The sequence below is a fragment of the Zonotrichia leucophrys genome, chromosome 3, assembly GCF_028769735.1.
Source record: "Zonotrichia leucophrys gambelii isolate GWCS_2022_RI chromosome 3, RI_Zleu_2.0, whole genome shotgun sequence".
Taxonomy (NCBI): domain Eukaryota; kingdom Metazoa; phylum Chordata; class Aves; order Passeriformes; family Passerellidae; genus Zonotrichia; species Zonotrichia leucophrys.
This window is the reverse complement of record NC_088172.1, coordinates 40,990,791-41,062,879: the sequence shown is the minus strand read 5'-3', so window position 1 is coordinate 41,062,879 and position 72,089 is coordinate 40,990,791.

Below are 72,089 nucleotides of genomic sequence, written 5' to 3'. Positions count from 1 at the left end.
TTCTCCAGGAGTTATCTGTGACATCAGAACAAAAGATCACTCAGTTACATGTAAGGAAAAAGAATCACTGCAGTTTGGTGAAATCATGTGCTGGAAACTCAGGCAGAGTAGAAACTGTGATTTCCAGGTACTCTGCTGATTGCTCTTTGCGTGAGTCTGTCAGCAACCAGCAATTGAAATTTGACTTTCACTTTTTTGTGAATGAAAAAAATTTTGGAAGTTGAGCTCCCACAGGTCTGTAGGTCACAGCTTACAATTGAGAAAAGTCATCTACTTCATCATCTTCACTAATTTTGTATTGCAAGGGCTGTGGTGCTTACCTAAAGTTGTTAAATTCACCTTGCAAACTCCTTAAAGACATTATAGATGCGTAGCCAACTCTAAGGACAATTAAGAACTACAGGTGCAATTGCCCATGGAATCTGCATCTGGCAGCCTCCTGAGTACTGGTGGGGTTGTGCCAACTCTGCAGGACTGACTTAGGCTGACAAATTTCAGGTTGACTATGGCACCTGCAGGAAAAGTAGAAAGAAAAAGGCGGGGGTTAAAAGAAAGGAATAGAGGATTTCTTTGTTTGCTTATATGGTTTTGTTTGTGTGTATGTCCTTTTGGTGGGGTTTTTTTCTTTCTTTAAGTGATAAACTAACTCTGAATGTCAGAAGGCAGTAATATTAATCAATCATAACTTAAAGCTTAAAAAGCCTATTGAAAATATAAGAATACAGGCTTAGTGCTTAGATATGCCAATGTAGTTTTCCTGTTTTCCATACATAAACTGTCAAAACCCATTAGACTGCAACAAAAAGGATTGGCCACTGCACTGAAAAGATTTGAGAGGGCCCAAAATACAGAGCTGAACTGCAAAGGTGTCATGGATCTGCTTCTTCTATTTTGAGGGTTATTGTCTCTGAAAACTTTATTTCTCCCTTATCTCTAAAGGTAAGAACGAATTCTTGATGATCCATAAAAGAAGTGGAAATGATGGCTTGCTGTATAGTCTGGAAAAACCTTTAGTATAAGCTTATTTGCAGCATATAGAGATAGTATATAACTTGCTTGCTTATTTGTTTGGGGTTTTTTTGTCATCTGTCTCTAATACAATAGACATTTCCACTTACTCTGTGCGGTGTCTTCTTTCCAAGCCTCACTGATCCTTTTTGTTTGTTCTTGCAGAAGAGTCCAATAAATTTGTTCTTTTTTTACACTCAGTCCTACTGAATTCAATACTAATAGCTCCATTCATCTTTACTCAGGCTGTTCTCTTTGACATCTGGAGAATCACTCTTGTGTATTGTTGTCTAGATATAAACAAGCATGATGTTTGTTAAGTCTGCAAAGTTAACCACTCAAAAGTTAGAAGATGGTAAACTTACACTTGTCTTTCAAAATGTTAATACATTTTCTCGTGCACATATGTTACAAAAGAGTTTTACACTGATGCTGCTTTTTTAATAAGAACCTGAATCAATTGAGTGAAATCAATACTTTTTTATTTATGTAGCATGAAGTAATTCGTGATTAAAATATATCCAATATAGAGTTATTAATTTATCCCCAAAAGGACTAATTGTGGTTTCATCAGAACACAAAATATGTTGTTCTTTCTTAGACATTAAAGAATGTGTTTTCACAACAGTAAAATAAGATCAATCAGTATTGATTCTATGCGGAGGCCTAAGCAGAAGTGGCACAGGACAAGGTACCACTTATTTTGTACTCTCTTTTGGAAACATCCGGGTCATGACTCTCCACAACATGTAGGAATTACATCAGAGTGAGCAAATTTTGTGACTATTGTCTCCTGCCATCATAAAATGGGAAGTATAGAAATTCTACTCAGAAAGTGCGATGTGAAATATTTTGAAAAACATAAGCTAACTTAAAATGTCAGACTTTGGGGGAGTTGTTGCACAGAAGCGGCTAAAAGTTCTGAGTGAATACAGGACAATGCACAAATGTACAATTTGTACATTTGTAATCATGATGGATTATACAAAGGAAAAAAAATCCTATACAAGTAAAATAAGGTTATATTTCTTCAATATTTTTTAAATGGAAAACCCATTTAAATTATAAATTTAAACCAAAATAAGCCCTTTGCTTTCAGTAGAAAATGCACTTTATTCAATCATCCAGAAAGAGAACTAAAAACAAAACAAAACAAAAAAAACCCACAAAAAGAACATTGGAAGACACATGGCTTGGAAAATTACACCTAATCAATTGAAGTTTGGCAAAGTAATGAATGACTAAAAGCAGGGTGTTGTAAGGGGAAGCACTAGTTTATCTTTGTTATTGCCTGCTATAAAATAATCATTGAAAGAGAACATTTTGCTTTGTGTTTCCATACAAAAGAGTTTTATGGTTTCCAAATCAACTGATCCAGCTACAATGAAATGCTGATGCCTCTTATTATGTGCTGTTGGAGGAAGGGATAATGAACTTTTAATTTCTTCTAAGGATTAATTACAACTCCCAGCCTGAAAAATCACTCTTGTGTGGCATTCATTCTTGCTGCGCCACAGATAGTACATAAAGTATTTTCATTCCAATTTAAATTCCACTGTGCACCTTCTTAAAGTCTGTAAAAGTTCCCTTTTTACACTTCTGGTAACTATGCTTTGCATTGGATGAACTCATTGCTTTCACTTGGCAGAGGAAGGGCAAATACAGCAAAAATTAAATATATCTCTAACTGATTCCAATTCTATTTGCTTTCTGTTTCATTCCAGCTGACTTGCTGCTGCACAATCGGTCAACAATGATTTTTAGATTCATTCCTTATTGACATTTAAATAGTTACAAACTACAAAGCTTCCTAGAGATTTGCCCATCAGTTTGGATCTTGCACAAACATCTTGTAATTCTTCCATCTTCTCTTTATTTTATTTTCCCTACAACAGAACAATTTTGCAAAAGGCTTTCTACAGGCTTACTTCCTGAGGAAAGACTGTTTTTACATTTGGTGTCAATGACTTAAATCTAATGGTAGCAGCAATGAAAATGCCAAGGCATAATACAGACACTGCAGCTACTGTATGCCAGCTATCTTTCACTCCCTTTCTTTCAAACAGAAGAGGTTTGTCAAATGTGGGCATTCCCCTTCAAAGTAAAAAACACAGTTGGCAAATCAAGGCTATTACAAAGTAATGTGAAAATGTCTACAGTGTAATGGAATGGAGAACCACATAAGTAATTTCTTCAATTCTTGCATTATATTTCAATGTTCAAGCTCAGGCTCACTCTGAATGAGTTGCCGTTTTAGCTGTGCGTGCTGTTCTGTGGAGAGCAAAAAAGGTATTGGTATGGAAGCAAAAGTACTGTGACATTCTCTTGAAGTGCGAAAAGCAAACACATTACTATTAATGGCCATTTCCCTATCACACCTAATTTCTTACCTTGCTGATTTTATTTAAAGCATCTTAAGGCATTTGTGCCACATCCAGAAACAAATTTCTTAATTTTTTATTAATTTGAATGAATAATTAATTAAATAATTAATTATTTTAATAATCCTTAGAGTAATCTTGTTTCCATGCATCTCTGAATAATTTACAGTGTGATAGAAACATGCACAGCACAGTCACTATGTGACTATTGAACTCCCAATAAGTCCTTTGGTGTGTGCATGTTTGTGTGTGTTTGCCCTAAAATTGGTAACAGCTCCTTCCCTAGCAGGGAAAGAGAAGTACATCTGAACAAAGGCTTGGCTTGTGATAGTTTAAACCATAGAGCAGAGCTAACATTGAGGGGAAAACCTTGCTAACATAAGAAGAATGTGAGAAGTGATGTAGGAAATTATGTAAGATACAATTTGTTGAGTTTGAAGGAAAAATTGAAACAGCAAAACCCTGACTTTGTAAAGAGGCCCTAGATCTATAATTGCCAAGACTCAAATGTAAGAAAAAGAGAGCAGGTCAAGGAGTCACAGAGTAGCAAATCCTTTGGCATGCACATGCCTCCCAGCTGTACTTAATGCCTACATACATGCAGCACGTGATGTTCATTCAGAAAGTCAGATTTTAATATTACTCTCATTGATTTAACAGCATGGTCTCTAGGCAAACCTGATATTTGATATAGCCTGTGTCTGTAATAGCAAAAGAAATAGTGCCAGGGAATGCTTTTAGCCACAGGTAATCACCTTCCATACTGTTAAATTTTTAGGGGGTTCTGTGGCACATTCTTGCCATGATCTATTAGCACTTGCACCAGCTTCTCCTGGAAAACAGTAGGAAATGGGTGCAGGCCAGAGACCATTATCCATAAGCACTTTGTGTGTGACCACCATCTGCTGCAGGGTTAGAAAGCTTGATGTTATAAATGTAGACCATTCGGTGCTAGAGGGCAAATTTAAGCATACTTACAAATTTCTTAGAATTAATAATGAACGTTGTTGAGATATTGAGACAAAGGGCTAAGGAGAAGGGTGATTTGTGCTCTGAAACTTTGTGGAAGTTCAATAACCTGCCTTTGTTGTTCATCTTGTAGCTTGACTTTCTCTGAAATTTTATCTATGAATTTAAATGGAAGAAAAAAAATATCAAGAAGGTGCATCTCCTTGCCTGTTCCCATATCAGGGTTTCAGCATGTCAGTATCATCATCTCCAAGGAGGCTGGACCAGATAACCCCACTATGGTCCCTCCCAGAAGTTTCTGTGATCTTCTAAGCAGAAATTAAATTGTCAGCTACAGGCTGCAAGATTGACTTTTTGGAGAGCTGTTGGCAGACACCAATCACAGCACACAGCTGTGAGACAGGAGCAGTTCCAATTTGTAACCAAGGCTATTCTCACACACCCTGTAGATCATCTTAAGGGCATTCCTGCCCATGCACACACAGAAATTCCCAGAAAGAGAAATTCAGAGAAGATGACTCTGTCCCATTTTGAAAAACAAAAACCTTTTTGTTTTGTTTTGACTATAACTCTTTTCTCAACTGGACTTTGTGAAAGACATAATCTTTTGAGTAGCATGAGGATCACATTTGTGTCATATTTAGCTACACATAAAACAGCTACAATACAAAATATTAAGAAGGACTTCAGAAGGGTACTTTACTTCTTAAATAGAAGAGCTTTGACTGCAGCGTAAAAAAAATTTGAAAATTTAGCAAGAGATGTATCGTGAAAAATATCATCATTTTCCCATCTGTTTAGCTAGAAAATGTTGCTCACCATCATAAGTTTTAAATGACATAACAGATATGAATATAACTCTCTTTTCTGTTCACATTAATTGATTTTCATTTTGAAGGCTTATGAAAAATGTTGAGTTCTCAAATAAGCCTGAGACAAACATGTGATCAAGACCCAGACCAGAAAAAATGCTGTTCAGTACAAGAGTAATCCCTAGATGCTGCTGCAATAAGTTTATAAGACTAAAGAATGATTTCAATATCTTTGTAATGTGTGAAATGTAATGGCAATAGATTGATTGGCTTCCCAAATGGGATGCTGAAAATATATGACATAGACTCTTTTATCAGTTAGCTGATTCAGATTTCATGTCTGAAAATTAAACCTGGTCTCATTAAACTGCAGTTCAGATTGGAAAAGTGACAGTAAAAAGAAAACCATAGGGATCCCGTGTTCACAGTCTCTCACTTATTTCACAGGAGATCTGTTCCCTTTTTCCTAATTGCTGCTTCTACTGAACATACCATTGAGATCTGAAATTCAAGTTTCTGTCTGTCATTATTAGAAATATAGAAAGTGTGCACCCAGAAACTGCTTAAACTAGCATGCATGAGAGAGGAGCCTGTATATTTTATCAGTGGGGGTTCTCACTAACCAAAAATGGTAGCTGTACAGACTTATTTAGCAATAAAGAAATGCAGTGCTGGATATCCTAATATCTAAATATGTTTGGAAATTGTCTGTGCTAAAACTCTGTCAATTGTGAAATTATCACATACAGAGAACTGAGTCTCCAGCGTAGCTTACAGAGCAGTTAGGTATTCATTTAGAGTCACTTACGGAGTTTTTTAGTAAGCAACACAGAACTTCTCCTGGGTGATGAATCTGAATACAGAGATCAAAAGTACACAGTGAAGCACAGAATCAAAGAATCACAAAATCACAGAATCAATTAGGCTGGAAAAGACCTTTGAGATCATTGAGTCCAAAATATGACCTAACACCACCATGTTGACTAGACCATGGCTCTATGTGCCGCATCCAGCCTTTCCTTAAACACCTCCACGGACAGTGACTCAACAACCTCCCTGGGCAGTCCATTCCAATGCCCAATCACCCTTTATTTGAAGAACTTCTTCCTAATGTACAACATAAACTTCTCCTGGAACATGGAAAAATGTCCTCAAGCTCCCATTCCATTATCTTACCAAGAGGATGAATTCTGGCAGTGTACTACAGTCCTCTGCAGACATCCCTGTCACTTAAGTTTAATCTGCCATCCTCTTCCTCCTCTCTGTTTGCTCTTTCTTCTTCCCCAACCCCATAGGATAGTGACTAGTAAAAAAGCAGCCAAAAGAGAAAAAGAAACAAAAGAGAAACAAACCTGCCCTTTCCTGACTGTAAAAATGGGACGATAGAATCTTTGTTGTTCTGATTGTTAGTTGCTCTAAAAAAACCCCTTATTTTGCACCTGGCTTTATGTACATATTAACAAGACCTGCTAAGATGGCACTAGAAAATGTTTCAGAGAAGTATCTTTGGAGTCCTTCACTGGCCTTCCTGATGCTTTTGGCTGGTAAAGCCCAAACTGTGTAAATGTGCTCCAGCAGTACATGTTTGTGCTATGATAAAAAGTTCAGAATAATTTATACCTGTCTTATTTACAGATATTAGTAGAAAGCATCTGAGGAAACAGTACAATTGAAAAGTTTAGTTCCTCTCTTCTCCCAGCTTGCAATTTTATTCCCAGTTTTACAATAAAACTTCCTAGAGCTAAGAATCATGTTCACCAGGAGAAGAGGCTGTATTTAATCTTTTATAATTGAAAATGTAAAAAATTTTACACTTGCTATTCCAAAGAATATGTTTATGGCGTAAATACAAGCTACTATTCTCCTTTTCCCAGGAAGAAGAAAGATTTTTTTTTACTAGTCAAAATTTTTTGAACTCCCAGACTTCAGAAATATCCAGATTGTAGCTCAGTCTGTAGGAAACTGATTGTGTGGGCAGGAATCACTATCTACTTTGTAACTTTGGACATTTTCTTTGTTGAAGGAGAAGATTTTGACATATATGCTCATGGAGATTTTGCTCTGAAGTCTCTGAAATTAAATATTAGCCTCACATTTCTCTCCTATCTTTCCATATACCCATATTCCAATTATGACTATTGTGTATCCTGTCTTAGTGCCGGCTGGATGTCTCCAGGCCATGACTTATTCTTACATGGTGTCTAGTCTGGGACAAAATCTCTCTCTAGGAGTAAGATTTTTTTTTATTTTATATTTAAGTTTCTCCTTTTTTTTTTTTTTTACCCATAATTTCCATTGTGGTGCACACTTTTTGCTTGCTGCTTGTGTAGGAAAGTATCTCACTTTGCGATGTTTTTATATAAAAGAACTTTGTAGGAGGGAGAGGAGTAGGAAACAAGAGGCTGATCCATAATTCTATGCTGTTTGAAAGCCTGTTCTTTCCTGCTTAATAGCAAGCAGATGGCTAACTTCCCTTTTACTATTTTATTTTCTTGAGCATGCTTATGTCCTGCTATACATTTTAATGCAGTAGCTGGATGTTTGCTCTTCCTGCAGAAGAGAATGACAGACTGGATTTGTGTGTGGCATCTCGTTTTATTCTAGTATCATCTGACTCCTTTCTAATTTTGTCCCATTTGATTATTTTTAATTAGTTTCTCTGCATTTAATTGCCAGTTCCCCTACATTTCACTGCTCTGTGAACACAATGAACACTTATGAATCCAGCGGTGAAATGATTCTTGACTTTAGTAATGCATGGTCAAGGCATTGCTAGTGTCTGCTATTAGAATATTTGATTTACTGCAAAATTCAACAAAGATACTCTTCAGGCTACATTTGCAGGTTCTTACTGTTTTTGCAACGTTTTAGACAGCAAAAAGAGTCAATTTTTTATAAATGGAGATCCTATGTGGATTTGGATGATAGCACAAAATCTACATTACTAAGGACATCAGAAAACTCTGACTATGTTTAGATGCCCATATAAAGGCCTTTAGAAAATTTGACTGCTGTTTAAAATAACTTGTTTTTAACTAATCTCATTGCTGGCCTACTTTTATGGAGTTATTGTTAAATGATAAAGCTCTGGAAAACTGGATTTTAGCTACAGGTGGATATCTTAGCTCTCAGTACCTCTTCACCTTCACCTTCTTATCCTGGATTAGAGTTTTTTGAAGATTTCATGCTGGAAGTTTTATTATATCTTTACTTAAGAATACATGAACCATTATTTGCAATTTATATGATGGTTTTTTATTCTAATTACTAGTGAAGAGGTGCATTATAAAGAAGAAAAGGCTCAGAAGAATAAACTGAGACAAACACCTCTGCACGTCTCTTAGCCTCATTACTGCTGCTCTTTCTGTACTTAAACTCAATATGTTGATAACCATTCTTTACACAATTTTCTTTCATTGTGGTCATAATGCCATGGAATCACTCTCCCCTTAATGTGAATTGCTGCTTGTGCAGGGGCGTCCACGGCCCTGGAATCCGGCTATCTGGTGAGGGGCGAAGGCCAGGGCCCCTGCGCATCAGAAAGCAGCCCCCCTCGGCGTCTTGGCCTCGGGCTGAGCTGGGTGATAGCTCGGAGCAGCGCGGTGAGAGACGAATTAGGAGGCGACCACTTGCTGGGGGTAAACTGTCGGTTTATTACAGAAGAACCAACAAGGAGGGGAAACACCCAGCAAATGGCCCCGAACAGGGGGCAGGAGAGGGTTTTAAGGGAAAAGGGGGGAAGAAGGCAGGGAAACCCGGCTATCCAATAGAAATACATATTTGGAGGTACGAAACATAACTGATATACCAAAGTAACCAACTGTTATAAATCATAGGAGGGGCTCCGGGGCTACAGCCAACCATAACTCCCAGAGAAAAGAAAATTCTCGAAACCTGGGAGGAGAAAAGGGGTGATTGACTGAGCCCAAGGAGTAAACAACTTTCACTTTATAAGAGAAACCAGGGGAGGAGCAGTTTCATTTCCATAGCAAAGTCCTGGGAAAGGGAGAAACCATTTAATACAGAAAAAGGGGGGAGCAAACTAACAAACTTAAGAACACACCACAGCAGCTGCTGGTATTACCTTCTGATTGCTTGCTGCCTGCACCCAGTGTCTGTTTTATTATGTCTGAAACGAGCTGTCTTTTTGTACCATTCTAACACCTCACTCTTTTCTGGGTTCACCTAAAGCATATTAAGACCTACTAAGAACATTGAAGTTACTATAATTGTGATTTCCCATTTCACTGTGAGGGAGCTGGAAGACAATACAGAATTTTCAAATACCAATATCTTCGATATGCCATCTCCTATATTCCCTTTTCCTTTTCCTTTCTTGACTCTGGAATTTTCTAATCAGGCAAAGAGAGAAATTATTGATGGAAGAATTATCTAAGAGTTTCTGAATTTTTGTCAAATGTTTTGGCAGATAACAAAAAGCTTTTTCCGATGATCATATTTTTGCTTGGAAAGCATTCATCTTGTTTACACATAGCAAAATTCAAGTACTTCTATAATTATGTTTAAATTTTTGGGATTAATTTTTCATTAATGACCAAAAAGGACAATCTAACCATCAAATATGTTTTATAACAATATATTACTGTATGAAAACAATATAACTACCAGATCCATGCTCAGCATAGATAAAGGTAAGGAATTTGTTGGAGAATGTATTTAAATTGAGCATACATTTTGCTATAAGTGAAAAGTGGTTAAAACTAATAATGGACTTCTACTTCTTTGCAGGAGCCTTAAAGGGACAGCAACATTAGTCACAATTACTTACAAAAATCCTCTCACTTACAAAAATCCTCTCACTACTGAATTAGTTTTCCATGAAAGTAAAGCAAGTTAGTTTAATTGAGGTTAAGATTGTGTCTATGATAGTGATTTGAGATAATTTTTTCCTGAATGTTATCACACAAAAAATATGGGTAATTTAAAGGGACTGATAAGCAAAGCTGTAAACTTCCATATCCAAATACACAGCATTAGATTTTGCTTTATAAGGAAGACTATTTCTACCAAAATTCAAGCAATTTTGAATTGTGACATCTCTTTTGTTCTTCCTATAAAAATGTGTCCCCTTTCCAGAGATCCTGCTATTATCCATTTTCTTCTCTAAACCAGCATGTGATAAATAATTGTTTTTATAACATCAGATTTCTGTAGGAAAATAATTGCTCGATTTTAACTGAGAGATATTTTTCATTACAAAAGAAGAGGGATTGACATTTTAATAACCAGCAACAGCAGTGAATTCTAGGGATGCAATAAAGAGAATTACATGATACAATAATTATTTAAATGGTTAACATGCTTGCCAAAAATTCATTCAACAGTTATTTATTACAAACCTGAAGCAAACAATGGTAATTAACAGACCAGGGCTGTCAAATGTTGAAATCTACAGTCATATGTAGATCATTATCTATATAATTTATCAGTTCTTGACAATGTAAAGAACATTGCACAGATTTTTTACATGGAGAAGAAAATATTTAGACAACTAGGATGAGCTGAAGGACCTATGAAGTTCTGCATCATCCAGCACATGAGCTCTTGCATATGAACAGTTGAAAACCATTCAAAATAAAGAGAACTTAAGGCTCCCATCACTTATTAATAGCAATTATTATTCTAAATACTTTCCACATAAGTAATTTGAACACAAAGTATAAAATTCTGCTATTTAAGTATCCTCACACTGGCTTTGCAAGATGGACTTAACAAGGAAGCCTCACAGCTCCCATGTTTCCCAAGCCAAGATGCTTATAAATGGGTGATGTCTGCCAGCACATTGTAATCAATCTCAAGAAATTTTAGTGATTGTGTTCTCAACCCACCAAAACCTGCAGATCCAAGCTTCCTCTCCCCAAGATCCTAGCATGTCCTGATCACTGGAAACTTCAGTAGTGGAAGATCAGGGCCCAGACACTCAGCAGACAGTGGGTCACAGGCAGCCAAGTCATGGCACGTGCAGCCAGACTTGCCTGCTGAGTCACAGTTCCCATGGCAAGATGAATTTTGCATTATATTTTCATATAATGACATGCTCTGAAGCCTATTTCCAAACTCCCTAACTTATAGAAAAACACAGTTAATAGCTGACAAACTTGGTTGCTGTGCTAGTTTTGGTTGGGGTAGAGCTAATTTTTTAAATATTGTTTATACTGTCTGGTATGGGGCTACGTTTTGGATTTGTGTTGGAAACATCAGGGATATTTTCATTACTGCTGAGCAGTACTTTTATAGATTCAAGGCCTTTTTTATCTTTAACCCCACTCCTCCTTCCAGAAAGGTGGGGATGCACATGGAGCTGGGAGAGGGCACAGCCAGAACAGCTGACCTCAGGGATATTCCATACCACAGGGTGTCATGTTCAGCATATACAGCTGGGGAAATAAGGAAAAAGGACTGGATGTTCAGAATTATGGCTTTTGCTATCCCAAGTCACCATTATGTGTGATGGAGCCCTGCTTTCCTGGGCATTGTTGGACACCTGCCTGTCCATGGGAAATGGCGAGTGAAAGTCTTGTGTTGCTTTGAACGTGTGTGAAGTTTAGCTTTATCTATTAAACTGTCTTTGCCTCAACCTACATGTTTTCTCCCTTTTCTGACTCCCTCCACATCCCACCATGAGGGGAATTAGTGAGCAGCTGCGTGGGGCTTATTCACAGCTCTGGTTAAACCATGACAGTAGCACGGGTATAAAGTGACAATCAAGACTTTTCTCTGCAGAGTGATGAGTTTCAGTAACATGACATGGAAAGGCTACTCCTTCAAGAAAGGAGGTCCAGGTGACTTTATAGGTCATAAGGAAGACAGAGAAGCAAATTGCTTGCAACTTCTGGATAATATTGTTCTCTGCTTGAAAACCCCATTAAAGAGTGAAACATAAAGAAGCTAAATAATCCAGGTAAATCTGCAGAGCTTGCATGTTTTCAAGATGCCATGTCAGTTGATTTCATTAAAAAAAACTACTGGGGCAGAAACACTTCTTTGAAAGAAATTGACCTGAAAGAGAACACCTTCTGCTGTTTCTTTATTCATCTGTAAAATACTAACCGTGAGTTCTGCTGCTCTAGACAAAGTTTCCCTGTCTATTAAAATTTTAAATGAAACTGGGAAACTTAATTTTCAAATAGTTAAAAGCTGGACACAAGGTCCCAGGGTTGTTCATGTTGCTCTCAGGTACTATTGTATGAAAGACCCAGATAAATATTGGTGTTTGAAAATTGTTGTGGATTTATTTTGAAAACACAGAATATATTACCTTGTATCAGTGGATATTTACATACTTTAAGTTAAGACACATAACAGTTGGAGAAGCCACCACTTTAATTTTAGTTTTCTGCATTGAATTGCTCTGCAGAGCAGCCTTTGTTTATTTCTCTCTTTCTATTTTTAAGGGAAATCTAATAAGTAGACTACATCTTTTGGCTAGAAACACAACCATATTATTGGATTTTTGTACTACTCTGCTTCCTCTTGTGTTAGAAGAAAAAAAAGAAAAAGGAAAAAAAGAAGGAAAAAGAAAAAAGAAAAAAAGAAAAAAGAAAAAAGAAAAAAGAAAAAAAGAAAAAAGAAAAAAGAAAAAAAAGAAAAAAGAAAAAAGGTAGTTTGAGAGCTTGATTCTCGGACAAAAGAGTATGTGGTAGTTGGCACAAAAGAAGTTACAGCCAAATGACTATCCCTGTAAGCAATGAGACAGATTTGAATACAGAAATATTCTAACTTCAGCAGATTTTACAAGAAAATATTTGAAATTTCTGAGTACCTGCATTGGATAACATATGCACAGGGGAACATTGTTACAATTGGTGACCTGTTGTGGTATTTGACATTTGTAGGTAGAAAATATAGCTAATGGCAGAAAATTAGAACTCTGAACACAGGAACTGGAAACAGATAAACTAAGTGTTTTCATGGGAGTGGTGTCACATTGGTGTATCTGTGTTTATCCAAATGATCTGGAGGAGACAAAGCAGTGTATGAGTAGCAGTAGAGAAGTGCTACTCCATTTGTCTCCCCTGCTTGTTCTTTCCATCGGTCTTTGCTGGTCATTTCTTGTAGTCTGCAATACAAACTGCAAACTCTTCAATGCCACTACTGTCTTTATATGGCACCTCTGTCCAAGGCATCTCAGTCCCCCCTACATCTGCAAATGCCACAGCATACAAACTAAATAATTTTTTGCAATACTAACCTTATCTATTGATTTATTTACTCAATTTATCTATTTATTTATTTACATCCTTTAAGGTAAGGACAAATCAATCCTTTCAGCTGTTAATTGTTTTCATGTGCAAATATGGTATATCTCACCACAGCCCAACCCGAGAGATGATTCTCTTATGAAAACTCATTGACATTGCCAGTCGTTACCACATGAAAATTTGCTCCAAGAAAAGAACTTTTGCTTACCTATGCTATTTTTGTTGTGAACTGGGATATATACATTTCAAAAACAGAGTTATTATAGATGCTGAAGTTTAAACCAGTAAGAAAAAGAATAGTCTGAGAATATCAGTCTCCTCTCTTATTCCATAAATGTGAATGATAACTGACATGCTGGGGAATAAGAGACTTAACTTTGCCTAGTAAAACAAATTTTCCACTGCTCCTTTTTATAGGTCAGAAATAATTTGTTTCAAAAGGAATTTTAAACTTTTCACATATAATGTGGACAAATCCAGTGACCATTATTTTTCTGAGATGTAGATTCATGTCAAAAGGGAACTGGAAACACTGAAAATTATCTAATATGACTAACCATTTTTCCAGATGACAAAGAAGGGGACTCATGACCTCAGTCCCAGACATTCATCTTATCAGATATTCATTCCTTGGTTGTTCCATTATTACGGACCTTTAAAAATATGTCTTTCATATTCAGAATTTTCACCTGCATTGAGAGGGCATGAAGTTTTCTTAAATATTTCGATGACTTTCTCAGCATGGTGAGGTTCTCTAAAACACTATTCCACTGGCCATAAAATTTACCTGTGATCACTGACTATAAGGGAAAGGAAAAGCTACTACCCCAGGCTGCTGAAGCAATTAGACAAGGTATGTGAAATTATCATTGTAACTGAATGCTTAGAAGAGACAAAAAGAGGGAAAATATATGGTTCTTATTTGTGCCTCAGAATGACTTGTTCACAGAGTGGTTCACTCAAGTATCTACTTAGTATTCAGTGAAAAACATTACCCAGAAATTTTTGAAATAATTTGAGGACTTTGAAAAAGTAATTTCAGTATGGTTCACTGCATGAAAACAAAACAGTAAAATCTCTAGATGAGAGAAGTAATACTTTAACTTAATGAAACTTATATTAAAAATACTCCAGGTTTTCCCGTTCAGCATTGTTACCATCTGTGAATTCAGATATTCCAGATGTTTGCACATAATGTATCATGTTATCCTCAGTATTTGCTGTAGCAGAGAACAACAATCTATTGATTTTTGTGAGAACTTTCTTAGAAACAAAGATGAAGACTTTAAACTACATTTGAATAAACTTTCCCAGTAAGTTATTAACTCTAAATGGTCCACAATTTAAATTGCCCACCATGATAAACATATTTGAGTAGCTTCTTGCATCAAATCCTTATATTGACCAACAAAGTCCTGTTGGCAGGATGATGATGACTCTGTCAGGTAACTTTTGTATTGCATAGTGCTTCCCTCGTTAGGGAAGCCATTTAAAGCTTTCTGAAAGGGACCTGCTGATATTCCATGCAAGTATTGTGTGGAATATGAATGTGAACATATGGATGACGCCTGTTAAATTTCGCTACAAGTCATCTGGAGGAGAAGACAACGTATGTTTGAGTAAATACAGAATTTGGTTGGCAGTCTACTGTCATTCCAAAACCTAGGCCTTATGGTGTCTGGGAAGCAGGGAAAGAGGCACATCCCCTGCGCTCAGGAGAACACCTTCAGCAAACAGCACAGAATTGCACTCTGTATGTAGCTCCAGATTGGTGAAAGACAGCTTGTTTGACATTCAGGGGGATGAAATAGCACCAAGAAGAGCTTTCTTGAGCTGCCTTCATCTTTGCCAGCTTGCAATGTCATCATGTATTTCTGGCAAATAGAGCTTGCATCAGTTCAGTTGACAGGTCCTCATGAATTTTAATATCTAAGCTTCATATTCATGTTAGGAGCATTAAAGTTCCCTGAAGCCCTTTTATTCTAGGAAGAATATAAATGCTTCAAAAATTTCCATGTATTTGCTCATGTATGTTTCTGTATGTATGAGCCTATCCACATGTATAACATTGCTTATACATCAAATTTTTGCAAAAGTTCAGAATTATTTTTGTCTTGACAAAAATAAAGTGAAGGCACTTGCTTGTGTCTTTTATCCTCCAAGTGGACAGTAGGTTTGGATTTTTTAAATGAATTTGTGTTTTTCTTAGAGTGGAAAAGATCAGAAAGTTTGTGGGAACACATATGTAATGTTCAATTCAGCTTACAAATCTGAGGACTGTTCTCCAACTGGGATGAAATGGCAAAATTCCAATGGAGTAAAGAAAATTATATTGACCTTATACAGACAGAGATTGCATTCTTTTTCAAGAAGCAATGCTTTATAAAGAGGCAGCAAAATACACAAACTCATGAAAATGGAAGTAGTTTTCCATGAAATTTGAGGATAGGAGCAATATGGAAAATTAGATGAAACATCCATGCTCAGGAATGTAAAAGGCATTAGTAAGAATTTCCTCTTTTCTAATGTTGTATTTAAGAAATCTGACAAATATTAATAAGAGCAAAACTAAAGCTAAGCTCAGTTTTTCAAGTCACTTGATCATGAGGCTGCCAGGATTTTTGTTAAGATGCTTATTAAGTTCCTTCAGATAGATTGACAGAAAAAAACCCAACCCCAAACCAACAAAGCCACAACCATTGGGAACTTCCTATTCAGCTATTTGTTTACTGAAAATGAAGGAATAAGAATTATTAATAAAATCAATTATATGTGTAAAGAGTATCAGTTATAATATGAGATAGAATGACACAGAGTATCATAAGTCTTCTAAGTGAAACCTGCATATAAAAAAGTAAAAAGTCTAGTCAAGTAAATAAAAACTGTGCAGAGTGCAATAATGTCTTTGGGAACACTTTTGATGAAAATGTTCTTATCCAGCAATGCAATTGCTGTAGCCCTAAAATTGTTCATGAGGTAGGAATTATTTCCTGAGTAATTTTGTGTGGGAAAGACTCAGAAAGAGCATTCTTTAAAGGAGAAGTTTCCTTTCACCCAGCAGCAGATTTCCAAGGCATCTCTCAGCTCTTGTTTGTGCCAGGCTTTGTTCTGAGGGGAGGTAGAGGGCTATCAATCTCTACTGATTTTCCAGTTCACTCAGCACAGGCTGCTGAAATATTCAATAAAATAGACAGCCAGACTCTGAGAAATGAATTTGTAGCATGGCTGTTATGTCATTTAAACTGTCAGTGAGAAGTTCAAGTTCCAGGGCCGCGCCTGTGACTACCTATGTCTTTATAAAACAATAGGTGCTATGTTTGTAAGATCCAAAAGGGTTTGAAATACAGTCAAAACTAAGCATGGCTTTTGGACACTCTGGTTATGTCCACACTAGGTGATACTGCGCAATAGACTGACTATTGTTATTATTATTTATTACCACTACCTTTCTTAGACTAACTTGAAAATTATTTCAAGAATCTAAAATCAAATAATTCCATTTGAGGTGGTATGAAATGTTTTATTTCAATTGAAAGTTTAAATTTCAATTCATCAATCATATTTCCAGATCATCATTTTGGTTATAACAGTAATAAATATAATTCAGAAAGCAATTTGTGGCAACCTGTTTTTGGGGGTTTGACTATCGTAGCAAGGACTTCTGCATGTTTAAGGTAGGGAGTGCTGTAATATTTGATTAAATAAAAATGTTGCCAGAGATAAAATAATGAAGGAATCCTACTAGGATTTACTAAAATTTGTGCAGATGAATGACAAATCAAGTTCAAAATATTGTCAAAACCCCAAAAATCTGTCCTAAAGATTTAAATGAAAGCTATAAATCATTTACAAAGGATGAAATTTTATTTGGCTTTCATGCAACAGCTCTGAAGTACTGAGTCTGTTTACTAACTAAAACTATAGGTAAAGATTAAAAATACTTTGACTGTGCACTTCCAGAGAGAATATGGAACACAGTATTTTTAAAATTATTTTCTTTTGAAGGAAAAGCGGAGATTTTTTGAGCTGGTTGCTAGAGAAGAATCATGAAATCTTTTAGGTTGGGAAAAAATCTTTAGGACCATTAAATCCAAACATAAACTCAGAACTGCCAAGTCCTTCACTAAATTATGTACCTAAATACTACATTTACTGGCCTTTTAAATATGTCCAAGGTATTATGTCTCATGAGTGGAAATTTTAAGACATAGTGCCTACAACGGGGACAGTGGAGACATGCTACCTATTTCAGGTCCTGGTAATGATAGAATCGTTATGGAATCATTCAGGGTGCAAAATTTATGATCCTCAAGTCCAACTGCCAACCCAGCACTGTGAACTCTGCCACTAAACTATGCCACACTGAAGCATCTTGGAAATATTTTCAGAAACGGTGACTTCACCACATCCCTGGGCAGCCTGCTCCAGTTCTTGGCGCCTCTTTGCATGAACAAATTTTTCTAAATATTCAATCTAAACATTCTCTAGCACACCTCGCAGCCAATTTTCCCTCAATCTTGTTACTTAGGAAAAGAGACCAATTCTCATCTGGCAGCTCCTTTCAGGTAGCTGTAGTGAGTGAGAAGGTTTCCCTTTTGAGCTTCATTTGCTACAGGCCTACCTTATAAACATATTTAAATATTCAAGTAAGGAGCTAACTTAAATACATTTATGAATAACTCGTGATTGTTTCATATTTTTAATGAAAGCTATGCTACATTTCTGAGCTCTGACTATGCAAGTCTTTAGAGAAAAAAAAAAAACAAACCAAAATCCATCGATGCTCCTGTCTGCTACTAACTTGGCTTGAAAGTCTGAGCTGTGAACAAAAGAATTATTGAAAAATGTAGCTGAGGAAATAAAAAGTTAAGTGCCTTTCCAAATAGCTTTTTACATTGTGGTGGGTTGACCTTGGGTGGCTGCCAGATGTGTTATCAATACCATTCTAGCTACAAATAAAAGGCACAGTGCTGTAAGGGATGTTATGGGAAAATTAACTCCATCTCAGCCAAACCCAATAGATAGCTAAGATAAAATAACCTGAAGTTCAAACATAGCCCAAGTGTATGCCAAACTGTATGTGCTTAGTCCAAACATAAACTTTTAAAGTGATTTCTTCTCCTTTCCATTTTGTATTTTTTCATCTGTACCATTTATATAAGCTTCCTTAAAGTTGATGTATTGTGCACAGCTACTCAAACCTTTAATATAAAACCACTTAGAGCAATCATCTCAGTGACATGCCATCTCTCTAAATGTTGCTGTGTTTTTAGAAGTTTCCTATTTTACAATCAAAGCTTAAAAAAGACATGTAATCTACCATAGCAATATGTCAGAAAAATGTTGTAGATAGAGCTCATTCAGAAGGAGGTTTTTGCTCTCCAAATTCTATTATTTGCTTTGAACCTCTACTTTTAAATATGCTAGGTTTTTCCATAACAGTAATTTTGGGAAAAAGATGGTGCTTCCTTGTTATAATAGGGTATAGCTGTGGGATTACATAGTATACTACAACAGTAGTATACTATACTAAGACATTTTTCCTCTATTTTAATCTTAATCCATTATTTTTCAAGTTGTCAGTAATGGGAATCAAATAAAAATTGACATTAACATAATAGATCTAAATCCCCCAAATAAAATTGCACTGAATTTCAGGGAAAGTGGAGGCTGATCTAATCATAGTTCTCAGCTTCCTTTGCAATGTTGTATGAATGCCTGTCACTATGTGCAGTACTGAAACTCTTGGTTAGATGTGAAAATGAAAAACAAACACAAATGTAGGGGAACAATAAATCCCTCACAATTCATTGATTAGCAACCTTTCAAGTTTTGTGGAATATACATGGGAAGCATGAAAATAAGGTACAAAATTAAGATCCCATATCTACCTTCACTGCCTTTTACTTGTTATTTAGACATTGTTCCTTATTTATGTCAGTGTGTGAGTAGTCAACAGCTTTTAATAATTTATGTTACTATTCAGTTGAAATAGTGATCTTTTAGAATGATAAACAAGATAATGTGAAGATAGAAGGGGAAATAAGGTAATATAAACAGGAATATAGTATACTTAACAAAAATCAACATTTTATTTTCAAATTTTGAGAACTGAATGTGGCTTCTAAGATCACTGCCTTCTTCTGCTGTGGAACAGTAGAAGAAATGATTCACAGCTGCTAGGGTCTTTGGGAGCCAGCTCACATGTCTGGCATTAATTGAGATGTTCTGGTACATATGTAGCTATGGGTGGTTTGTAACCCACATTGTCAAAGAATATAAGGGTCATCTTGGCATTTTAAACTTAAGTGTCTGGTCAACACAGCTGAACTTTGTCAATAGTTACTTAAACACTTTTAGAAGGTGATTTTTCCCTTCTGCCTTAGTTAACTTTGTTAAAATGGGTTCAGCCATTCCCTGGAAGTATCTACCTCTCTTACCTTGTTCCTCTTTTCTTACCAGGTTTTGTGGAACCACTGCAAGGGCATTGGTGACCTGTCCATCCCAGTGACATAAAAACTGAAGTCTTCAGTATTTTCTCTGTTCTCTATTGTTTTATAGAATGTGTCTGGGATGGGTGTCTTTCTTTTTAATAAATTTTTAAAAATTTTCATTCCACTTGAATAACCATTTACTGCTCAACTTTATAGCCCAAACAAATTTATATTTGAGGCATCTTCCATGTTTTCAGTATATTCTTGTACCTTCTGCATCTTCTTTACCTCATTATATGCTAATAATGGTATTTGCTCTCAAAATTTGAGCATTGTTTTATGAAAACAAACCATGTATCAAGCAGACTTCTCTTGAAAATTTGGGAAAATTACTCAATTCAACATTTTTCTCTTTTAACCTCATTAATCTAAGTTTGCGTTGCCCAATATATTTTCCATTTTCATTATACATTAACCACTGTTAGACTGATCTGATTCTCAAATAGTGACTGCTAATTAAATTACTGCCATTTCCAACTTCAAGCGACTTCCTACAACAGAAAAGCACAGCTGTACTTTATTTACAGGCAGAAAATTTGAATGCCCATTGTCTTTGAAGGAGGACTTCTGCTATGTAAACAGGGAGTTGAGTACTTCATCATTCCTTAATGGGATGGGACAAAGGCAGTAGTTAAATAAGCCTGTGGCAAATAAGAGCTCCACAATGATGAATTCTATAGTATTTTCCATCTACTGTAAACATGTGTGTTACAAGCTTGAAGTTTATGAATAATGGCTTCATTTTGAAGTAATTAGAATTCTCTGCCATTAACAGTAGGAAGTCTGGATAATTGTATTTCAGAATTAAATGTCTGGGAAAAGACATTTCTGTCTCTATTACAATTATGTTTATGATTAATGACAGAAATGACAACCTGCAATATAAATACAAAACAGCAAAAATTAACTGTATCCATCATGGATGACAGTACTAAAACTCCAGTGAATCAGTAATCATAGGTGAAAAAAGAGTTTGATAATCTTGTTTTGTTTCATATTGGAATATCCTCATCTCTTTCCCTTAATTTTGAGGCGTAAGTCTTCCAGCTGCTTCATATCAGAGTAAGCATGTAATACTACAGTTGATTAAGTGAAAAATTATATGTTTTGTAGACCAGCCAAACACAGTTTTGTGGGTGTGCTAGAGCTTATCTTCCTGGGGTCAAGGGTATCATTCAAGCACATCTGTAGAGTAACACAAGTAATAGTGTTTTATAAGCACAAAATTTATTTAAGTCAATTCTCATTTTTCTGAGCTAAAAAGTATTGGGCTATCTTAGGTGATGTAAAGTTTCTTACTAAGCAGACAAAATGGCTTTTGAAGTTGACCTGAAATTGTTTCTTAATGCTTTCACTCTCACAGTTCTAGGAAGAAATATTTTCTCATCTATCACTTTATGTGAACTGCTTCTGTTCCCAAGCAGCACCATGCCTCTGTGTCTTAGATAAAACCCCTACCAGCTGCTGATTTTGTAGAATTGCACTGGGAAGTCTCCTGAGTTGCACCATGAGAAGCCTGCTGGCAGAGATAGCAGGACTGGAGCCATGGCATAACTTATAAGTCACATCAGGTAAGACTGAAAAATTCCATCTTTGACAAAAATCCATCCCATAGCAGACTGTAGACCATGCCAAAGGAACTGGACAGCAGCCACATTCCAGATGAATTGGTTGCACACTGCTCTCTCCTCCTCCTGCCACATCTATAGATTAAGGTGGAGGCTTGTATCTCTTCCCTTCTGTTTATATCTTCACTGACCATGTGGGGTGTTTGCATACAGCAGTGGGTACAGAAGTGAGTAGGTGTGGCTCTGCTCAACAAAGTTCCTGGGTGTAATGAAAGCCAAGCCAACATCCTCAGGGCATCTGCAGGAAACTGACATTCTCTGCTAGGAGAAGTGGGAAGTTCTAAAAGTGAGGTTTTAAAATATCTGAACATATTTTTACTCAATCTAACACCGCCACAGACCTTGTCAATACAGAGGCTCTTGACAGGATGTCTTTGTTGAATTGAACTTCACAGTAAAGTTTTCTAAAGGTATTCATAGGTATTCATCATCATAGCCTGCATTGATTCTATTTTTCTTTGTTTAACTGGTCGATGCCTTCCATTCATGACTTCACAGGTAGACACTGAGTACTCTGTGTCATGAAATAGGTATCTGATATAGCTCATTTCTCTTGCAGAAAAAGGTTTTTGGGTGTTTTTTTTTTTTTTTGGTTTTTTTTTTGGTTTTTTTTTTTTTTTTTTTTTTTTTTTTTCTGAAGACTTTACTGAAAGATATTGTCTCTGTCTCCTTATGTTTTGCTTTTGTTCTTAATTAGCCCCTATATTATCATTGTTCTATTAGACCTATTTATCAATGTTAGTCAGTTTATCAATCTGAACCTCTCAAGGAGAAGGAAAGGTGAAAACCTGTCCCATAGGTTTTTCTTGATAGCTACTAAATAAATATATGCTTTTGGAAGCATGGGCATGTCATTGCACAGTGCCTAAGTTCAGGAGATTGGCTGCAAGAACGGAGAGGGTAAGCCCTTCCAGGCAATCAGAAAAAGCCTGCCAGTCAGTAAAGATTCCTGCATTCTGAAGATATTAAGTAAACGATGAATACCCTTAAGTGCCTACACTACAACTGGGCACCATAGTAGGAAATAACTACTCTTGAACATTTTGTAATTATTTTCTCTGTAAGAGTCCTGGCTTGTTCTGTTTATCACTCGTAACACCTTTTGTAGCACCTATCACTCTCGGATCTCTGCACTCAGCTAGCTAGGAATATTCTTTGCCTGTGGGGTTTCTCTTCAATCATATATTAAAACATGTCTGCACCTACCATGAATACTCACATTCTGCTGTGCAGGAATGAATGAATACAGGTTTCTGCTATTTGCCTTGAAACCCTTTGTACGCATTACTGAGGAGCAGAAACAATGTTGTCTTTACTTTGCACAGAGTCCTGCCCCACTGTGCATCAGTTAAGCTTATCAGCAATGAAATAAAGAAACAGTTTGGTGCCTAATGCAGCCATGTCCAAGAACTCCAAAAGGCCTTTTTTGTTTCTTTTTTTTCTTTCTTTTTTCTTTTTTCTTTTTTTTTTCAGCAGTTTTTCTGCAGACCTGGGGATTCTGGCTCTCATAAAAGATGATGATGGGGTGTGGGGCACAGGTCAAACTTCAGATCTGGAGATGTTAGAAGCAGTCAAAAGATCACCTCAAAGCCAGATTATGTTTCCTTGCTGTCAGACAAAAAAGTAAATCTACATGGCCATAGGCACTACCTGCTGGTAATCCATGTGTGACTGTGATGAATTCTGCACGTTATCTTTACTAGCAGGAATTTCTGCTAACAGCTTCTGCTTCTGTTTCACACACACTAAGTCATGCAACTGGTTTATATAATAAAGTACTGAATGTGATTTTTTTTTTCTGTTTAATGTTTCAGCAATTACTGAGCTTGTTGTAAATTTGTGCTGCACTTAAATAATGGTTTTGTGCTAATTTTGTTTGTTTAAGCTGTATCTCCAAAAGAGACACTAAATTTTGGGTCTGTGACCCAGCTTTTGACTTAGGGCTTTATCTGCAAATTCAGTTAAATGAGTAAGTTTATACGTAGAATTAACAGATGCAGACTTCATCATTGTAATAGAAAGGATAAATAAGGGTTGTAAGACTGTGCATTTACTCACATCCCTTAATCACTGCTCTTTCTTAATAATTAACTTAAATGGAATTTTAGGTATTAAGTAAATAAATAGTCACTAGAACACAATGCAAAATGAAATTACTCCCAGGTAATATTTGAAAATTTTATAGCTTTTCAGGTTTCTAGCCAAAACCATTGTGCTCATTGTGTTTGAATTTTTGTTTCTATTTTCTGGTGATGACCTACATGTGACTGACAGTTGACCTGAAAAAGTATTTCCCAGAGCAGAAGGGAAGAGAATGTTAAAACAAAACATGACAAAATCATAAAAGGGCAAAGGTAAATCTGAACTTTCAGCAAATCAATATCTCTGTGTGGCATTCTATTAACACAATAAATCTTTTACAACAATAAGAATGTTAGAGAAAACACTACCTTAATAAATTTATTGTCTCTTGAAATAAAGATTGTGGTTAAAGTGAGCAGAAACATCAAGTCCGAAAATCACACCATCAAGACAAGAAAGTAATCTTGCAGCCTACACAAGAGTTTAAATTTTCACAGTTCTGTTTTGGCCCAATGCCTACATGCAATCCTGCTTCACTTCTGATTTTCACGTTAAAATCTGTAGCTTGCTGTCATGTAAAAATAGGACAAAAATGCCTTGCTACATTTTCATATGCAGACTATATATTTTAATACTCACTTTGGAATATTTGTTCCTTGGGGTACATCATCAAAAGAAATTTAAGCTAATGTTGTTTAATATAGAGTGAATAATTTAAAAAAAAAGAAAAGTCACCAAACAGAAATTACTAGGTATACAGTCCTTGAAAATTAAATTTCCTATACCGTGTTAGGCCATGTTATCCTTTATAGCCAAAACTTCAGGAATTAGGGTTTTGGTTCTCCATACAATTTCCCCAGACTCTTTTAAGTTTCTATTCCCTAACCATACATATTTTGCAGAGGCATCTCCAGCTGTCATATGTAAAGCTTTTTAAATTTTTTTTCATGAACAAATAATACACAGGAATCAAATTATCAAGGAAATAATCCCAACAAGCCACATCAATGGACCTAAAGCTGTGATTTTTCTAGTGCAATTCTGTTTAGTGTTCAGTGTAGTATGAAGTGTACATGTAAGGAATTAGAAAAGCCCAACAGCATAGAAATGCAGTGAGTATATATAATTGTGAAAACTGTAGCATTAAAAACATTCCCAATTAAATGCAAGCATTTCAGGCACTAACTGCCATTTGAAGATTTTTATGTGCAGGGTAAGGAAAAAAATCTTTTCAGAATCCATGATAATGTTTAGAAGAATTCAATTTCTAGGAAATATGGGCTTGTGAGGTGCTATGGAAATTGCAGCCGAGTTCTATCCTCATATGCATGGCTTTTGCCAAGATCTAGGGTAACTCTTTATAGGTCACCAAGTACAAGAGTGGCATTCATTTTTAAAAAAAGTAATGCCTCTACATACATCTGGCTGTGCCTTAAATATCATATTTTACGGGGTTTTATATTTTTATATGCATGTAGGTATATATATTTGTGTTCAATTTGTTTAAATATGAAAAATATGTCAAAGTGAAAATGAAAATGTGCTTTTTTGCAGTGAATGTAATTGTATCTATTCTTGGTAACTGTATGTATATGTAGTTGTATCCTTTGTAATATGTAATTGTATCTTTCATCCAGTCTTTCTCTTGTTAATTCTCTGTTCCCATAAAGTCCTCTAGTTATATTATATTCATGCCCTTTGTGGACTATTTAACATGCCATCTAATCACATTATCATTTACTAAAATTTAATCCTAATCTATAAGTAGGCTTATTTATCAATTTCAAAGTTGTTTCTCTCAATGTTGGTTGGTCAATGACACTGATACCCTTTCCCTTCGTGTTTTCAGATAAACATCTTTGTGCTGTCTCAAATGCTCCATCTCTCAAACTGGGAAGATTCCTTCCTTTTATTGTTAGAAACTTCCCCAATGGAAACACAATGCCCTGGTGCATGAGCTGAGACCATAGCTTCTTATGGCAACTAGGGCTGTATAATTTCTGTTTACATCTGCAAACCTGTAATAAACACATTTGTTTTGTCTAAAAGTGTATTTCCTGTCTTAGGAGACTGCAAGCAGGTTAAGGTGAGATAGACTGTGAACTATAGTATTTTTTAGCATCTGCAAATGTGCATTCTTCTCATACAACTTTATTTAGAGTTTCATGAAGAACACTTGACATGTGATAGTACAGAATTTTTTTATACTAATCTTACATATTCCTCATGGAATGACACATAAAGAATGTGACTGGTTTTTAAGGTATTGAGCTTCTCAATACTCAATACTTTTTCCATATGTGACAAGAGCCTGGTCCAGTTGGGCCCCTGAATGGCTCTGTCTAGCAATATCTGGAGCAGCATTTAACAGGTTCCACAGTCACTCAGACTGTGTTAGCATGTTGACCTAATAATGACCATTTCTAGACAGTAGTTTGGGCAGGGCTGTGCTGCTTTAAAGGAGGAGAGGTTAAAGTTAAGCAATATGTAAGTTAGAAAAAGGTGTGTAACCTCTTTCCTTACTTGGTATATTTCTAACCTGTGATAATACTGCAATATAAGTAAAATTATGTTGGCCTAACACCCAATATTTTTTTTTCTCTCTAGATCTGACAGTGTTGTGGTTTAACACCAGCTGACAAAAAAAAAAAGAGTAAGTATGACAACACTCATGGGTTGAGACAGTTTAATACTTAGAGCAAAAGCCACACTAGCAAGCAAAACGAGAAATTCATTCACCACTTTGTACAGGCAGGCCGGTGTTCAGCCATCCCCAGGAGAGCAGGGCTCCACTGAGCTTCATGGCTGTTTGGGAAGACATTGCTCCAAAGCTCCACCTCTTCCTTCCTCTTCCCCCAGCTTTGCATCCTGAGCATGATGCCATATGGTATGGAATGTCCTTCCCAGCTTCGTAAGTACCCCCAGCCTCCTTGCTGGTGGGGTGGGATGTGAAGCAGAAATGAACTTGACTCAGTGTAAACACTGCCCACCAATAGCAAGACCATGCTTGCGCTGTTTTCAGCACAAATCCTAAAACAGCCCCCTACTAACTACTGTGAAGAAAATTAACCAACCCAAGCTGAAACCACTACACTCAGTAACCTGTGGTTCATATATCTTTCAATACAGAAAAATAATTTAATGCATATTTTAAGGTGTATTTTCTCAGGTGTGGCTTTCTGTCAGACAGGTTCTTAGTACCTTGAGTACCTCATCCCAGTGGTGCAGGCTTTTGAGAGAATAAAAACTTGATCTATATAAAAAGATCAAACAGCTCTCAAAAAACTGTAATGTGTAACTTAGACAGACTGTATAGTGTGACATACACCCAAACCACCTTCCGAGCACCTGGGCCTCTCTCCTCTGGGATCACAGTACGACTCTGTTTCCTGAGTGACCACTCATTAAGACACATAGCCCAGATAAAAGACATGAATGCTCATTCACTCAGAAAGTTACATGGCAACACATGAGCCATGTCTTTAGTGTGTGTTTAATCTGGACTTCAAGTCCTGATGGGTGGTTGCTCAGGAATTGGGGTCCTACCATGATCCCAGATCAGACTGTCTTGATTTTGCACTGTGACCTCAGGGAGGTGAAGCTCATTAGAGAAAATTCTTCTGGATCTGCCTAGAAGTGGGGACACTAAAGAGTGCTGTCTGTGGAAAATATCCTGCTTCTATCCCTGAGGCTCTGCTTGCAAATTTTCCCTCTTCATGGAAACCAGAGGCAGAAACAGAGTACCCTTTAAGAGTATGTATGGACATTCAGCACTGTGATGAATCTACTGCTGTAAACCTATCACTGCTCATATAGTGCGGGGGGGCGTACGTGGCCCGAAGCTCGAAGTCCGGCTAGCTGAGGGCGAACGGCCGATGCCCCTCTGCAATTCCTGGCCAGCACCCCTCGGTGTCTGATGGCCTCGGGCTGCGCTGGCTGCGGACTGGCTCACACCGCTGGTATTGGCGAGGAACGGAGCTGACCACTCCACCGGGGGTTAACGTCGGTTTATTGAAGGTGTTGCGGGATCCAACGGGGGGAAACCAACTGAGAAAGTGGCCCTGAATAGGGGGTGAAACAGGATTATAAAGGAGGGGGTTGGGTACAGGTGGAACCAATCGGGAAAGGTGAGGGGATGAAGTTCACAGAACTGACACTCCATGGAAACCAATAATCAAAAGGTACGGGAGGGGTCCCGGGACCCCAGCCAACCACCACCTCCAGAGAAATGACAAGTTCTGGAAAACCAGGAGGAGTGGGGGGCTGATTGACTGAGCCCAGGGAGGAGAAAAGATTTTCTAAAAAGGGAAAAAGGGGCAGGAGAAATTATATAACTTGGGTGACAGACACAGGGGTAACCATGGTAACCTAACGGACATCAGGGCTGTGGCGGGAAAAACTGGGGGGACAAAACCATTTTACACATAATAGGGGGAAACAATACATAAATTGGGGGAATAACACAAGAAACTTAACAACACACTACAACAATATAGTACTCTGTGTCTTCAAAATATCATATAACCAGTTTGAAAGATGATGAATTTGCTTTCTACAAGATAAAAAACCATATGGATTGACCGTTCTCTGTATTAACAGAGATTTGCTCTAATTAATTCTCACAAAGTTCAATGACTGCCAGATGAGAGAAGTAAAATACTGTAAATTTTCTTGCTTCAAATTTTTGTGAAAGTCCTTTGTTTTTAAGCTGGATAATTTTTTAATATAGCTCTAGCTTCCAAAGTAATTCTTGACCTCTGAGTAATGGCTGAGTAACAGCCAAAACCATGCAATGAGGTTCCTCCCATTCATCAAGGTTGTATTGGCTTTCTCCCAGCCCTTTTTTTTTCATTTTCTTTTAGTTTTCTGTCCTTGTCTGTTCCATGCTTCCTTTCTGACTTTCACTCAGCAGTCCTTTACACTCTTACTTTCCTCAGAACCCTCCACAGTCCATCACAGAGAATCAATCTACATAAGCCCACTCTTTTCTCCCCCAGAACCTCCAAACACAGCCATGTTTTCTGTAGTCTCATTATGTTTTCATTTGTTCCTCGGTTGTTCCTTCAGGTTTTCTTCTTCCTCCCACAAAATCAATTCCACAGCTTCTCTTTCCTCTCTGTGCTCTGTGATTAAAAACAATGTACTGTTAGCTAGGAGGAAAAATAGACACATACACACACACACATTCAGTCACAAGAGAAGCCATAGGAACACTAAATGAAATGGAAATGATCCTGTTGGTCAAAATATTGGATATTAGAAAAACATTTTAATTACTCTACTTTTTAAAACATTAAGGAAGTAATATGCAACTGGTGAGAGAAAAAAGGAAAGTTAAATTGGAATACTTGAAGGTGGTTCAGTGTTCTTAGAATCCAAAACACTTATTGTCTTTAATGAAAAATCCTTTTCCTCACTGTGCAATTAAAGGGATATAATATTGTGCCATATATTGCACTGATTTTAATATTGATATCATGTTTCCCAGTTCAGCAAAGTGCTCACTCTTATCAGCTTCCTGGGACTTGGGTAGATACTGCAGCTACTTTATACCCTTTGAAATGGTATTTCAAATAGGGAGAGGAATTGATGAATATTCATAGCCACCACCTACGATTCAGCTTGGATATCATGAGGCAGCTATTTGCTGTGTGGTTTTGTACAATTGAATGTCAGCAGTTATAGAAACCTCTTGCTTACACAAAGGGTATTTGTTGTAAATGAATTTAAATGCAAATTGTTACAGAGTAAATTGTTTCTCTGCCTGTTAGTTTTCCAGCTCAGGACTGGAATACTCAGTTGTAATAAATAAAAAACTAGTACTCACAGACGCATGTTATTAAAATGAAGCATGCATATATATTCATGAAGAAAATGAGAAAAGCTATTCTTAATCAGAAGAGAAGTCTGAGACAATTTTCTGTGAAGAACTCTTTCCAGGGTACCCATTCACAGTTACCTCAACAACTCACCTCCTGAAGTCATTTCTACATCTTGGTGTCTGTTGGCTAAGTGCAAACCCTTTTCTGTCCTTGTAGATATCAAACTACATTTATTTAGGAAAATGACACAGTCAAGAGTTGTATACAGCATTTTTCAAGCTATCAATTCAGCTATTTAAAATATTTATATATATATATATATATATATATATATACACGTGTGTATGTTTGCATGTGTGCACACACAATCTTAAGGGAACTGTGTTTCACAGAAAGCTGTCATCACAGATATTCACTCACCTGCAATGTGCTGCTGTGAAACATCTGTTTGTGCTCGCACAAGGCACTCCAGCCCTATCTGTAGGGAGCTGCATTGTAGTGAAGGATGAAAACACTGTGCTTTATTTGCAAGGACAGCCTTTCTCCTTCCATGAAAGCAAGCGCCTTTTCTAACATTCTGAAACACACAGCACAGTACAAACTGATTCTCCCCTTATTAGCCCATTAATAAACTAGTTCTGAGATGATTGAAGCTTTCCATCAAGCTGGGTCTCCTATCTCAAAGCTGCTGGAGCTTGGCTAACTTTTCTCAATGAGTTCCAAAATCTGAGTAGATGAATCAACTGTTTTGTGATCAATGCTTACTTGATGTTGCTGAAATGTACCAACTGTAAATACATATCACAACTTTTGACTATGCAGTCTTCCTTTAATACCAGGGATTTCATGCCTTGCTTTTTGGCTTTAGTGTCTGTGTAAACTATAGAAATTCAAAAAACCCAAACAGAATACATTCATGTCAGTACTAGTTAAGCTGAATGCATAATTTTCTTTTGGGAAACATGTCTCTTTTATGAGGGCAGAGTAATACAAAAGTCAAAACATAACTGGGAAAAGTCCTTCCCACAGTGAAGGATAAATTCAGTTGTAGTCATTATGATGATTTCCATCCCTTCCTTATTTCTCATCAGTAATCACTTTTACACTTATTGATTTGTGAGATCATATGGAAATTTCAGTTTAATAGATAAATTTTAGATGTAGATAAATTTTAGGGCATATAGGATCATAACATATCATATCATGGTCTTAAAAGAGGAAGCATAGTTTTGCAAGAATATGTTTGTGATCTGAGCTGCACAAAGATACTGTTTTAAGGATTCAGATAGAATAGCAAGCAAGAGGAAAATGTATAACAATTTTAATAAATAGTGTTTTAGCAGAATTCTGTTGCCTAGCCATATATAGACACCTGTTATTCTTTGCAAGGAAGCCCTGACTGCCTTTCTGCTGTTTCTGAAAGATGAGGGAACATACATACAGTTGTCAGGTACTTGTAGAGAGTGAGAATTTATCCCCTCAGTCTCCTTTCCTCCAGACTAAACCACCCCAGCTCACTCTGTGATGCTTTTTAAGAATTATGCCCCAAGCCCTTCCCCAGCTCTGTTTCCCTTCTCTGGACTTGTTGCAGCACCTCAATGTCTTTCCTGTAGTGAGGGCCCCAGAACTGCACGCAGGATTAGAGGTGTGGAACCCAGTACAGGGAGATAATCACTTCCCTGGCCCTGCTGTCAGCAGGAATTTTGATTCAGGTCAGGATTCTATTGTCCTTCTTGGCTGCCTGGGCAGACATACCCAGCCAGCTGCTGACCAGCACTCCCAGGTCCTCTTCCTATGGGCAGTTTTCCAGCCACTCTTCCCCCAGTCTGTAGGACTGCTTGGGGTTATTGTAACCCAAGTGCAGGACCTGGCACTTTGCCTTGCTGAACACTGTGCCCTCAGCCCATCCAGCCTGTCCAGATCCCTCTGCAGAGCCTTTCTGCTCTCTTCTGCAGATCAATGTTCCCAACCAACTTGGTGCCATCTCCAAACCAACTTAGGGTGTTCTTGTTCCCTTTGTCCAGATCATTGATAATGATATGAAACAAAAATGGCCCCAATGAATATGTTTAAATATGCAAACTTGTTGTAGTGTGTTGTTAAGTTTCTTGTGTTATTCCCCCAATTTATGTATTGTTTCCCCCTATTATGTGTAAAATGGTTTTGTCCCCCCAGTTTTTCCCGCCACAGCCCTGATGTCCGTTAGGTTACCATGGTTACCCCTGTGTCTGTCACCCAAGTTATATAATTTCTCCTGCCCCTTTTTCCCTTTTTAGAAAATCTTTTCTCCTCCCTGGGCTCAGTCAATCAGCCCCCCACTCCTCCTGGTTTTCCAGAACTTGTCATTTCTCTGGAGGTGGTGGTTGGCTGGGGTCCCGGGACCCCTCCCGTACCTTTTGATTATTGGTTTCCATGGAGTGTCAGTTCTGTGAACTTCATCCCCTCACCTTTCCCGATTGGTTCCACCTGTACCCACCCCCCCTCCTTTATAATCCTGTTTCACCCCCTATTCGGGGCCACTTTCCCGGCTGGTTTTCCCCCAGTTGGATCCTGCTACACCTTCAATAAACCGACGTTAACCCCCGGTGGAGTGGTCAGCTCCGTTCCTCGCCAATACCAGCGGTGTGAGCCAGTCCGCAGCCAGCGCAGCCCGAGGCCATCAGACACCGAGGGGTGCTGGCCAGGAATTGCAGAGGGGTGTCGGCCTTTCATCCTCAGCTAGCCGGACTTCGAGCTTTGGGCCACATACGCCCCCCCTGCACAAACTGACAAACATTCGTAGTTCCCAACCCACTTTTGTTGTTTTGGAATACCAGGTATTGAAATCACTTGGAAATGGAAATTTCTTCCCCTCAGTTTCTACTTAAACAGTGAGAAAAAAGAAATGAAGAAGTGTAAGAAAATAGCACACTAATTTGTGCTTATGTTGGTAGAGTAACACTTAAAAATTTCAGTAGTGTTTTTCTTCATATGCAGCTGCCCTTTTCCCATCAGAAATCAATATGAACTATCCTACTGAGGAACCCGTGTATACAAAACTTAATGTTCTGGAGAAAGTATGACCTAATTCAGCATTTAGTGATCTCATGCCCTCCAAGCAGGTTCTGAATTGTTTAGGCAGCAGGAGAGGTGCCCAGTGTGACTCCCAGGTAGACTGACATTGATCTAAAACAGCAAATGACCTGACACACTAAGAGATACATCTTAAAAAACATCTTTTCTTGTTGTATCCCCAAATAAAGGCCTAAAAGATGATCTGCAAGGACAGTTTTATACCTCTTTCTTATAGATATGTGATTTTTAGGGCTACTTTTTGCTAATTTCACATAAGGAGACTATGATTTTATGTTTTGCTAAAAAGTAATTTAATTTTTTTTTTTTTTTTATTACGTTCCCTGGAATTAAATCTGTTCAGAATAAAAATGGAACAGTTTTAGTGAAGCATTTTCTCAATATGCTTATTTTCTCCATTCTCTGAATTTAGGATGTCTTTTCACCATTGACGTAGTAAGGGAAATGATACTACTTTTGGACAAGAAATCCAGCTTACTTTTCATTTTTTCTTCATCCTGATTTGGAACAAAATTTAGCAATTTTCAATGGAAAATCAGCATGGCAGAAACCACAAAATTAACATTCTCATTGTGACACTGCAGATTTTGATAGGTACTCTTTTGAAAGGAGTGAAATGTAGATGTTGTCCAGGCTGCCAAAACATTGGGACCATTTTAGTTTCCAAAACAAATCTTCTTGCAGACCCCAGCCAGTGCAGACTCCAGCAAGAGAGCTTGATTTCTGTGACATCAGGTAACCCACAGCCCAGCTGGAGAGGTTGTGGAGCAGCCAGTTGGAGAGCCTGGGAGGCCAGCAGCTCACCAGGTGAACAGCTGGGAAATCAGATATTCTGGAAAGACTGGCAGGCTACTCCTCAGGCAGCTAGCTGTCAGGAGAACTGCCCAGGAGGCAGAGTGGCTGGTCTTGCCAACCTATTCCCCTCTATGATTTTCATCTACATTGAAAAAAAAAAAACAAAAGAAAAAAGGGGGGTTGACACTAGTTCATTTGTTTCATTTGTTCATCAGAGTATGTTTTCATATATATGTGTATATACATGTTTGTGTATATACATGTTATACATACATATGCATTTTGTGGTCTTTAATTCAAAGGTTTCTGCCTTGCCCTTCTGTTCCATCTGTCCCTAGAACTTACTGCTTAACAAGCCCATGATTTGAATATATGAATTTTTGTCAACACTATTACAGTTAAGAGGATGGACAAGCCTCTCTCACAGCTGTCATATCTCATTATTCCTTTGCTCCTTCATTCTTATCCTCCTTTCTTTTTTTCTTATTCTCCTTTGTCCCTTATTTGCCTCTTGCCAACACATTTTCTTAGGTAGCTAGCTGTTCCCCTCTTGAAGTGTCCAGGCTTGGTTCAACCATTTTAAAACCACAAAATTTATCTGGGGGACAAGTAAGTGAGGTATGGATACTTCTTTTAATATCACTATTAGCCATCAACATAAGTAAAATAAAGTCAACTGACAATTCATGCCATTTCTCCCAGGCTTTGGCAGAATATTTCATAGCCCCTCACAATTGTCACATTTGCTTGTCATTTAGCACCTTGATTTTAATATGCAGTTTCTCTAGTTGAAATCTAAAATAACCTTAATAAGGGGTTTCAGAATTTAATTTGATATCAGTAGAACTCCGTGGAAATGGTCTGATAAATTTTCTTTTATTTTTAACAGGAAAAATTAGGTAGGACAGAATGTTTTGTCATAATTTTGCCCTTGACACATTTAAGACTAATTCTTGAATTATGTAATCTGTGTGTGAGCATGAAACATGGTAGCTATGTCATAAGTAATGAAAAAATTTAGGGCATTGGTCTTCAGACTCTGATTAGAAAGTAGGTAAAATAAATTATGTCTAGTTTCTCTAAGAGGAAAGATTTTGCACGAAATCTGGGACCAAATTTTAAAATCAGAAGTAGAAAGTTCACTGTCTATTGTTTAGGTGTTATCTTAGATACAACAATATTCTTACTGTAATATTTCCAAATTTTAAAACCTTAAATTGTTTAGGTATACACAGTACTCTTTTTCAGACAAATGTATATTCTAATGTCTGTATGTCAGACATGTTTTTAGTTTCTGCAATTAAAAAAATTTCATAGCCACATTTTAGAATAGAAAAGCAATAAATAATTCAAAAACATGTTGGAATATCATTCCATTTGGACAATGAGAAACTTCATCAGAAAGTGAAGAAATCTGAGGGTGCAATAAATCCAGTTATTCAGCTTTTCTTCCACCACCATACCTTTATTTGATTTTTTTTTTTTTACCCATTTCTGGGTAACATATAAGCAATTCCACTGAAAGTTTCTCGACGCTGCCTGCCATCTGTCAACAAACTCAATTCTGACAGGAGTAGCCAGCATCTCAAGGGTGCAAATCAATTTACTGTCAGTGTTGGATGTCTTCCAGTGCGTTTCCTCAGCACAGATGAAAGAAATTGTGTCAACTGAGCAGTGTTGCATATGTTTTTATCTGCTGTTGGCTAGGGATTGAGATAAAACTACTAAATTCACTTCATTTAGAATCACAAATTTTATCTGGTATGTGCATGGCATGCAGTGTACAGGGGAAGGAAATCAATAGCCTTGGTGAGCAATTATAAAATAAAGAGACCCAGGCAGGTGTGGTAAGAATGATGTAAAAAGTAACTGTGAGTGGGTCTTGATAGGTAAGAAAAGCACAATGCAAATAATGGCAGATAAATTTCATCCCTCCCCCAACTTTCCTGAACTATTTATTGCGTTGCAAACCAGGACTGCTGTTGCAAGAAGAAAACATCCCTTTTCTAAAGAATTGTGAATTATTTGCATAAAGCAATTCACTAGTATTCACCTATTATCTTTCTTTTCATAAAATGCAGGGTGTATCAAATGCCCTGTTTCCAGGTACCTATCTCATTTACACCAGATGAATATAATCATTGATAGCAACAGTTCAGAGCCTATACATTTGATCTCTGTTTTACCTGAGAAATTTGAGACAATAAAGGGTGTACAGAAATTTTCCAAATATAAATTCTTGATGCCTCCTACAATATCTGGAAAGGTTTAGAAACATGAGCATGTTAATCCCTGTAAATGACACTGCCAGATTTTCAGAAAGCTGTGAATCCTGCAAGTAATCCACATTTGAAAAAAGCAAGTTAGCTTCATCCCTAAAGTGGCAATGTGCAATGGATAAGAAGGGGGCCATATTTGTCACTTTTAAATGTTGGTATTTTCACAATTTGAAACATACATTGAGCTCATTTGTTTTCAGCTGCTGCTGTGTTCTGCTCCAGGGTTATTGCAATCCATTCACATGTTCATAGATTGGCAAAAAAATTGCAGTATCAGTTTATAAGAATGTCCTTAACTTCTATCAATTTTATTGCTAGCCACAGGTGATGTTTTCCCTGTTTTCTTGAAAGACACTCAAGAATATTTGAGAAAAAGTGTAAAGCAAGTAGCAAGTAATAATTATGATACATCCTTTGCCAAGTTCCTGAGTACTTTTTAGTGAGTTGTTGACAACACATGGTACAGAGAGCCCTTTGTAAAACAGTGAAACAACACACAGATACGAAACTCATAAACCTTGCTTGGAAGAGGTTGCAGTGAGCAAGGAATCTTAGAATCATAGAAAGGTGTGGGTTAGAAGGGAGCTTTACATATCTTCTAGTCCAATGCCTCTGTCATGAGCTGGGTCATCTTTTATTACATCAGGTTCCTCAAATCCCCATCCAACCTAGTCTTCCTGTGATGGGACATGCATGGCTCCTCCTCAATGTCTAAACCTACCCTCTTTCAGTCTAAAAATACTGTCTCTTGTTCTGTCACTGCAGGCCTTGGTAAATTCTTCTTTTTTTATTTTTTTTTCCCCCCTAACAAGCTCCTTTTACATGCTGAAGGACTACAATAAGTTCTCCTAGGAGTCCTCTCTTCTCCAGGCTAAACAGCTTCAGGTCACTCGTCCTGTCTTTGTAAGAGAGGTGCTACAGCCCTCTGGACATCTTTGGGCTCCCTTTGGTCCAGCAGGTCCATGTGTTTCTAGTGCTGGGCCCCAGAGCTGGACACTGCAGTCCAGGTGGGGTCTCATGAGAAAGGAGTAGAGGGGGGCAATCACCTCCCTTCAGCTGCTGGCCACACTTTTTTTTTTTTTTTGTGCAACTTAGGACTGGCTTTACAAAAGGATCCCCAAAAATGGTTTGCATGGATCCATGAGAGCTGTTACGAGTTACTGTGCTTCTATACCACCAAAACCTTGCCTTCATAATTCCACTCCTTTTCTATGATAATTTTTTTATATCCCCATTGAGTTCACTTCTACCTATTGACTTCAGTACTATTGAACTGAGCATTTCCCACGAGTTTCTTTAATGACACATCTAACACTTGTCACAAATTTCTGTCTTATTCTCTCTCCAGCGGTAGAAAATGTAGTGGAATACTTCACTTTCTAAATATTTTGGTTGGGTTTCTCTACTGTTCATGTAAATAGCAGCATTTCTTTTCAAGAAGGTGGCAAACTTTGTGTTGGGAATGTAAACTGTCATGATTTGTAAAGCCTGTTCCAGCATTCATTGCAGAAACAACCTATTGGTCCAGAATATTATGCAGAATAGCACATATGTATATGTCTCATACATGTGTATGCATATGTCATATTTTTTCTTTGATCAAAACCTGTTAAAGGACAAATGCACTAACACTGTCTGGAGGTGCGAGATCATCCTCTAGTCTCTTTATCTCATGAATATCTAAAGAAATTGTTTAAGATCCTAGCCAAGGCTGGAGACTTCACTGCTGCAAAAGATGAGAATAATCACAGTCTGAACCATTTTTCACTCACTTACAAAATTCTCATCTTTGATTCAATTTTACTCAGTGAAATTTTCAGAAACATACTAAGTGGTTCAACTTATTTGTCTTCAAGTAGGGAGGAAAGTAAGAGTGGAAAGTTGTCATTTCTATTTTTAACATTTGGCTATTATAGTTAGTAGTTTCCTAGGAAAATAAATAAGTAACTAAGAGATTAGATAAGAATAAATGAAAGAAACACTTCACATAGCACACTGCCAATTTATGAAATTAAATACCTCTGGGTATAAGATACTCAAGTATGTGTGGAAGAATAAAAGGGAACCAGATAATAATGACTCAGAATATATCTGTTAGGATAATCAACTCCTGTACTTTTGGGTCCATACTCATCACTTCACTGGAGACATTACTTTATTTTTCTTATGTATATTATATTACAGAATTTTCTGTGTGGACTTGGGGCATCTTTCATATGCCTTTTAAATATTATGACTGGAGGAGAACTAGATACACTATTGCAAAATATGAAAAAAGTAACATAAGATATAGGTGATATTTGAAACAAAGTTTACCAGAATTTAAAAGAGTGTAAAAAGATATCCCAGAAAAGTGGTGGATCCTTTTTGGTACCTTTGTGATTGCCCAATGTAAGGTAAAAAAATTCTAAGGAAATAATTCAGAATAAAAATAAGCATGGACACAATAATGATCATCATTTGTATCTGGTTTCAGACTACAATCTTCTGAGGAAAATGAGAGGTGAATTGCATCTCCAAGTATCATGACTGTGGATAAAACGATAATAAAGTGAACTCTATTTATGTGCTCTGGAGTGGGAAAAAAAATAGGATTATCACTGTGTGCTAAAGAACGAGCATGACCAAATTGTCAAACAATAGACTTTTGCAATGAAGCAAGTTAGATAAAAAGGAACCTCTTGCCATGTAAAACTACATCTCCATTTGTGCCTAATTATGGAGTAGCAACAGGTGTGATTCCATCACCTCCATTAGAAGTAAGGGCTTTGGTCATACCCAAAACCATGTATGGATGGGACACACCAATAGACTCATAATTTATGTTCCCTCATCCATGAGATCCAAGTGACAGAAAAATTTTTTAAACATCTCAGACATCATCTTTAAGTAATGTGGATGTATTTCTCCACCATTCATACTGGGAAATAGTTAAGGACTACCACTTTATTGTGTGAAGAAACTCTATTTTGTAGTTAATGAATGTACCTTTTTCCCTTTAATGTCATGCCTTTAATATTATATGTGTATATGTGTGTGTGTCAAAAATTGTATATTTAACTTAAGATAAATTTAATCTCTGAAGGTTACTTCTCAAGATATTTATAAAGAGCAATAATATCTTCTCTAATAAACACACTCTAATCATTATTCTAAAGTCTAGAATATTAATTTATGAAGAAGCCAGTCAATTCCTTTTACATTCCACCATAATTTATAAGCAGAACCGTTTGCTGCTGTTACCAATACAGAAAGATTTGTAGCACTGGACACTCAATGTTGAGTTTCTTCCACTGCATATTTTTTAAGTTCTTATGCTGCTCTGAAGCATCAGACAAGCTGTCATTCTCCAGAACCTGAAACTTAAATTTTCTAACAGCCTCAAAGTTTTTCCAGAGCCATTGGAAGACTTGCCTCTTATCACTACTGTTCAGATGCGGAGTTGAAAGGAACTCGTAGGAGCTGCAATAATGCAAGCTAAGCAAGGTTACTTTTAGCTTCATTATCTTCACGCCTTCTTAAAAGTTATTCACCATCCAAAGCACTGTATTGTCATGGTCTATAAATGTGTTTGCTGGCTGTATACTGTACTTTCTTTATCTGACCTTGCTCATTCAAAGATGCACTTGTTATAGTATGTCAGTCACTAATGAGGCCTAAGTAATTGAGCCTGATTGAACTGGCAAGATGCTGCCTAATTATAATGATAAATGGAATTGGCTGATCAGCTATGGAGGTGAATGGCGTGGAGAGCATTAAAACAAGGTCACTCTGTGAAGGAGAACCTCTTTTTTCCTTTTTTCTTTTTTTCTTTTTAATTATTCTCCCCCTTTTCTATGGCACTCCAAATTCAGACTCTTCACCTCTTTGTCCTGCTACACAGCCAGGCACTCAGTGTTTAACTGTACTGGGACTGTTTAGGACAACAGCACTGTATTCCAGTCCAGCAGTGATCACCTCCTTTCCCTAACTATACGTGAAAATGCCTATGGAAAATACTTACAAGTATATGAGGGAAGAGTTAAAAGGTTCGTAAAGAGTTAAATGTTCATAGTTACTGGATAACATCATCCACACTCATTGCCCCAGAGAAGAAAGCTTATTGTTTTTAGATTGGATGAATGAGTTCTAATTTATTTTTAAAGAAATCTTTCATTTATGTCACCAGCTCTTTATGTTCTTCAACTAATTTCAAATCTGTGACCAGAACGAAACTTTCAAGGATCTCTTAGGAAAAGTCACATTTTTTGGAGTGAGGCATTGTCATTTTATCTCAGAAAGGACCCGAAATGTCTTTATAAGAAGAAGTCAGATTTTTGGGGGGTTTTTTTTTGAGCAAATGTTATACTTTACGTTCCATGAATCGATGACAATGAGGAGACCTCCTTCTGAATATGGGGAGGATAAGGAGATAGAAATAACTGACATAACTTTACCAAGGACAGGTTTTACATTACCAATCAAATTGCCTTTTTAAATTAGAATAATCTCTCTGTGTACCAGGAGAGATCAGTGTATTTTATACATTGAGTCTAAGAAGGCCTTTGAAAGACTATCTGTAATTTCTTGGTAGCCATGTGGTGAGAGAAGGATCAGAGAACAGCAAGGTGGGTGGGCAATAGGAGGGACTGGTGGGCTAAAAATTTTGCAAAGAGGGGCAGAAAATCCAAATATTTTCTAGTTACTAACACTGTTCTTCTGTCACGAGCAGTGGGACTGGTACTCTTTGCTTTGGGTGTACCTGTCTTCATCCCTTTTTCTGACCTTGTTTCCCAGAATGACCTCAGACCTAATCAGAAGCTCGGTTTCAAGCCATGTATTTGGCCATGTCTCCTGGATGTATCCTGGAACTGATTCATTACTGTGTTGCAAGCTGATAACAAACCCTCTTAGCAGCAACCAAATCTGTCTGTGTTCAGACAATGTGAGATTATGCCAATGGTGAGGGCAGAGACCGAGCTAGAGTCGCCCTTGGCTTCCAGATCATTCTCCCTCATACACAAGGCCTGCTCCAGCTGCCTTCTGACATACAGAAGTCCAGCAGAGGTTTGTAATAAAAGAGCAGGAAAGATCAGGGCTTCCCAGAATATGTATTTGCACAAGGGCTTGAACCATCTAAATGTGGGCCTCCACCTTCACTTGGATGCCTCTCTTCTGCTCCAGAAATGTCATTGGACGTGAACACACACAAGTATCTAAAAAAAAAAAAAAAATCACTTGCAAAAATTAGTCTTTCTACATGAAGAATTGTGGTAGATGGAAGGGTTGTATGGTTCTTCCCCCCCACCCCCCCATCTCTTTCCAGTGTAATTTGGAGATTAAGCAACTAGTTCATGTGTGCATCTAACAGGAGTTGAGAAAAGATGGAGAAATGGTTGAAATAATCCTTTCAGTTTGGTGTGCCAAGTAAACTCAAGGAACAGGGCAGAAAATTATGTCAGATGGTGGGAGGCCACTTAAATGAAGATCATTGAAGCTGAGGTTCAAAAATTTCAAGATTTAATGAATCTCCATGGGTAGGTTTCTTTATAATTGCAGATGATATTTAGAAGAACAGGACTAATTCGAAATTATTATAAATATGTTTAGGCTTAATTGAAAATAAGATTTTCTCATGTTAAATTTTCTCATGTTAAAATGACTGTTTTAATAGATAGAGTTTCAGTTTAAGTAGATGTGTAGAACTAAAATCTGATATCCATATGTCTTCTGTGCATTAGCATTTTTTTTTTCTATTGCATGTTAAAATAAATTTTAAACAATCAAATTGCCTTTGTTCATGAGGTAATCGAAATTAATTTACAAATGTTTTATTTCTGAATTGTACAAATGATAAAGAAAATAAATAAAATATCAAAATTCTCTGGGGCCCATATAGCTTTTTGAATGGCTGTGTTTGTTAGCCTAATGTTTGTCATTCACTACAACTACAATATATATGTAAGCTCTAAAGCTTTTAAATTATTACACATATAAATGTGAATAATATTAATAGGTACATTCTATTATTAATTGAATTTCTAATTATTATTCATAAGTTTTGGGATTTTTCATTAGTATTATGGACTTTTGATTTACATAGTAATGTTATTATGTCTCATAATTAGACAGCACATAAACACTGTTCATAACTGATGATAAGAATGGCTCACTACCTCCTTATTGCTGAATTTCAGGGTGATTAATAATGTGCAGCTTTTACAATCCGAGAGTCTAGAACATAGCCAAAACTTTATGGGTTCAACTAAGCTTGGTTTGCTAAGTTTCAAAAGGTTTGAAGAGCTGATCAAAATACTATTGCAGTGCTTATTGAAAAGCAAAACTTGTTCTTGTGGACCTGTATATTTTTTTGTTTTCTCACTAGAGCAAAAAGGGAAGAGAGAGACAGGCTGGAAATTTATTCAGAAGATAAACAACATTTGTCTGATTAGTTTGCTAGGATATGGGTACCATACTTCACCAATGAAAGATAGCAGGTCAGTAGTGAATATCTAATTCTGTCATTTAACAGCTGGGATGTAAATGTACGGGAAGTAAAAAATTCATTGTTGTTTGGAAGTAGAGCAGTCCATCAGTGAAGTTTCCAAGAATAAATCATCATAATGTCGCTGATTTAAGAATTTTTTAAGCATATAGGACTCTTACATACATAATTACCTGATCAAGCAACCAACCATCTGATCATGCAAAGGAGTGTACCTGCATATTACATTTTTCATAAGACATCAAAGAAAAAGTCTGGGTCAACTGGCATTCCTTGTCCACTTATGTCATAGAATGTTACACAGACTTAAACATAAAGGAGAACTGAAGCTCCTCAGGTGTAAGACACACAAATTGAAGTGCCTCAATGGAAGTAACTGTGCGTGGAAGAGACATCTAAGACTGGATTATAACCACTAGAGAATTTGCCAATACATTCAAAGACCATATTCTGACAAGCAGCTCCTAGTGCTCCACTCATACTAGTTAATTAAACCTGCCTAGGCAGATTCTAGGCACTGAGGTCACCTGGAAGAGACTGTCATGTATTCATGCCAGTTAAGTGTCCTGTGTTTTAAACTACAAATTGTCTACTGTAATGGAATCTGTATCATTTTAATAGCTAGACCGTCTCGTCAGTTGTTCAAGGTTAAGTCTATTTAATAGCAGGAAATGTTCTAAGTGTTTGCTGTTAGAGACATTTGCTTCCCATTGGCAGAAGCATATCCAAATCTGGCTGAATTTATTGTGGTACAACTGAATTGCCCTATAGAGTCCTTCAGACTTTTCATGTTAGAGTTCCATTGCCTTTAACAGAAGTCTAGAAGTTGAGATGACATGCAGATGCCTACCCTAGATGCTGCAAAATTTTTGTTTGTGAGATTAAAATTTAAAATTTAATTGAAGTTATTTCTTAATGCTTTCCAGAAAGACTGTATTATGTCATTAATATTTCACTCACATACTTGTGTTTTTATCAGTAATTTTAACTTTGGTAAATTTATCCTCCTTAGAAACTTGGATGGTGCCAAAGAGCAATAAATTTGGGCAACTAACTAGACAAAATATTGAAGTAAATTAAGTAAATTAAATATTGAAGCAAGATAAAAGCCTGTTGGGTAAAAAAAGCATATGTGTAAACACACAGCACATATATATTTTGAGTTAGAGGTCCAACTTTACAATAAGAACTATGGAAAAAAGCAGAGAAAAAAGAGAAGCTTTCATTCCTGGTTTCCAGCAAAAGAAAACTGAATTAAGGTTAGTTAGAAATGGAAAGAAACTGAAAGAATCTTTACTTCAGGAACTGATAGAGTATGGCTAGATTGCTGGGTCTCTGTAGAACCCTATCAGAGTTATTAGAGCTCCATGCAGCCAAAACAATCTGGCTGAAAATGATAAATTTCTGGATTACAGATAGAAAAAGAACTATTATATGTTATTTCAAGGAATGTGATGACTTTGTAGTGAGGGAGAAGTAATGGTGATTGAAAGAAACCATTCTGTAAAAATACAAACACCCCTCCCCAAATAAATAGCTATTGATCAATAAAAGGCATCCAACAAATTAAAAATTATGCTGCTGACAAGATACAGATGTTTCCTGTAGAAAAGGAAAAGCAGCTGAGGCAGAAGAAACCTAATACTTGTTAGCAGTTTGAATTACTCCTATGAGATTTTTTCTATCCTTTTGAGAAAATTCAGTGAGAAAATGTTATGGGTTGTTATCCATCACTTCTTTCAACATTATTAGCAGCTTTCAAAGACCTTTGAAGAAAACTGCATGTAATGAAGTTAATAATACATATATTTTATCTGTAAAGGTTACTTCTGTCTAGCATTTTAATTTTTCCCCCTCTTACTTATGTGGTGGTTAGAATTACAATGAAAAATCATTAGCTCAGGTATGACTCATCCATTACAGCCTGGAGAAAAGTCAATATTGACACTCCCAATGATCTCATATGCACCTTTCATATATAATTTGTTGATGCTATTATGTATCTGTGATCCATGTTTCCCAGGGAAGAACATCCTCTGAGGTTAAGTTTAATAATCTTCATAAGAAAAGATGATTGGAGGACCTGAATATTCTTAATAAATTTTAGATTAACAGACAAGATGACATTTAAGCACAAGATGTGAGCAATGATTAAAAGAACATTATGAAGAAGGGAACATGCTGTGATTTCACAATTGTGTCATCTTTTCAACACTTTAGTCTTATATAATGGTCCTTGAATACTTGATTCAGCTACTCTGGGCAAAAGAAACCCAGTGACAAAAATTTCCTTACCCCAAAGTTAATTGTTTCAACTTTTCACCTACTTTACTAATCTTGTTCTAACATTTTTGCAAAATAAGAATACAAGTGAGTGTTTTACAGCAAGTTCTGCATATAGTGCTCTGCTCTGCCATACTCTCTTCATTTGTGGCAACATAATACATATGACACAGGGAAGTTCAAAATCCTGAGGGAAGTGAGGAAGGCAAGAAGAATACAGACCCTGAACTTCACTGGAACAGACTTTGACTTGCTCAGAAGTGGTAGAAAAGATCCTGTGAGATGCAGCTCTGAAGGGCAGAAAAGCTCAAGAGTACTGTCTGATCTTTGAGAACAAACCTCCTCCAAGCACAGGAATGATGTGTTCTGGAAAACAAGTGGACTTACCATGAACAAACAGGCATACTGTTTGTTCATACTTACAATGAACAAACAGGCATGGTAAACCAAAACAAAAATATCCAAACCAAACCAAAAAAAGTATTAACAGCAAGCAGAAACCAGGATAGGGTATAATGGAGGAATACTGAAACATTGCCTGGTCATGCAGGAATGCTGATGGAAAAATAAAAGTTTGAGTAGACTTAAAATTGGCAGGGGATGGCCATGGTAAAATGAAGAGCTTTTGTGACTGCACTGACAGCAAATAAACCAGCAATGAAAACTTTGACTCACTGCTGAAGGAGGTGAGTGAGTGATGTAGAGACATTGAATACCAGATGAGGATGAGGTACTCAATGCCTTCATTGATTTTCACCAACAAGGTCTCCTGGGCCTCTCTGTTTGGAGGCAAGGTTGCAGAAGGAGAGAACCAACCAACCGATGTGAAAGTTGGAGTAATGGATTTTTTAAAGCGAGCTTGATTCACACTAATTCATAGGATTAGGTGTGTTGAGCACAAGTGTACTGGAACAACAGCAGTAGGAGACAAATATTTTAATCATCTTCAAGCAGTCTGAGGAAAACTGAAATAACTGTGAATTTTTCAGCCTCACTTCAGTAGCTGTAAAAATTACAGAGCAGCTCTTCTTGAAAGCAATTTCGGCACACATGGAGAAACTGACTTGAAAAACTAACCTGGACCTACATATAGCAGGTTGAGTCTTACAGTTACTTTGTGGGATAAAACTACTGGATCTAGACAGGAAGGGGAATGTTGATTTTCCCTTAGTCACAGATAGGAAAAGAGACTTTAGTGAGGTTTTACAGTGTTCTTTAACACCCTTGTCACAGGTTTGGACATTGATATAATAAATTATTTCAAAATGAGTAGAAATGTCCTGGATTGCATGACTCAGGGGGTAGGTAGTAGTTAATAGTTTGCAATCTCCCTGGCTTCAAGTTACAAGTATAATTCACTAGAATTCTTTCCTGGAACCTGGTAGTCTTGTTTAACATCTTTACCAGGGACTGGAGGAGGTAAAAAAGTGCTCTCTTTTGTAAAGTTAGAAGACCAAGGTTGAAAGACCAATCTGTATTTTCGAAGGCAGGTCTGCTGATCAGAAACATAGACAGACTGAAGGCAAGGTCCAACAGGAACCTTATTAAATTCGTCAGTCTTCCACCAGGAATGGAGCAAAGAGTACAGTGTGGGTAAATTACTCTTACTGACTGACTGGGTAAGTATCTCTGAGGCAAGGACTTGGGAGTCCTGGTGAAGTGCCATTGATTAAATAGAGTCCCATGAAAGTCATAGCAGGTGCTAGGACTGTGACTCCTGGCAATGGAAAAGTAGCATTGATTTCCTCACACTTAAACTAAAATAAACATTTTTAATATTACATTTATATAATTTATATAGTTAGAAATAATTAGAGAAACAGATTAAAGAAGTGTTCTTATATAGAAATGGGCATTATACCTCCCTGAAATAAAAAAAAATATATTTTCATCCCTACTTCAAAACAAGATATGGAGAAAAAATATATCTGCCTCTTCATAATTCCATGAAATGGTCATGTCTTTGCTTTGTGCTCACCAGAAATGTTCCTATTTCCCTGAATTAATGTCTACCTTGAAACAATTACAGATTTTCTGTTTCATAAGATTAATAGATTGAACACATTGGTTTAATTATCTGAATCATCCCCTTTTGCTGCCTTCCTTCTCTTATCCTTACATCATCCTTTATATTTACACTTATTTTTTACTGAAAATATTAACTGCCTGCAGTTTTAGGTCAGTGATCTCATTCTTACGAGTGTTTCTACACATTCCAAAAAAACCCAAACAGCGAGAACTTTACAATGTGACCTGTTAGATGGCATGGCATGGTCCAAGTCAGCATGATCCAGGTAAAGGTATGGATGCCTTGCATCTCTAAGGGATAGAGGAAGATTTATGTCTTAGTTCTTCAGGTCATTGGGTGTCAAAGTCTCTTGTCAATCTGGTCTTCTGAGGAGGGCAGATCCTTACTATCAGAGAGGGTGGGGAATTGAAGGTTTCATGCTTAATATCAAGTATATTAGAAACCAAACTTGCAGCAAGTACTGTTTCTTCTCTGGCTGCAGATTCTGTAGCCCAGATTCATTTCCCCTATACACTTAAATCTTTTATTCCAAAGGCACTACCACTATCACTGAAGGGCTTGGTCTTGTCCTGCAGTGGATCCATCTTGGAGCTGAGTAGAATTAGTTCTGTTGGACAAGGGGGAAGCTTCTCCAGCTCCTCACAGAAGCCCCCCTGCTACAAAAGCTTGCTGTGCAAACCTAAGGCAGAGATATCAGATATCATGCACTCTGCTTGCCTGGAAGTGTGTTTGCAGCAGAGACAAGCTTTGATAAAGATTATTGCCCTGAAGGATTTAAAATAGAACGTGGCCAGGTAACGAGTAAAAGAGTAGAGGGGAGGAAAGAGCAGGAAAGCAAAGAGAGATCAATATCAATGTGCCCAGGAAGTGAACAACTGATTCTGGTCAGATATCCATGAGGAATATGCCTGCTTGTAAAATGCAGTCATATTGAACAGGTTAGTCGTGACTTATCTCATGATAGTCCAATCTACTGTATTATGGATGACAATTGCAGAATTACTTTACAGAAGCATAGTGAGGTGGAGGAAGAGTGTCATGACATAAACAATGCTGTTATCCTCCAGACATGCATACTCACTGCAGAAACAGGGCGTGGCTTTGGTATTTTTGTCATTACCTGCTCAAAATTATACCTTGTAGTTAAGGAGAAGCTGCTGCTTCAGACACATCCCATTTGTTTATGGTTGTGTCTAATTTCCTACAGAAATTTACTCTGATGTAAAAGTGGACAAAAATATGTAGATAGGTTTACTGTTGAATAGACAGGAAAAACATCACAGGTAAGAATGATGGAATTTCATTCCTAGTATGAAAAAATACAGAAAGGTTGGGTTTTCCTAGAGAGAAAGCTTTTCTTGGCACAACTTTTGCAAATTTTGGTACATAGGTTGCTGCTTATGGGTCTGCTCAGACCATGGTTCAATATTATAATAAATGGCAAATATTAATGTAGGTCTCTTAGCATTGTGGGGGCATAGAATGTAAGAAAATAAAGATAGTGCAGAAGGTAATCTCACCCCTGAAGAGTTGCAGCTGTACTAATCACCAAAGATTAGGAGCAGGCCTGCCCTTAACAGGCCACAGCTGTGTCTGATAAGGATGAGTGCTGCAAAAGAGTGGGTTACCTGAGTGAGGAGGGAGTTTCTTGGTTGTACTGTGAAGGAGTTGGAGGCAGTGCTGTGAGGAGGTGACCATGAGAAATCGCTGAGACGGTATGGGACCTTTATAATAAGATGACAACATAGCATGGGTTCAGAAATGCTGTAGACATTCTGTTGCAGAGTGACACAGGCTTGTATTTCTTTTTCAGATTTCTTCAAAGAATATTTGAGGGTTTTCTGACAAGTGCATGTGATGTAAAGTATGTACAAAATCAGGGAGAGAAAATACTCTGAGGGGTAGTCCGTGTCATGTATTCTGGCTAAGAAATGTGATTGTGTGCCTATGTCTGATATAGATCATTTTAGTACTGCCCGATAATGTGATGGTGCAAAAGTCTGGTATTGGTCTGAGAAGTATATGGCTTCTCAGAGTCACCTGTGGAAAGCAATTGCAACAGAGATGAATATCCTTCCCCCCAAAAATCCACAGCTGAATTAATTCAGAAGTCCCATAACTGAAATTATGTGCAAGGATTACACTAAAGAAGAACTTTTAACTGAAATGGTGTGAAACTTGGTCTTACATGGCACATGTAAAGAGTTTTGAACATGCTGAGAGAGCCAATACTCTGTGTTTTCAAGAATCCAGAAAAAAATGTTTGAGGGGTTAGGCAGTTTGCCTTACATTAATTTGCCAATGTCTTTTTAACATAAGTACTTCAAGGTACAAGTATTACCCCATGAACATTTGTTTTTTGACATATTAAGGCTGTGAATGTCTTGCCAAGACATTGCAATGAATAGTCATGAGCGGTGCTCTACATCTAGCCTCAGACAGAAAGGGCATGTTAGGCATGTGGAATGAGTACTAAGAATCCTTGAAAGAGGAAACTGCCTTAACTTACAGTAGAAGCAAGTGTAAGTACGATCCATGGTATGACATGTGCAGCTTTACTTATTCTGGCCAGTGCTAGAGGAAGAGGAAACACACATCCTCTCCGTGTGAAGCTGAAAGAGATTGCACTGCCTGATCAGTGCAAGCTTATCAGTTTGGCTTATTTTCTGCATTGGCACTTATGGGTTCTATTCTTCCTTAGTTTGCCTGGGTAAAATTTTCCCACTGATGTCAATAGGAGCATCTGTGTAAGTGTTGGTACATGGTTTCTGCTACACTACTGAACACTCTGACATAGATAAATTATTTTGTTCAAGTGGTAGGAGAGGAAGGATTAAAGGCATTTATATACAACTACACAGAGGAGTGTTTTTGTAACAACCAACACCAAATCTTTACTAAAATGGAGATTTTCCTTTCAGTACAAAATGAAAAAAATAACAAGGAAGTAGTAAGTCATCTGAGTAAAGTGAGAATACTGAAAATTGGAGCTAGTTTTGCTCTGTCTCTTATCTTTTTGCTTTTTAAAACTACTTTCCTCTCTCCTGAAAATGCACACAGAAAGAAGGAAAAGGAAGGAAATAAAAGCCCCAAAGCTTTAATAAAACATTACATTTGACAGAGCAGACAACTAGTGAAAATAGGAGCATCTTTGGCAAAATGACATGGAGAGCTTTCAGAGATGCTTGCTGTGTTCATGCTGGAGAACTCCTTTATGTGGGCAATAATCTGCAGCCATAGTCTTGAAGGTTTATTTCTCCTCCACCTTTCCCCTTCCTGACACCTTAGTTCTCAACATACCTGAACACCAGCAAAATGAGCTGGAAGGCTCTCAACTGTTTTTCATAGTATCCAGTGATTGGATAGACAAATAAAGAATGTTTGGGATTTTTTTGTTTTTCTTTTTCTGTAATTTCCTCCCTTATGTGGCTTGTATTTGGTTGGTTGGGCTTTACTTGTTTTAAAGAAAAAGCTGTTTTACACCTTTGGAGTGCTGTTACCACCAGTAAACACTGACTGTAATGGACTTCATGTATAATTCATGCAATCAAAACTTTGCAACTGTGCGAAATTGCGTACCCCACATCCTGTGCCTTCAAATCGGCTTCCACGGACTGTCAGGAGTTACAGCAGTGGGGCTCACTCAGTGGCCGTAAGCTGGAGCACTAATGAAGCTGCCTGAACAGCACCATAGAGAGCCATTTAATCAGCCTCTGTTTTTAATTTTGGTTGGCTGACAGGTGTCCAAAAGTACTGAAACACTGAAAGGGAAAAAGAAAACCTGATTCAGTTATCACTAAACAGAATAGGAAACACATAAAGAGATTTTTATCAAGGCTTTTAGTTTTGATGGTGAAAATTAAAGGTTACTTTGAAAACACCTAAGCATTTGCGGTATTAAATATTGAAAATACGTTATCCAGCTTAATAATTATGGAATTAGATATGAATTACTGAAGTAAATTCCTTTGAGGCATTGGTACAAGGGAGGTGTGTTATCTCAAATTTACATATGCCTTACATTTTTTTAATACGATTTAAAAATAGTATCAACTTCTCAGTTCCCCAGATTATACTTGTGCTCCTTTTCTTTCTTCCTTTTCCCATGTACATTGATTTGATCTAATCAATAGTTCCCTGAATTTTGCCAGGACTGACTGTACTGCCCCAAGAGAAAAGAGTAGAAAGACAGATTTGTTGAATTTAAATCCACTCAATTTTATTTAATACACCAGCTAAAAACTCAGCTGCTGAAGTAATTGACTGTTAATTTTTGCCACTGATCCCAGTGACTTGTGGGACCTCACCCACAAGTTAAACTCAAGCACAGTAAAAATCTGTAGACAAGGATTTTATTATTCTGTCCACAGCCAGTAAGGGATAGCTTACCTCCATAAGCAGAACTAACCCTAACTTCAGTTTCTTGAATGTTCTTTACCACCTGATGACAAATATGTAGATTATTCACACACATCTGTAATCTCTGCTTCTTCGCTACAAAAGTCCTGATACTGATATTACCCAGAGGTATGAGTTTCTGTAAAAGCATAACCAATTTTATCATTCTGAGGTGAGTCAGCATTCAGTGTTGCCAAGAGGCCACTCAATTAAAGTCTTAGGTAAAGGAGGAACTCTCTCTCTATCATGTCCTCTCTTATTTGCTTAAACCTGTAAAATCTCCTGCTTTTCAATCTCAGAGCTTGCATAGTTGCTTCTGCGCTTGAATCACCCATGATACTAGAAAAAAAATCTCCAGTTCATGTTATTGGGAATGATGATTCTTCTGAAGATGTTTTGCATGGGATAGTCAATATAAACTAAACCTACAAATACTTGGCATTCAGACTACATTTTAATCTGCAGTGTGTCACCCTACCTATTCTGGAAAAATAAAAGAAGCAGTTTAGAATTTACTTAGCTATGAACAGGGTGCCCAAAAAGTTCAGTAGTTTATCTTTTTCAAAAGTTCATGGCAACAGTTTCCTCCCTACCCCTGCATGTGTTCCCAAACCTTAGTGGTGTCTCATGTCTTCCTCAACATTCATCTCTTAACAGGTGGTTAATTTGTTTTCTTAAACTTATGAATAGAACCAGTGTACAGCCAGTGTGGGGAAGAAATAAAAAATACCAAAGTAGTAACAGCATCTATGATGGTAATGTGCTTGGGATCATGAAAAAACCCCATAAAATTCTACTTAGAGGAAAACGAATGTACAGAAGTACATTTCTGTCCATGGCTGCTGTTTTTCCCTTCCAAAAATGCCTGAATATCACAAAATCTCATTGCAAATTTAATGAAGAATTGGCTGATTAACATCTGCCATCATATAGTTGCAATTCTACATCAGGAGCTCTTACCATGGGTGGCAACTTTTAACTGCTGTTTATCCTTCCTTGTTGCCATGAGTGAAGTCAGTGAGACTTTGTGTGCTCTCGGGTTTCATTCCTGCACTGGGTTATTCATTCTTCTAATGCTGCTGCATCTAATTCAAGAAAGTTATAAAAAATAGATTCAACTTTATTTCAAGTATGTTTCAGCTCGTGAACATGCCTGACAACCTATATACTATGAACAAAGATGAGGTCAATCCTGGCAATGTTAAGGTGCATAGATCAGCTGAGCAAAAGCACATTGAACCAAGATGTCATTGGGAAGGCTATAAATAGAAATGACTCAGGATTAATGCTTCAACTTGTTCTAGTAACAATTGGCATAATGAGAAAACATGCAATGTACAAAACAAACCTCTCAACATTTATAAATACCATTGTTCACCAATTCATAAAGAAATCAGTATGCCTCTTCTACAGACCTTGCTTTCAAACATAGGGGTCCAGAGTCCTGAAAATTTTGAGTGCTACATAAATTGCTCTTCCCTTTTTTTAATAGACTGCCTCATTAATTACATGAGACGGCAAACAACAGTTTTGTGTGAGCTGATAATTAGATAGTGTTCATCTTGGTTCATGTGCTTCATGGAAGAATTTCTGTCAGACATTGAGCACTTTTCTCCTTTCTCTCAGCTTATTAAGGCCTGATTGTACATTAAATAGGTTAAAGAAAATTCTGACTGTTACAATTGTCGTCAGAGTGCAGCAAATGTACAAAAATTCCATGGCAGAATAACTTTTAGTTTTTACCCATTTTCTTTGACATTTTTATCTTCAACTTTGCCTTGTCAATTAAAGTTACTGCTAGTCAAAGGCTGTGTTTACAGTGATAGAACCAGGAGAATTTCCAGGAAATATCAGTACCAGAACCAGAAGAAGGCTGGTTCTGACAATCCTGCACCTCGACACTGTGTGATGAGTGTCTAAATGAACAAAGGAGTTGCAAAGAACCATGTGGTTCTTCCCCATACAGTTTTGTTTCAGGCTGTCACTGGAATCAAATGAAATTGGAGACAAGATCAAAAACCTTGAAGACATCTAGAACAGGATAGGAAATGCAACATTCTGTTCAGAAATATTCTATAGGAACAGTCTTGATTTTATAAATTGAATCCATAAAATTTTGTGTGATGGAATGGTGGAAAAAGGCTACCTGAAAGCTACCAGAATGAAGAAAGCGGTCTGACTGCAAACCATTGAAATATACATCTTGTCTACCACGGAAACGACAAAATTACTGCCTGTATGACAATACAAAACCAACCAAACGAACCTGAAAGCCAATCAAAACCAACCCCATCTAGATCCCAATACTCCACATAATATAAGCTAGCCTGGAGATCTCGCCTTCCCAGGGTGTGAATATCCAAGAGGTGGCAGCAGTAGCCATATGTACTATCTGTGTCTTTTGTAACTTGGCCAGAGAGGTGGAAGCACTGCAAGAGCTTATGACAAGACTCTAAAGGCCATAAAAGCTGTGAGTTGTGGAGGCTGTACTAGCCCTTTCTAAGCCTTGCACTGGATGCAGAGGACAGCCTAAGATGAATGCCTCTCCTTCTGTAAAGCACTTGGTTTAATTACAAAGCCCTGGCAGCTGTAAGACAGAATTGTGATTGCCAAACAACACTACTGAGAAAGAGAATCTGATCCAGATTCTGTAGGACTTAGTATTTTTGTGCTGTGTGTCTTTATAATTTTTTCCATATTAATTTAAAAAGATAATATTTGAACAAGCTAAAATGTCTTCACCTCCATCCTTCTAGCTCCTTAATTTTTTGTCACATGGGCAGTTTTAGAATTCATCTAAACTTTAGGCAAAATACTAGAGAATTACAGAGCTAAGTTTTACTTTCATTCATCATTTCCATCTTGGCAGTGTAAGAGTTGTATTCAAAAGTTTTCTCTTGGATGGGTACTTCTGTCGTGAGCAATGAGTGTTTATCACCAACAAGCGGACTGTCCTGCAATTCTGAATAAATGAAAAGAGGCTTGTTGTGCCTGTAAGGCTAAATAAGTTTGCCTTTCTTGGTTCTGTAATACAATTAATTTCTATTTCAGATATTAGGTGTTTGAAGTGCATTTTCTCTGTAACTCCATTCAGAACCCATTTCTGACCTCAGTTAAAATGAGCTTGTGTGTTTTACATGCATTTACATTTTTACTTCAATTTGCAATCCTCTGCTGGACACAGCTCTGTTGGTACTGCAGGGATAATGTTCTCATTCAGTGGTTTTTCTAACCTACGACTTACTGCATTGCTGATATTTAATTTCTTGCTCTATAAATTGCCTTTTGTCTACTCAATACATAAAAAGGCATAAAATGAAACCAAGCCCTGACTCAAAAACCTATGTCATACTTGCATATGTGACTTGCACAGTCACTGATTTTACAAGATACCCATAGTGTCTGCATATCTGAAAGCAGACAGGGCTTCTGTAGTTCTTAGAAATAAGGAATGATTTGCCATTTCCAAGACTGCTTTTGCTTGCCTTTCTGTGTAAAGTGAGAAAGTATTTTCTAACACACCATAAGAGTTAAGTTTGCAGAAGTAAAAAATACATTCCTAAACCCCTACCTGTACAAGTCTCTTTTATGACACTTCACATTTTACACAAATTAGGGTTTTTTTCCTTTATTTTTTATTGCTAGAATATATTAAACTTTAATGGACCAAAAAATAATTTGCAAAAAAATTAGAGCTACTGTAATAATTTTATGGACTACTGAAGAAAAGAATGGGAAAATGTCCATGGGATAAAGCATGGCATGATTAGAGGGGGGGGAAATTTTCTAAGATGCTTTATAGAAAATGTTCTGAAAATCATTATTATAGATATACAGTGAGTTCTCAAATTATATCCAGTGGGATATTTTCAGCATGATTGCAGCAAAAATTCCTACATCATAAATGCTACTATTGCAACTGAAGCAAACTCTATAAAAATTTTCTCTTCTGCCACATTAGACTATCATATTCTGTATGTTCTACTAAACCCCAAAATATAAATTCAGCTATAAATACTTATTTGTACAAAAACAAAGCACTTAAATATTTAGTTGAAAATGTTAAGGGAGAAGATGAAGACCTGCAAAAATGTACATACCTGTGTAAAAGTTTCACAGAGGAATTTACTTCTATTTCATTGAAGTCTCTGGAGCTTTACAATTATCTCTAGTGTGTATAATAGATGAATTTCTCATTTCATAAAAGGCATTATATACATTTACTAAAGAGTGTGAATACCTTTGCAGGATTGAGGGTTTAAGATCACTTGATGAGTCCCCATTCTATAAATCAATGAATATGATTTCTCCCATAGTCCGTCATTCCTAAGAACAATGTACTTGAGAAGAAAAAGCTAATTATTTGTTGTGGTGCAGGTTTCTAGATTTTTTATTCCATTCACTGGAAAGATTACTTATTAGGGTGAGAAAGAACAAGAGCTAAATTTACATGAAAGTGCAAATTGTATTACTGTACTTTTTTATCAGATACCTTCAGTATTCAAAGGATGCAAAGTAACTCTCCAGTAGTTAGAAAACAGACCACTTAATGTAGATACCATGAAAGAAACAGAGCAACACAACTTCACTGGAAGCCTTTGTGAATATCTGAGTATTTTACGCATTTGTCTTGAAATGTGATACTTTACAAATCATAAATATCTATTTTTAATACCTTATAAATTGTTGTTGGATGAAACGTTTTCAAATGCAATTGTAACTCCAAACATAAGTTCTATTTCCTTAAGAAATATAATGAAAAACTGAGGAGTTTTGGTGTCATTGTGTATCATGTCCTCCTGTGACACCTGTGTATGTTATAAAATTTTCTAAAAGACTGCTGTTCACTGACATAGACACATAGAGGTGTAGGGATAGATGTTTATCCAATGAATTACTTGATTGCTTTCAAAAGCGGTTTTAGAATGGACTTGCCCACCAGTTCTAATTGTACTGGACGCCAGTGTCAACAGATTAAAACAACTCAAGTTGACCCAGAGATAGATCAGAGTCCTGTGTGGAATCAACAAATAAAACCACTGGAAAGGTGAAAGTTAATGTATCTATTACGTTCTTGGACATGTAGTCCTTGCTTGAAAACCACCTTGACCTCATGTGCTACTATAGACCAAGGGTGATATTTCATGATTATTTGAAGTAAAGTCATTCAAGGAAAACACAGAGTTCATGAAATATGGTGCTTGTCACCAGATGATGTTTTTCCCTAGTGGCTGACATGGGAGTGATCCCATCACACTTCCATCATTTTAAGATGGTTCTGTTGAAATACAGCATCCCTGGAACAACCTGTGGAGCACCTGTTACTTCAGAAGAGCTCATTTTAGCAGGTGCAAATTTCTTTGAGTACCTCTGAAGCTCTTTCAGCTGTGCACTGCAACAAGAACCCCAACATTTTTGCAATGAAAGATGATAAATTTTGCAATTACATTCACTCATTTACAATTTAATTTCTAATCACTGAAATACTTGACTAAGAGGTTTTTCTAATGTTGTTTCTTTAAATGAAAAGGAAAAACAAGATCCTGACTACCTGTACATCATTGCATTTTAAAATTACTCTATGCAAGATTATCATTATAGACTGCTATTTATCTGGTCTCAGTGTCTTCTGAGTTAAATTGGAAATCACATTATTCTGTGTTTATGGAAGTAAACAACTTATAGTATTGCTGTTTCAAATCTTTGCAATGTTTTAATCAGACATTTTCTTTGCAAGGCATGTCATTTTAATGCAGACTTTGGGTGACTCAAGCTGAAACCAGTAAGTATACGACAGGATATGAGGCATTTTTATTCCTTCTACATAAACTCCATCAAGTATTTGGGGATATCATGAGCTGTTCTTATTCTGTAAATCATTGCTCTGATAACAAGGGCCAGTGTGAAACTCATCATTCATCTGTTGGATTACTCAAACACAGAAGGGCTTTTATGCTCTCAAATATGCATATTTTAAAAATTACATTCTATGCAAAATTAGTGTTTAACATAGTTTATGGAGAAAAATACTGATTAGCATCTGAACATTTGCATTTGAAACAAAGATTCTATCATAAAGTAATATTTTCATGACAAAAATGTTTCTTGGACTGATTATATTTATTATGTGTGTCATGCTATAATACAGTAAACATAAATAATTTTGATTACTAATGGGAAATCATGCCATAAGCCTCCTTCATCATTTCTGGATGAGCTCTCTGTGTCTTGAGAGATCAGCAAGTCTGTAAATGATATTATAGTGCAGTGGGAACACAGGTAATTTCATAATAACCTGCTTAACTTAGGTAAGAGCACATTGTAGATACCAATTAGACATATATCTGTATTTGCTTCTAAGGAGTAAGAACAAGGTACTTTGCTACTACAATTCAAATTAAGAAAGAAAATGCATACTACAAAAACATAAATAGAAAAGGCTATTAGAAGAACTCAGTGATGTTTATGAATAGGAGATTGCTCTTTGCTGAGTTTTTGCACCCAAAAATAAGTAAAGGTCCTACTATCACTAACATTGATCTTAACATTAAGCATTGCAAAAAATTGTACAAAGATGGAGCTATAGAAGACTCATGGTAAGCCAGATTCAAGTTAATAACAGGTAGTGATTGTTCTTTTAAGAATAAATCCAGAGAAAATATCTGACTTTGATTATTGTTTTACTAATGTAACACGTAAAAATGTCATCTCACTTGTTCTCTATTTAAAAGAAAATATTTAAAAAATTTATACCATGCACCTGCTAATACACATACATATAAGGGTATTGATACACATGTTCATCACTTTTCTATGACTTAGCGAAATTCTCTTGAATGTGCATAAACAGATGTGCTGTGAATGACATTACCTGTGCATTCAATTTTTGTTTTCTGTTAGAAATAACATTACTTTTTTTCACTATCTGAATGATATATAAAGAATAGCATGAAAACAATACAAAAATATAACTCAAGTAATGTCTGACAATTCAGTTTTTATTTTGTGGTGTCAAATTTCAAAAATTAACTGTTACTATTTTCTCTGTTTTAAATTTACTGTTACTATTCCTTATTGTACCTTATTGTACATTTCTGTGTTGAATATGAGGAGTACATTCAGCTCCTACTGAAGTTAGTAAAAAATCCAGACTCACAGATTATATGGCTCCAGTGGAGTGTGATATAAAGGACAAGACATGCAAGATTATATGTGCAAAAATCATCACCAAGGTGATAAAAAAGAGTTTAGGTGTTTGAAAGAAGGGTCCTTAATTCCTGAAAGACCAGTTTAATAATACAAAATAGAGTAAGATAGTGGAAAGTACACCTGAAGTTGAAAAACAAGATAAAGGTTTTTTACTGGTGCTTTTATAGCTTTTGAGGTAGCTTGGGTATTATTACAAGGTGTAAAACAAGGAAGAAAAATCAAAAGAATACTGTGCTCCTGCAAGGGCTGTCTGTGGGCTGCAGCTTCTTTGAGGGCATGTCTGTGCTCTGGCATAGAGGCCGCCAGGGACTGCAGGTGGATATCTGCTGCTCTGCAATGTTCCATGGGCTGCAGCAAAGCAATCCATTTCACCATGGTCTTCAGCATGGGCTGCAGGGGAATCTCTACTCTGGCACCTCCTCCATCTCCTTCTTTGCTGACCTTGGTATCCTCAAGGTTGTTTCTATCAATTTTTCATCACTCCTCTTGCTTTTGCACAGCATCTTACACCTTTTCTGAAGTGTGTTGCATCAGAGAGGCCTCCAGGGTGTTCTCATCTTTAGAGCTGTGTGGAACTGGCTGTGGGGCCACGGGAAAGGGCTCAGCCTCTTCTCACAGAAGTCACCTCTGCAGTCCTTCAGTCCTTCAGTACCAAAAGCTTGCCACTCCAGTCAATCATCACAGTGTAATATGCTGTGACATCTATCCCTTTGAGGGGTTTAAAGCAGGACTCTTAACTTTATCCTATTTACCATTATGTTCTGAAGCTTTAATTATGTGATCTAGAAAGGTGTAAAATTACTATTATTGCATAAATAGAGAGGCTTAGAGTCACTGGGCAGGTTAGAAGTGCTCATTACATCCAGAGAAGAGAGATTTTTTTTTAGTCTTGTAAAGTCCTTTTTTTTTTTTTTTTGTCCCATATAAAACTCCTTAACAAAGGCTCAAACATTCAAGTTCCAGCCCTCACCACAAAAAATTAGAGAAAGTTATTGTAGATGCTATATGACATGCTATGATGCTCTTTAACTTCATAAACACTTTTGTTTGCACATTCTTTAGGATGTTACTTTCTTGAAAATAAAGTATTTTATATTATTTATCTATCTTAAGTTGAATTAATATGTGCTGTGTATGGTAAACTCACTTCCAGCTTTGCACAATACATTAGAAAACAAAAAGCTTAAAAAATGTTACTGGTCTCAGCTTCTAATGAAAAACGCAGCTAGGAAGCTGGAATTATAATAAATTATTTACCTGTCTATGCTAGCTGTAGCTTGCAAAGCTGGAGTCTGTGTGGTAGAGCTGGGACCAATATTAAAATACAAGGTCCAGATTTTTCATTCCTATTATCACACAAGCCTAGAATATCTAGGTGCAAAGTTCAGCTAATTAAACTATTGTCCAATAACATTGAATGTTCATGTTACCAACCTGTGTTTATTTTTGATAGTCAGCCTCCAGATGACCTATTCATCTTGTAGCAGAACTACAATCCAAATAATTTAGTTCTACCTCCTTTTACCCCCACTGTAAATATATTCAGATTTTTTTTCCCTCTACATGTGGTCTTGTAAGCCAAAAGTGTCTGGTTAGAGATAATTGAAATTCTGTTTGATCCTTGTCACATTAAAATTGTAATAGGCTTCCATAGGTGTCTACTTTTCTGTTTTGTCTGCTTATTTTAGATTTCATCTGCAACGCACAGAATGTCTAAGGCCCACCCTTTCCCACTTATTACTAAAGAATGAAGCACAGAATTATTAGGCACGCTATTATGTGAAGAAGTGAAGGTACTCAAAAGCATTAAAACCTGCCACCCTGCATCCTTCACAACTTTGCTATTTAAATTCATTTTCAGGAGGAAGAAAATTGCTTTAGATTAAAAGAAGTTCTCATTGGTTGTTTACCTTGAACAAAAAGCCATTCCAAAGCAATTAGCAAAATATAAAAAGTAGTATCAGAAGAAAATTCAATGTCTCTGTTGGAAAATGCTGCACATAAGTTGGCTCCCTCCTAAACTCTCCCTCTGTCTGATTTTCACAATATGTAATGTGATAAAAATGAAGTCATTAAACTTTTAAGAATTTGACTTGCTTAAAATATGTGATTTTAATTAGCAAATTAATTTAGGGTTTTTTTTAAAGTGTAGTATCTACTAGGAGGAGCAAGTGGGTAATTAAACGAAAAGTATTAGTATGATTTAAATTGTACTACTTCACTAATTTTTCATGCTAACTAATGTCTTCATGTAGCAATTCACTTCACCTAGATAAAGTACTGTCTACTTAGCTACTCTCTCCCCACTGGTTTAATGCAAACCCTGAAGATGAATGAAGGATTAAAGCATAAATGATATATTTGAAAGAAATATATTCAACTCTTTATCAAGAAATATATACATATAGTTATAGGTTTCTACAGCGCAAGAGAGAGCTTGAAATTGACATTTCCTCTACGGAGTTAGCCATTTTTGTTTGAGATATTTGGAGATGCAAGTGGCAGATAAGAGAAGATGTTATGGGATTTCTACAGCTTTCTGGGTACTCATAATTGAAACAGCATTAAACATCAGAGAGCCTTGACTTACACCCATTGTCAATGACATGAGTGGAATTTAACTAACCAAATGCATCATGGAATGCCCCAAGTTGGAAGGAACACATGAGTAAGGATCAATATTGTTGTTAAAACAAATATCTAAGCTTTTCTGTGCCTTAGACACCATAGGAATATCTTGGTTTCCAGCCTCCTCTCCCAAAGTGTAAAGATTTTACACAGGATCTGTGCTATGACTACCAGCCCCGAATAGCAGTCATAGAAATTTTAAGCAACTTACACAGTAGTAGAAACCAGTGCTTGTGCAAGTGAAATCTGGCCCAGGTATCTTTACTGTTATTATATGGAAAGGTCCATGGACAGGTCTGACTAGATCTCTGTAGATCATGCAGGGACCTTACTCAGTGCTCATTTCCACTTCCATTTAGGCACTTAAATTTAAGGGATAATCCTGAACTGAATTCAGGCCCTTCACTGAGATCAATGCCATCATGCATTTCTTGCCCAAACTGAAAAGAAAATGCGATGTTTTACTGCATGTCTTCTTTCATTTTATGTACTTTTAATCTACCATTAAGGATCAAAAAGAGATTTCTATAGCTTCTTAATTAGAATTATTTTTATTTTGAAGAAATAATAGTTTCTACATTTTATCATTTCATATATTCTTGATTTTTAAAAGTTGGAAAAATGAAGAAAATGAACCAATTCAAAAGACTCTTAAATGGAATTTGCTGCAGGAAAATTCCCAGGAATTTGCACTCCCTCTGCACTAATTCTTCACAAAAAAATCTCACAGGCAGCTTCTCCAGTGTATGTGATCATTATAAGCATAATGAGCAAAAACTGGAAATGAATACAGTTTCAATTTCACTTTTCTGTTCCTCGCTAGTGAGATCTTTACCAAGGTGGGATAAATTTGGGATTCATTATCCATATCTGTAAATAAGCAAGTCTCATTCATAAGCACTCATGATCCATTTTTGACTGACATGTGTGAGCACCTAACTTACCTGTCAAAAAACTAATAATGCTAAAGATCAAGGCTCTACTACACAGGACTGCAATGGAGAAAATTATTTCTATATCTAAAATCTGTTCAGTTCAGCTGTGCTGCTCAGTTTAGGTGTTATGACTTTTCTCACTTCTGATGGTGTAAGAAGTCAGTTCCTGGCAGCCAAAGACCACTGAAATATGCTTCACTCGTGGTAGTCACCATGACTAGATTAAGCATGTTAAAAACTATTCAAATATGGCTTTCAGTAAAATGTAAAAAAAGAAAGGGAGAAAACTCTATGTCATTTCTTATACCGATAAGGTATTCAGTAGCATAAAAAACCCCCAAAGAACCACCATAAGCATCCTATGAAGAAAACTGCAAACAAATGAACAAAAAAAACCCACTGTAAAATGATGTACTGAAGTTTATAGATAGACAAAGACTTTAAAACTCTTAAAATTTACTGTTAACTTCCAAAGAAGTCGTTGGTTTTTCTATTAGAGACTGGGAGATCAAGAGTTTAATTATCAGGCATACTGAAAAGGACTTGGTGCTGTGGGGAACGTGAGCCACTCCTGCAGATGGCTCCTGGGAGTCTCTTGTTGGTAGAGGGTACTCACTACACTGCTGAGCTGCATAAGGAACACCATGTGCAGGGCTGAACTTCCCAGATCATGAGTTGGATGAGGAGAAAATAAAGAGATTTCCAACGAGGGCTATCAAGGGCTGTTTATGGCCTCAACCATACCTGGAAGGGTGCTGCAGTGCTGGAACTGGTTGCCTCCCTTTTCTTGAAGGTTTTTTGGCCTGGGCTACAAAAACCAAAGCTGAGCCAGACAGTTGTTGGTGATAGTCTTGTTTTGAGTGAGAGCCTGGACTAAACAATTAGGTGATTCCTTCCAAACAGCATTTCTATGCTTTCATGAAAACATTAGATTATTTTCTCCTATTCCAGTTCCAGATATTTAAATGTTATGTTTTAATATTTTAGTATTTGTTATCAAAAAAATTATTTGAATAAGCTAAAATATTAAATAACTAATATTACATTGATCTATTTTAGGCAAATGTTGAATCTACATTCTACAGAATTAAAAAAAACACCCTCTTGAGAATATTATTTACATTTGCCAAAACTAAAATATGTTGGCATCTCTGAATAAAAATATTTTAGTTTCTAAATCTAAGACAACATGTGTTTTTGCTTTTGCTTGCCATGAAACTGAATCTAGAATACTCACATAAACAATGAAACTTTAATTTTAAAAAAGGACTGGAATCAAAAGCTTGAGTTCCAGCTCCAAACACAGATATTTTGGAAGTGACAACTGACACAGAACTGTCCAACAACTGGAAGGATTTTGATTTACAACAAACTAGTGCAAGTGCAAATTTTTTTTCTCAAGATACTGAAAACCCTAAATTTAATCCAAAACTCTCTGTTGTTCAGATATTGCACCTTTTGTTTAAAAAAAGCCAAACCCAGCAAACCAAGACCCCATCAATTTTCTGACTCTCTGTAGACTACATTTAAATTGTACAATGACAAATTTTCCCCCAACTTAAGAAAGATCTACTTTTATTGTTAAAAACTTTACTGACCTAACAAAGAAAGTTTTAAAGAAGCTAAAGTTAAAACTAATGAGTTTATTAAAGCAGACATCTAAGAATGTATCACAGAGCCATAGAACAGATCAGGTTGGAAGAGGTTTTGAAAGATCATCCTGTTCAACCATTCATGGGAAATGGAGCCTTGATGACATTAAAAATGTTTTTAGTAAAAACTCAGATGGGTTTATATTGGAAATTAAGAAAATATAAATGATCATGCTGGAAAATGCTACAGTTCTGCCACAATTTTATGTGATCTTTTGCTTTTCTGTCCAACTACTCTGCTGTTTGGAGAGTGTCTTCTGAGCACAAAACACATTTTTCAGAAATTAGTTATTAAGTCATCACTGAAGCACTTCACAAACTTCACCTAGCAGGAGAAGCGTGTCAGAAATTGCATAATAATTTGATTTGTAGAGTTTCCCAATTGCATACTCCCCAAACATCTGTAGATTCTTATCCATGACAAACCAACTTAGTCTTGACAATAATAATTTTAAAAATAGTTTTTTGTTGTGCATAAGAAAGTCAAGTAAATAGAAAGACAAGTAAATAGAAAGACAAATAAATATTCACCTTGGATGGAACTTTACACAAAATATTCTTGATTGCTAAGAGCACAGTGTGGTGGACTGGTAGCAACAGCTGCACCTGGTGCGGCAACTCAGCAGGAAGAGGAGCTTCAGTACAAAAATATCTTTCCAATACTGTGTGTAAAACTGTATGTGTATATGTGTGTTTGCATTTGTATCTATTTGGAAATAAGCTGGATGAGTTTGAACATGTTTCTTTGGGTGATTAAGTTTCAGTACTACTTTGATTCCACAAAAGCTATAAAATCCTGTTTTTACACTTGTGAAATACTATACTGAAATATGTCTTGTGGAAGGCCAAAAAAAGTGATTTGGGTTTAGAGCACTAGACAGGTAATAGCAGGCTGAGAATCAGGGTTGTTCAGCCTGAAAAAGTGTGTGCTAAGAAAAGGTCTTGTTGTTCCTCAGCTAACTCATGTATCTATGACATGAGTAAGTTAGAGCCAGCAGCTCAGAAGTAAGGAGCAGTTGAAAAGGAGGCAAAAGTCATAAGCTGCAATGAGAGACATATCAGTGTAAGGGAGAAAAAGCCCCAGGCTAACACTCATCACATATGGGAAGTCCAACGCTGGAAAATGTACCAAGAAAGATTCTAGAATCTCCATCCTTCGAAGAATTCAAAACTCAAAACTCAGACTCAGAACTCAAAACGGTTGAATGCCCCTTTCAACACACATTATTCTGTGTTCCAAGGATTCTATGTATATATATAATTACTAGTATCTCAGCAGCTCACCTTCTTTTTCATGTTTCCTTCTCCTTTAATTTTTCTGTATTTTTTCCTTAGATTTTGATTCAGGCAGAGATATCTGTACCACATTTACCATGTTTGTAACAGCTAACTAAAAAAAAAGAATATTTCATAAAACAGTTCTTAATATCCACCTTGCCAAAGTTGTCAAAATAAGTAAGCACTCATGGCCTATATAAATCAATGAAATAAGGCCCCAGTTAGAGCAGACTGACAGGCTTTGGCCTGTTTGAATCTATATAAGTTAAGGTAACAAAGCTAAGGTTGACTGCAGGGACGTTCAGCACCTCCCTTACTGCTGACATCCAAAAATCAAGGCTTCTCCGCTGTGCTAAGCTAATATATGTTTTAACAGCTTGGGTGAATATTTGTAAGCGGATTATCATATTGCAGATGGTCTGTTGATTCTCAACAAGATATTATTCCTTGTTTGCCTCTGCTTGCTTTATTCACATAAATGTGAGGTTCAGCTTTTATTAGCTGTTTTTGGTCACCACTGCAAAAAGGCATCACTTCTGTTATTTAATGATGTAATTTCTCTTACTATTAATTCAGATCTGAATTTTCCTGAAGTTAACTAGATGAAATATTTTAGTAATGTTGCACAATTAGGTGTGTCACTTTTTCTTTTCTTTTGCAACAACTCACAGCCATTAGCAAAAATACCAGTCAGTGTCTTCTTAACACAAGATTGAATTAGTTTCTGGAAATGCGCTTAACATCTGTAGGAAACCCTCAGCATTCTGGAAATTGCAGTGACAAAATGCTTCATATAAAGTCAGGTTTCATAATCTGCCGTCAGTTGCACAGCACCTCCCTCTTTCCATGTCTGCAGTGTAAGGTTTGGCAGCCTGACTGGAGATAGTGCAGGGTGACCTGACTCCGGGTTTAAGGGAATCGAGGGACATTCCTGTCGCAAAGCCCAAAGAGGGAATTCAGATGGGGATACACTATCTTTGCATGTAACAGTTTGATGCTGCTCAATCTCACCATTTCTTCAATTAAAGAATGATTTTGTTAGGATTTTGCTAGTGGCATTGAGGCAGCTGGCAAACATCTGTTACCTCTGGGTGCTTCCAGATATTGTATCTTCTAACCCACAGGATACAGAAAATTGTGTGATTTGATATCAAATCTCAAAATACAGGCTCTGGAAAATGCTAGTTCTGAGACTACATCAAAATGTCAGACAATTAGGTTTTTCTGTTATATGTGCAGAATAAGTCCCTTAAGTACTAAAAGATGTACAGATGAAAAATAGGGTCAGCACCCATGTGGCTGCGGGTAACAAATTATTAAAACTTCTTCCCTGTGTTGTTGTGGTAACTCAATCAAAACCCGTCAAGCTAGTCAAAATTGAAACACATGAAGAAGAACACATGTATTGTTGTGTTTTAGCTTTCTGCACATATTGCCAAGGACTTTACTGTTATTAATCATTTTGATCTGGTTCTTCAATAACTGGCCATTGACTCTGCCTCTTTGAATTTACAGACTTAATCTCCTAAGGAAAATGACTCCTGCAGGAACTTTAAACCTGAAAAACAATACCTATATCCTTTTCTACAGTGATCTCAGAAGCCTTTGTGTAACAGTCTGATTTCCTCTGTGTACCTCCTCTCTACCATAATAATAAGTCTTGCAGGAGTTTGAAGTTTACTTATTTGTTGCTAAATCCCTTATAAGGTTGATAGATCTGACTGGCATGATAGTTCATATATCCAGAATCTGATTTCATTGGATAACTACTCGGGCTGCCATGGAAATAGATGTTTGTCCCTTTTTTTATCTCCCCAGCTCTGCAAAGACTGACATGGCTTTCTCTTGCCAATTCAAATGCAAATGAGATAAATATGTGCACATAATCCCAGAGTCATTGTTCTGCAAACATAACCTTTGTTATTTGTTGATTGTCACACAATGACTGTTAGACCCTACAGTCAAGTACCTGACCTCTGAACACGTCATGGAAACTTCATTCTAAGGAGCAGCTGAGTCATACTCCAACATAAGAGGAATATGCCTCCTTATCACAGGGTCTTTATCTTGCCTCCTGACATGTGAATGAAATTGCTTTTATAATAAACCTGCTTCTTTATAATATATCATTATTTGTATCAGTGACAAAAACATTTCTGTTCTGCTACTCTTACTGACCAAATTCTTTCCCTGGCACAGGCCATTTACACAATGTCCATCCTTTTGGCAGTAATATCCTGCTAGTGAATACTTTTATCTATTCAATCCTCTGACCTGTAAACATGAGGTTTAATTTCTAAAGTTAAAGGATTGAGTGGTACTAATAACATTTCAGCAGAGACCACATTGGAGGCTGTGCATTTTCTGGGGGAGGCTTTGCATCTTTGCATTGGTAGTTGGCACAAGTGAGAAGAGCCTGGGTTTTTTAAAAGGAAATATAGGAGGTAAAGAACTGGAAAGTCACAAATTCGGTTGTCACATAAGGTAAGAAAACAAATAAATGCTAGGCTGTGTTTTAGCTACTGCATTATGTATTTATGCAAAGGTCATTACAGTGAGTCATATCCTGTCTGAAGAGATGTTTTCAACTTCTTATAGCAAGATAAAGCAGGTTGTTAAACACTGCAGCTCAGGCAAGGTGGGAGGGGAAAGATGTGATAATTCTTCCTCCCATTCTCAATATCAAAATTAGGATGTATGAACAGCTGCTGCATAGAATAAAATAACTATAGCAAATATAGTTATTGATACATGACATAGCTAAGAAAGAATAAACTAGAGGAAAGACTGACCAGAAAAATTGAAGGGAAAACAGTTTTCCAGGGGTTTTTGTTTCAGTCATATGATTCTATATTTTACTATTATGAATTATTGCAAATATTAATGGGGACTAACCACACAACCAAAGAACAAAATGTGTGATCTTTTTGTACCAAGTAGTTACTTGTAGCTCATTTACACTGGGACCATTTGGACAGTTTGATACTCCAGAATCAATTTGATACTCCATATCTAAGCCTTATAAAGAAATCACAGAAAAATCAGTGAATCATTGCCTGGAAAAGGGTTTTTTTCCCTATTTGATAGCAATCAGATAAATAGCTCATTAATCTAGAATTCTGTGACTTGTGGCAGTAGAGAGAATGAATGTGTTTCAAGTCACAGCTTTGTGGCAAGCCCTATTCCAAAGCACACAAGTTTGTTTTAAATAACCTGTTTATTGATAAGAAGAGTGATTCTGCAGTGCAGGCCTCTGTGACATCTACAAGCAGTAAAAAGAATCTGAAAATACTAAAAGTATAAAATCTTCCCTTGTGCAACTGAAGGCAAAGGGGAATTTATCATAGAGTTTTGTAAGAGCAGGAGCAGACAGATTTATAAAAAGTTCTCATAACTTGTATGGAAGTGCTATGGGAGAAGCTTGCTTGAATGAACAATCCATCCTTCATCTTCCAGCATGACAACTAGAAATACAGGAAATAATGAAAGATGCAGGTAGGGTTTTCTTAGCTGAAATCACATCACAGACTCTTTGCACTACAAAAGTATAAACTTGTAATTTATTTAATTACCTGTCAGAACACTCTGATCCATAGTTAATTTATGAAGCACTATTTATCCCTAGTGACTCTTTTCTCTCCATAAAAGGGTAAAATAAATGTGGAGAATGTTACAATCAAAGCACCTGCATTGATTTTTTTGGGGCAGCTATGAATTTGTATTCAGAGAGAGGTGGATATAACATGCTAAAGGTTTCTCCTAATGATTGCCAGCCAAGAGGCACTTTTGATCCTAAAATCAGAAAGGTCAGCCACCATTACTTTATTGTTACAAATTATCTATGCAGGGAGAAAGCACCTTGGTTCTCTCCAGCTTCAGCTCCCCTTTGCCATGGGAAGCACACAGACCCATGGTCAGACAGAGCTTGCTGATCGGTGAGCCAGCTGGGTGCTGTTGCAGGGCAGAATGTGCGCTAAATCTCAATTCAGGGCTCTGTCTCTTGGGTATTTCTACCTCCTTTGCAATGCTTTAAAAACATGAGCAGCAGCAGACAGAGCCAAGGAATTTGTTTCCTCAAGCTCTTCTATTAAATGTAATTGTCTATGTTAATGATAAATGAAGGCCAGACATCAATCTCCTGCAACTGTCAGACCCTGAAGTACTTAGTCCTATTGGAAGGGTCAGTTAGAAAGTAGGCAAGACAGTGCTAATAAGAAAAATGTCTATGAATAGCAAAAGGGGTTATGAGTGAAAAATTTGGAATTTCTACCTTACTAAATATTGCAACAGGCATGGAGTATGTGAGTGTAATTTGAATTAATGGGCATATTCTTAAGAGTTCTTGTCAATGTGTGAAAGTTTGAAGTGCTTTAGTGACTTCATAAGTGCCAATGAATGAAGCACAACAAGAATTATGTGAGTTAGACTAAGAACAGAATTTTGGAAAAAATTCCAGAGTGCAAAAATGCTCTTACCAACAGCCTTCTTTTTCCTGCAATCCCTGGCAAATTTCTAGCTTTCACTTCCAACCTTGAAAATGTTCAGCATAGATCAGAGGTAGGAGCTGCATATCAAAATGTACCTCCTTGAAATGTTCATATTTTAGAATAATTTTCTCATGGGGAAAAAAGAAACACTATGAAATTAAGCCATTCAAAACATTAAAAGACAAGGACTTCTGCCCAACCAGGCTGGAAGGTAGCTAGAATTTGTCAGAAAATAATAAAAAAGATGATGGCTACATGGGTTTTGTGCTATTTCATTTGCAATTAAGGATTTTGCTATCAGATGTCTTAAACATGGTTTTGAAGCTCTGCAAATAAAATAAAACCTCTTTCACCTAATTTCCCTCAAAAGCTCCTCTGTATGTTGCAAGAATTTAATTATTCTGAATTCACACCTAGCATCAGATTTGACACACTAAAATATGCAGCTTATATATACAATAGCAAGTAAATATGTTTTCTGTTTGAAGACAAGCTACATGAAACAGAAATGCTAATAAAATCAATGTTGGAAGAATATCTGAGAATATAGAGAATATCTGAGAATTCTGAGAATATCAGAATTTTATCTGAGAAAAAAATTAATATTTGATCAAAGAAGGATTACTGGGATTAGTCAGCTCTGGGAAAACAACAGGAAAAGAACATATTCTTCCTGTTGTAGCTCTTTCCTAAAAGACAGAGAGGCATATATTTCCGTTTAGAAACTGCAGTGAGCATCACAAAGACTTGGGCACATGTTTAGATTAATTATATATATCATCTTGTAATACACAGAAATTGTGTACTCTTATGCTATATATATGAAGCTAATGAAAGGGTACCTTGTTCAGAAAGGAAGATTATTTCTTGCTTTCTGCTCTTTCCTCTGACTTTCCTGCCACCCAGCTGAGAAATGCAACGTGGCTTCTTTCTGCATGTTATCATGTGAACTTCATACAGAGCTAACAATAGCACAGAAATTGGCTTAGCCTCTGTTACCTCTGCCAGAAGGTGAAAAATAAAGAGTAAACAAACCCTGTCTTGACTCACTGGTTACTTTAGAGTTTCAGTTCAGAGAGAGGTCTCTTATTACCTGACCTTGCCAGAGAGAGCTATTGGTAAGTGGATGCTCGAGATCATTCCACTCAGAACAAAAAGTAGTTTCGAAGCTCTAACTAAATTAACCATATACCCAATGATGAATGCATTTGAGAAAGGTCAAGAAAACAATGACAGTTTTATTGTTTTTTCTTATTTCTTTTTATTTCATTTGCCCTTTTATCTCCATGTGGCAACCTTCCACTGAAATCTAAGACATATTCAAGCTAAAAAAAAGAAAAATAAAAAGAAGCCTGTTGTGAATTTAAACCTAAAATTTGCATGAGGCTTAAGCTCCTTTTCTCTTGTTTATTAAATCCTGACCCTTTATTTATTTTCCTTTTTTCCTCTTTTTTTTTTGTAAAAGTAAACCATAATTCAATTAGAGAGATGAAGCAGAAAGTAACTGACATTTAGAGCAAAAAACTGTTTGATTTTCTTGGAATTGGGAAAAAATTGTGAAAATTATCATTTCACTGTGTTGAAGATAATTTTTATAAATGCAAATTTAACACTGAGATTTTCTTTACTGAAGACACATGTCCATGCAGATAAATACAAATACAAATACTAAAAGAAATTTGTTCCATATCAACTGCCCCAAAACCCCTTTTTTTCTAATTAAAACATGTTCCCATCATGAGAAGAATAATCATTCACAGGCAGGTTTAAGTGTCCCCAGAGCACAAGTGTTTTTTCTTCTTGCATCAGCTTGCTTTCTTTGTGTCTGGGGAAGAGACTACACCTCCCTTCCAGGCACGGCTGTTTCAATAAGACCATCAATGTGATTTATCCCTGGCCTCATAACTCCAGTCATTCTATTGCTGCACAGTGAAATATCACTCCTAGAAACTCTTCTAGCCACACTCTTCAGGTCTGTAGAATTTTAAGAGCTGATGAAGGATGGTATTATTTGGCCTCCAAGCTGCCTGTTTGCCAGATGTGTCTCCTAGTTAAAGTTCCCTTGGTACCTTTCTGGTGAAGGAAGACTGCTAATCCTTTTAGCTTGGTCAAATTCCAGTTCATGGAGCTCCATTCTGTCTATATCAATGCCCTTCCCCCACTTTAATAAGAGTACCTGAGGGGTTTGCTGGTTTGTTTTTGTGCTCCTCATATAAACAGTCACATACAGTGCTCTTTCTTATTGTGATATTTTGTAATTCATCTCAAAATGCACCATATGCAGCACAATGAGAAGGTAATGGGAAGATGTTGGTGTCAGTGAATTCAAATTCAAGATTTAATGTCTTGAAACTATCAGCTTGTAAAATATGCAGGGTTTGAAATCCCTGTGTAAACATGGGGTCATGATTACATTAAACAAAATCAATTTCCCTCTTCCCAGAAATATTGCCAAGATTCAAATAATTCATGTATGTGTAAATTGTATGATGAGCTTTATTATCAATGAAACAGTGTTCAGGGGTGAGTTTGGGTCAATTTTTTTTTGTTTGGGTAAGGTCTTGAGAAGAATTCCTTGCCTTTTATTGGTAACATCTCCAAGTAATTGCTCTACATTTACAGTGTAAAGTCCACAATGTCATGTCTTCTTTTGCTCTAATTTCTAAAAACCTCCAATTCCAGTATTTCTGGAGAAAATACTGTCAATACCTTATCTCAGTAATGTTTAATTTCAGTTTGTTTACTTTCACTTCTAGTTTAAGACCTTCCAGAACAGAATACTTATATCTTGTGGGTCCTTTTCCAAAACAGCTCAGAGCTCAGGACATGGAACTGGGATAAAATCTGTTCACTGTTTTTCTTAACACAAGCACTGCATAATATTGAAAGTGTGTTTTGGGAATGGTAGTAATTAAAGTACACTGAAACAGAAGGGTGTGAGTGCCTCACACAACTAACAAGAAAGTGCAGCTGGAAGAGAGCCTTTGCCACCCAAGGGCAGAAGAAACACAAATTCTGACAATTTCCTGTGAAAATATCTGAACTAGTGAGGTCAACCACTGCTTACTGTTTGCACCAAGAACTCTTCATTAGTTTTTCTTAAAGCCAACATGACAGGCTGAACCCAGAAAATCATGATTAA